Below are 72,089 nucleotides of genomic sequence, written 5' to 3'. Positions count from 1 at the left end.
ACACACACACACACACACACACACACACACACACACACACACACACACACACACACACACACACACACACACACACACACACACACCTTCACCCTGTCAGAAAGGGTGGAGGTGAGGACTGATGTTCTCCTCCACAGAGAGCAGCTGCTGGTAGCTCACTCTCTATGTTCCTCTGCAGAAAGTGATGAGGACTGATGTTCTCAGAAGAACTTTTTTATCATCCAGAACAACTTTTCCCTCAGAGTGAGATGAGCTGAGTGAGGAAACCAAGCGGTCCAAGGAGCTGTGTTCTTGTTCCAGTCTCTTCTGGATTGAGTTGCTGCTTGGAGTCAAATGTTTTCACACGACCCTGTTAACCTCCAGCAGAGTTTCTGTAGTGTAGTGGTTATCACGTTTGCTTCACACGCAAAAGGTCCCCTGTTCGAAACCGGGCGGAAACAAAAAGAGAGGTTTTTGAAATTCATCAACACAGTTTCCAACATATGAGGAGCTTAATGGACAAAGACGTCTTTACATAAGCAGAGACCTTAATCTGGGCCGGATCTTGCAGGAACAGGATCCGGCCCCTCCCAGATTTTGACCGACACCTCAATACAAAATTAAGAAAAATAAAATCCGACCCCTTTTTCACTTTTTTGTATTTAATTATTATTTTATAATTTATTGTCACCAGTAAAGCTCCCTTGTTGTTGTTGGAACCGTCACATTGTTCTACAAAGAACCCAAAAGCCTGAAAAGTCATGGATTCTTTAAAAAGTTGAAAAGAAAAACTTTCTTCTATCATTTGTTCCCAAGATTCACACCAATACTGAGTAAAGGAAACTTTTTCCTAGTGGACATAAGTCATGTCTGTATATTCCATCCATCCATCATCCATCCATCCATCCATCCATCATCCTTCCATTCATCCATCCATCTGTCATCTATCCCTCATTCATCCACCCATCCCTCGATCCATCCATCAATTCATATACCTTCCTCCATCCATCCATCCATTTATCAATCTGTCATCCATCCGTCAGTCCTCCATCCATTCATCTACCAATCCATCCTTCCATCTATCAATCCATCCATCATCCTTCCTTCCATCCATCATCCATTCATTCATCCATCATGCATCCATCATCTACCAATCCATCATTCGATCCTTCCATCAATCGATCGATCAATCCATCCATCATCCTTCCTTCTATCCATCCATCCAGCAATCCATCATTCATCCAACCATCCATCCATCAGTCATCCATCCATCCATCATATATCCGTCATTCATCCATTCATCCATCCATCCCTCCCTCCCTCCATCCATCCATTCATCAACCTTCCTTCCATCCATCCATCATCCATCCATCCATCAATCTGTCATCCATCCGTCATTCATCCATTCATCCATCCATCCACCAATCCTTCCGTCCATCCATCCTTCCATCATCCATCCATTCGTCATCCATCTACCAATCCATCCTTCCTTCCTTCCTTCCTTCCTTCCTTCCTTCCTTCCTTCCTTCCTTCCTTCCTTCCTTCCTTCCTTCCTTCCTTCCTTCCTTCCTTCCTTCCTTCCTTCCATCCATCATCCATCCATTCATCCATCATGCATCCATCATGCATCCATCATCTACCAATCCATCCTTCGATCCATCAATCCATCCATCATCTTTCCTTCCATCCATCCATCCATCCATCCATCCATCCATCCATCCATCCATCCATCCATCCATCCATCCATCCATCCATCATCTATCCGTCATTCATCCATCCATCCCACCCTCCATCCATCCATTCATCAACCTTCCTTCCATCCATCCATCCATCATCCATCATCCATCCATCCATCAATTTGTCATCCATCTGTCATTCATCCATTCATCCATCCATCTACCAATCCATCCTTCCATCCATCCTTCCATCATCCATCCATTCGTGATAACTTTACGTAGAATTATTCCAACATACTCTATGTCTACATGCACTATGTCTACTTGCTCTATGTCTACATGCTCTATGTCTATATGCTCTATGTCTATATTCTCTAAGTCTTTATGCTCTATGGCTACATGCACTATGTCTACTTGCTCTATGTCTACATGCTCTATGTCTATATGCTCTATGTCTATATACTCTATGTCTATATTCTCTAAGTCTTTATGCTCTACGACTACACTCTCTATGTCTACATGCTCTATGTCTATATACTCTATGTCATTATGCTCTATGTCTATATGCTCTATGTCTACATGCTATATGTCTATATACTATATGTCTATATGCTCTATATCTACATGCTCTATGTCTACATACTCAATGTCTATATGCTCTATGTCTATATGCTCTATGTCTACATGCTCTTTGTCTATATGCCCTATGTCCATATACTATAAGTATTTATGCTCTATGTCTATATTCTCTATGTCTACATGCTCTATGTCTACATGCCTCTATGTCTACATACTCTATGTCTATATGCTCTAAGTCTTTATGCTCTATGTCTACATGCTCTATGTCTACTTGCTCTATGTCTATATGCTATATGTCTAAATGCTCGGTGTCTATATGCTCTATGTCTACATAATCTATGTCTACAAGACCTATGTCTATATGCTCTATGTCTACATGCTCTATGTATACATACTCTATGTCTATATGCTCTATGTCAACATAATCTTTGTCTATATGCTCTATGTCTATATACACTATGTCTACATGCTCTATGTCTACATGTTATATGTCGATATACTCTATGTCTATATGCTCTATCTCTACATGCTCTATGTCTACATACTATATGTCTATATGCTCTATCTCTACATGCTCTATGTCTACATACTCTATGTCAATATGCTCTACGACTAACACTCTCTATGTCTACATGCTCTATGTCTATATACTCTATGTCATTATGCTCTATGTCTATATGCTCTATGTCTACATGCTATATGTCTCTATACTATATGTCTATATGCTCTATATCTACATGCTCTATGTCTACATACTCAATGTCTATATGCTCTATGTCTATATGCTCTATGTCTATATGCTCTATGTCTACATGCTCTATGTCTACTTGCTCTATGTCTATATGCACTATGTCTACATGCTATATCTCTACTTGCTCTATGTCTATATACTCTATGTCTACATGCTGTATGTCTATAGGCTCGATGTCTATATGCTCTATGTATTAAGCTCTATGTCTCAATGCTCTATGTCTACATGCTCTATGTCTAAATGCTCTATGTCTATATTAAGTGTGAATTCTCAAACACATTCTAACAATCCTCTTGTCTTGTGGATGTAAAGCATAACTAATCAGTCATTTCACACAATCATTACTACCACCAACTGTGCCTGGTTAGTACCCATTAGTACCCATTAGTAACCATTAGTGACTGTGGGATGCATGAAAACTGTATTAATTGGATTTATATAGTACTTTCTTCACGCTGACTCAAAGCACATCCAGAGATCATTATTCATTCATTCCAGTCCCTCCAGTGATGCTAAGTTACGTAGTAGCCTTAGCTGCTCTGGGGCTGCTGACAGAGGCGTAGCTGACATTTTGCACCAACAACCCCTCAGACCACCACCAACATTCATATGAGGCAATGTGGGTAAAGTGCCTTGCCCAAGGACACAATGACTTTTTGACAGAGTGGGATTCAAACTGCCAATCCTCCAGTTATTGGACGACCGACTCTACCACTGATCTACAATCACCCTTAAAGTATAAAACTACATTGTGTTAGTATTTTGTTTAGCTCAGGGTTTGTTTTTGTACCTGATGGTCAGTAGTTCCATTTCTTCAGCGGAACAATGGAACTGCTGCTTTGATGGTCCATTACCAGAACACAAACCATCCATTACCAGAACACAAACCATCCATTACCAGAACACAAACCATCCAGTGACAGGTTGGATTTTACTCCTGTCATTCCAGAATACTTCACAGCAAATACTCAGCTAAAGTCTTATTACTACAGAAGACTGTCCCCTGATGTTTCCTGCTGAGTAGTTTGGACGTTTTTAGATTTGGCCCAGATAGTACTGTTTGAAGATGACCTCCATTTCCAGAAGGTTAAATACTTTCTGCAATATTCCATCCAGCTGCTCTGAGAAATGAGTTCAATGAGATAGAAAACTCAAACCAGAATCTGGCTGTGATGATTCTCTTTCATTTTGTTGTCGGGGTTTTTAAAAATCCCTGTTCAGGTTTGCTGTAAAACCAAGCAGTTCTTCATTCCAGCTTCAAATGGAGAGAAAACTGGTTTTCCTGAAGCAAAACTTCTCACCTGCAGCCAATCAGGCAGTGAGAAAATATCATGCAGTACAGCCAGCAGTCTGCTCACATGTTTCCTGATTGTTTTCAAATCCAGAGCGGAGCTTTTCAGCTTCTTCAGGAAGGAACAATGGACGAAACATTTGTTGAGTTTCAAAACAGCGAGCAAGAAGAGTCTCTACTTCTGCACCTTGGTGGTCAGGATCAGTGTCTGCTTCGTCTCACTCAGAAGTGAGAATCATATGGAGACACAACACTGTGTTGGCAGGCCTGGGCAGCTCAGATGGTAGAGCATCAGACTTTTAATTTGAGGGTCCAGGGTTCAAATCCCTGTTCAGGCTCTTTGTGGGAACAAACTTGAAACTGAGCAAGATGACTATTGCAGCAACACGTCATCAGTAGGATAAAACTAAGCTGTCTCTTGATGGTCTACGACAGGGTGTCCAAACTGGGTCAGAGAGTGCTGGTGTCCTGCATGTTTTAGTTCTCTGCCTGCTTCATCATACCTGAATCTAATGATGACGTCATCACCAAGGTTGTGAAAAAGAACAATAATGAGCCTTTCATCACAAAGTGGATGGGAGAGGCACCGGATGGAGATCAACGGAGATCAAAGCCGGAGGAAATCTTGGATCTGAGCATCTCCATGGCAAAAGGCCCTGATCTCCTTTGATCTGATAGGAGATCAGCACTGGAGCCATGGAGACGCTCAGATCAAAGGAAATCAGCTTTGTAGAGTTGTAATGTGCTCGTACTCATCCTTACATTTTTCTAGAAATTTGTCTTCAATCACCTTTTCTCTATTTACACTCTCTACTTGAACCTTTACCTGTTTATTTATTTCATATTTTCCAAATATCATGATTTTTGTTTGACCTAGATTTAATGAATTAGATTTCATTTCTCTGAATGTATCTAGTATGTCGTTGAAGAGTTTTTTTAGGATTTGGGAGAATTGTGGGTCTGTAGTTTGTGAAGTGTGTCTGTTTTCAATAACGGTATCCTTACTGGAAGCCTGTTGAATGATACTATGTAGAACCTTCTATGTACTGCTGACATGGTCTTTATTGTTTTCTGGTACTTTCTTAAAAGAATTCTTCTAACATTTTCTCATCATATGAGTGAACTTTGTTTTACATTTCTTGTATTTATTTTCCATCTCCTTCGTTCATCATTTATTGGATTCTCTATGTCATGTATTCTTCTCCTTGGATGCATTTTTTAAGCCCTTTGTCATCCATTAAACATCTTTATATTTCACTTTTTCTCGTATTTATAAATGAGTTCCCAGTCATCTGATTGTACCTCAATAACTAGTTTTTCCAGGGACTGCTCTGTTTTGACTCATTTGTGTTGACATCTATCTGTTGTCTGTTTTAATGTTTCTGTGTTTTTTATTGTAAATAGTAAAAAAACTAAAACAAACAGACATGAAATCACTGATATCATTGACTAATACATCACTTACTTTGATATTATTTATAACATGTTTAAATAAATTATGACCCTCCAAACGACCCCCAGGAGGCCCGGCTGTTGTGTGTGTGTGTGTGTTTGGGGGGGGGGGGGGGGGGGGTTGGGCCTGGTTATAGGAGAAGTGAGGATGGAGCAGCCATTTACTGGTAAAACTAACTCACTAACATCTTGGTGAAAATAGAATATATGTTTTTTTCAAATTAAAGTGACAATGAAAGTGAGAACAGGAGTTCCCCCCTCACCTCCAGAGTGAACATAAGTCATGTCTGTATATTACATCCATCATCCATCCATCCATCATCCATCATCCATGATGTGATCCAGCAAACATGTCCAAGCAGTAGTGTTGTGTTGTTGCTTCTCATTGTCAATAGAACCATGAGAAAGTATGAGAGTGACTGATACGCTTGTATGATCACTGGACCTTTTGAAAGCAGTCAGACTCTCATACTGTACCAGTAGCATCTGTGTCATTCACAACCCGTCTCCATCTTAACTGGACTTTCTGTGTACACATATGATTTTGTGTTTTCATCTGTGGACTGGTGGCTAGTGAGTGTGTTGCCTTCAGTGGCAAAGGGAAATAAAACCTCTGCATGAAGAGGAATCATGGAGCCTCCCCCTTCTCAGCTCCAAGTGTCCAAATCTGAACAGCTGGTCTGGGCTCTGAGTGGAAGCTGAGGTGGTCATGTGCCTGGGCCTCCAGACTAATCCACTCCGCTCCAAGTCCAAGTCCGAGAGTAAAACTCAGTCTCAGTCTCAGTCTCAGTCTCTATCTTTGTCCACTCTCTCTCTCTCTCTCTCTCTCTCTCGCTCTCTCTCACGGTGCAACCTCAGCTCCGCCCACTGCTCCCAGAGTCCAGATCCATATTTCACTTTCTCTTGTATTGTTTGATTGTACACTCATAGTGACAGGGCGTCTTTTCCTTTATAAATGAGTTCCCAGTCATCCGATTCTACCTCAATAACTAGTTTATCCAGGGATTCCTCTCTTCTGACTCATTTGTAATGATATCCATCTGTTGTCTCTTTTAATCTTTCTGTGGTTTTTATTGGAAATAGTAAAAAAACAAACAGACATGAAATCACTGATATCATTGACTAATAAGCCCTTGTACGTTTTCTTCATTTGACTTTTATTTGCTGATTGTTTCATCTGAATGTTTAATCTGTTCCACCTCTTTAAGCTACATCAATAACCAATGTAATACGCCCCCTGGATTTGGTCACCACAGTCACACGGTCAAAGAGCAAGTCAGCCTCGCTGCTGGCCCCTGCTGGCCGCGCCCCGTCACTATCTGTCAAATCCTGTTACAGAGTGCTCTGATGTCTGTGGGAAAAAACTTGAAACTGAGCAAGATGACTATTGCAGCAACACGTCGTCAGTAGGATAAAACTAAGCTGTCTCTTGATGGTCTACGACAGGGTGTCCAAACTGGGTCAGAGAGTGCTGGTGTCCTGCATGTTTTAGTTCTCTGCCTGCTTCATCATACCTGAATCTAATGATGACGTCATCACCAAGGTTGTGAAAAAGAACAATAATGAGCCTTTCATCACAAAGTGGATGGGAGAGGCACCGGATGGAGATCAACGGAGATCAAAGCCGGAGGAAATCTTGGATCTGAGCATCTCCATGGCAAAAGGCCCTGATCTCCTTTGATCTGATAGGAGATCAGCACTGGAGCCATGGAGACGCTCAGATCAAAGGAAATCAGCTTTGTAGAGTTGTAATGTGCTCGTACTCATCCTTACATTTTTCTAGAAATTTGTCTTCAATCACCTTTTCTCTATTTACACTCTCTACTTGAACCTTTACCTGTTTATTTATTTCATATTTTCCAAATATCATGATTTTTGTTTGACCTAGATTTAATGAATTAGATTTCATTTCTCTGAATGTATCTAGTATGTCGTTGAAGAGTTTTTCTAGGATTTGGGAGAATTGTGGGTCTGTAGTTTGTGAAGTGTGTCTGTTTTCAATAACGGTATCCTTACTGGAAGCCTGTTGAATGATACTATGTAGAACCTTCTATGTACTGCTGACATGGTCTTTATTGTTTTCTGGTACTTTCTTAAAAGAATTCTTCTAACATTTTCTCATCATATGAGTGAACTTTGTTTTACATTTCTTGGATTTATTTTCCATCTCCTTCGTTCATCATTTATTGGATTCTCTATGTCATGTATTCTTCTCCTTGGATGCATTTTTTAAGCCCTTTGTCATCCATTAAACATCTTTATATTTCACTTTTTCTCGTATTTATAAATGAGTTCCCAGTCATCTGATTGTACCTCAATAACTAGTTTTTCCAGGGACTGCTCTGTTTTGACTCATTTGTGTTGACATCTATCTGTTGTCTGTTTTAATGTTTCTGTGTTTTTTATTGTAAATAGTAAAAAAACTAAAACAAACAGACATGAAATCACTGATATCATTGACTAATACATCACTTACTTTGATATTATCTATAACATGTGTAAATAAATTATGACCCTCCAAACGACCCCCAGGAGGCCCGGCTGTTGTGTGTGTGTGTGTGTGTGTGTGTGTGTGTGTGTGTGTGTGTGTGTGTGTGTGTGTGTGTGTGTGGGGGGGGGTGTGTGTGTGTTTGGGCCTGGTTATAGGAGAAGTGAGGATGGAGCAGCCATTTACTGGTAAAACTAACTCACTAACATCTTGGTGAAAATAGAATATATGTTTTTTTCAAATTAAAGTGACAATGAAAGTGAGAACAGGAGTTCCCCCCTCACCTCCAGAGTGAACATAAGTCATGTCTGTATATTACATCCATCATCCATCCATCCATCCATCATCCATGATGTGATCCAGCAAACATGTCCAAGCAGTAGTGTTGTGTTGTTGCTTCTCATTGTCAATAGAACCATGAGAAAGTATGAGAGTGACTGATACGCTTGTATGATCACTGGACCTTTTGAAAGCAGTCAGACTCTCATACTGTACCAGTAGCATCTGTGTCATTCACAACCCGTCTCCATCTTAACTGGACTTTCTGTGTACACAAATGATTTTGTGTTTTCATCTGTGGACTGGTGGCTAGTGAGTGTGTTGCCTTCAGTGGCAAAGGGAAATAAAACCTCTGCATGAAGAGGAATCATGGAGCCTCCCCCTTCTCAGCTCCAAGTGTCCAAATCTGAACAGCTGGTCTGGGCTCTGAGTGGAAGCTGAGGTGGTCATGTGCCTGGGCCTCCAGACTAATCCACTCCACTCCAAGTCCAAGTCCGAGTGTAAAACTCAGTTTCAGTCTCAGTCTCAGTCTCAGTCTCTATCTTTGTCCACTCTCTCTCTCTCTCTCTCTCTCTCTCTCTCGCTCTCTCTCACGGTGCAACCTCAGCTCCGCCCACTGCTCCCAGAGTCCAGATCCATATTTCACTTTCTCTTGTATTGTTTGATTGTACACTCATAGTGACAGGGCGTCTTTTCCTTTATAAATGAGTTCCCAGTCATCCGATTGTACCTCAATAACTAGTTTATCCAGGGATTCCTCTCTTCTGACTCATTTGTAATGATATCCATCTGTTGTCTCTTTTAATCTTTCTGTGGTTTTTATTGGAAATAGTAAAAAAACAGACATGAAATCACTGATATCATTGACTAATAAGCCCTTGTACGTTTTCTTCATTTGACTTTTATTTGCTGATTGTTTCATCTGAATGTTTAATCTGTTCCACCTCTTTAAGCTACATCAATAACCAATGTAATACGCCCCCTGGATTTGGTCACCACAGTCACACGGTCAAAGAGCAAGTCAGCCTCGCTGCTGGCCCCTGCTGGCCGCGCCCCGTCACTATCTGTCAAATCCTGTTACAGAGTGCTCTGATGTCTGTGGGAAAAAACTTGAAACTGAGCAAGATGACTATTGCAGCAACACGTCATCAGTAGGATAAAACTAAGCTGTCTCTTGATGGTCTACGACAGGGTGTCCAAACTGGGTCAGAGAGTGCTGGTGTCCTGCATGTTTTAGTTCTCTGCCTGCTTCATCATACCTGAATCTAATGATGACGTCATCACCAAGGTTGTGAAAAAGAACAATATTGAGCCTTTCATCACAAAGTGGATGGGAGAGGCACCGGATGGAGATCAACGGAGATCAAAGCCGGAGGAAATCTTGGATCTGAGCATCTCCATGGCAAAAGGCCCTGATCTCCTTTGATCTGATAGGAGATCAGCACTGGAGCCATGGAGACGCTGAGATCAAAGGAAATCAGCTTTGTAGAGTTGTAATGTGCTCGTACTCATCCTTACATTTTTCTAGAAATTTGTCTTCAATCACCTTTTCTCTATTTACACTCTCTACTTGAACCTTTACCTGTTTATTTATTTCATATTTTCCAAATATCATGATTTTGGTTTGACCTAGATTTAATGAATTAGATTTCATTTCTCTGAATGTATCTAGTATGTCGTTGAAGAGTTTTTCTAGGATTTGGGAGAATTGTGGGTCTGTAGTTTGTGAAGTGTGTCTGTTTTCAATAACGGTATCCTTACTGGAAGCCTGTTGAATGATACTATGTAGAACCTTCTATGTACTGCTGACATGGTCTTTATTGTTTTCTGGTACTTTCTTAAAAGAATTCTTCTTACATTTTCTCATCATATGAGTGAACTTTGTTTTACATTTCTTGGATTTATTTTCCATCTCCTTCGTTCATCATTGATTGGATTCTCTATGTCATGTCCCTGGTTGTTGAAAATTACCCCAAAAACATTAAAAAATATATATATTTAGGGGTCAGTTGTCAAAACTGTTCCTGAAAATCAGCTCATTAATAAAGTTAACAAAAGAACATCTGAATGAATGTGAATGTGTGAAGAATCCTGGTGGACTGGTCCTACTGGACTCAGACCAGGTTTAGGATCCTGGTGGACTGGTCCTACTGGACTCAGACCAGGTTTAGGATCCTGGTGGACTGGTCATACTGGACTCAGACCAGGTTCAAGATCCTGGTGGACTGGTCATACTAGACTCAGACCAGGTTCAGGATCCTGTTGGACTGGTCATACTTGACTCAGACCAGGTTTAGGATCCTGGTGGACTGGTCATACTGGACTCAGACCAGGTTTAGGTTCCTGGTGGACTGGTCATACTGGACTCAGACCAGGTTCAGGATCCTGGTGGACTGGTCATACTGGACTCAGACCAGGTTCAGGATCCTGGTGGACTGGTCATACTGGACTCAGACCAGGTTTAGGATCCTTGTGGACTGGTCATACTGGACCCAGACCAGGTTCAGGATCCTGGTGGACTGGTCATACTGGACTCAGACCAGGTTAACTCAGACCATAACGGAGTTCATAGTGAAAGATATGATGCCCATTTTATGGGCTGGACATTAAGGACTGTCCGACCATCCGGGGCTAGTAAAAGCTTTGCAAGTGAATCATCTGCCCACCTTGTCTTAACCGGCTAGTGGTTTTTACGTAATTCACGGATCAGAGATTTCTGATCCATGATCCTGGTCTGCTTCATGGTGCTGAAATAATCCACTGGATTTCCTGAAGGGAGGCGGGTCTCAATGAGACCAGGAGGAATGAGTCAGGAAATCCATTCCACAGTTTGCAGCCAGCGAGCAGACTAGGGAAGTAGCACTGTGCTATCCAACTTTTCATGGCAACATGTTGCTGTTTGGACGGATTTCAAACTCAAAACACCACAAAGCAACACAGCAACGTGGATGTTAACAAAGAAAAACAGCAACATGGATGTTAGCAAAGTAACACAGCAACGTGGATGTTAACAAAGCAACACAGCAATGTGGATGTTAGCAAAGCAATGCAGCAACGTGGATGTTAGCAAAGCAACACAGCAATGTCGATGTTGGCAAAGCAACGCAGCAACGTGGATGTTAGCAAAGCAACGCAGTAATGTGGATGTTAGCAAAGCAACACAGCAATGTGGATGTTGGCAAAGCAACGCAGCAACGTGGATGTTAGCAAAGCAACACAGCAATGTGGATGTTAGCAAAGCAACGCAGCAACGTAGATGTTTGCAAAGCAACACAGCAACGTTGATGTTAGCAAAGCAACGCAGCAATGTGGATGTTGGCAAAGCAACGCAGCAATGTGGATGTTAGCAAAGCAACACAGCAATGTGGATGTTAGCAAAGCAACGCAGCAACGTAGATGTTTGCAAAGCAACACAGCAACGTTGATGTTAGCAAAGCAACGCAGTAATGTGGATGTTAGCAAAGCAACGCAGCAACATAGATGTTTGCAAAGCAACGCAGTAATGTGGATGTTAGCAAAGCAATGCAGCAATGTGGATGTTAGCAAAGCAACACAGCAACGTGGATGCTAGCAAAGCAACGCAGTAATGTGGATGTTAGCAAAGCAACGCAGCAATGTTGATGTTGGCAAAGCAACGCAGCAACGTTGATGTTAGCAAAGCAACACATCAATGTGGATGTTAACAAAGAAACACAGCAACTTGGATGTTAATAAAGAAAAAAAGCAACATGGATGTTAGCAAAGCAACGCAGCAAAGTAGATGTTTGCAAAGCAACACAGCAACTTGGATGTTAGCAAAGTAATGTAGCAATGTGGATGTTAGCAAAGCAACGCAGCAATGTCGATGTTTGCAAAGCAACACAGCAACATGGATGTTAGCAAAGCAACACAGCAACGTGGATGCTAGCAAAGCAACGCATTAACGTAGATATTTGCAAAGCAACACAGCAACGTGGATGTTAGCAAAGCAATACATCAACGTGGATGTTAGCAAAGCAACACAGCAATGTGGATATTAGCAAAGCAACGCAGTAATATGGATGTTAGCAAAGCAACACATAAACGTGGATGTTTGCAAAGCAACACAGCAACGTGGATGTTCGCAAAGTAATGTAGCAACGTGGATGTTAGCAAAGCAACGCAGCAATGTCGATGTTTGCAAAGCAACACAGCAACGTGGATGTTAGCAAAGTAACACAGCAACGTGGATGCTAGCAAAGCAACGCAATAATGTGGATGTTAGCAAAGCAACACATCAATGTGGATGTTAGCAAAGCAACACAGCAATGTGGATGTTAGCAAAGCAACGCATTAACGTAGATATTTGCAAAGCAACACAGCAACATGGATGTTAGCAAAGCAACACATCAATGTGGATGTTAGCAAAGCAACACAGCAATGTGGATGTTAGCAAAGCAACGCATTAAGGTAGATATTTGCAAAGCAACACAGCAACGTGGATGTTAGCAAAGCAACACAGCAACGTGGATGTTAGCAAACCAACACAGCAACGTGGATGTTAGCAAAGCAATGCAGCAATGTCAATGTTTGCAAAGCAACACAGCAACGTGGATATTAGCAAAGCAACACAGCAATGTGGATGTTAGCAAAGAAACACAGCAACGTGGATGTTAGCAAAGCAACACAGCAACGTGGATGCTAGCAAAGCAACGCAGTAATGTGGATGTTAGCAAAGCAACGCAGCAATGTGGATGTTGGCAAAGCAACGCAGCAATGTGGATGTTAGCAAAGCAACACAGCAACGTGGATGCTAGCAAAGCAACGCAGTAATGTGGATGTTAGCAAAGCAACGCAGCAATGTTGATGTTGGCAAAGCAACGCAGCAACGTTGATGTTAGCAAAGCAACACATCAATGTGGATGTTAACAAAGAAACACAGCAACTTGGATGTTAATAAAGAAAAAAAGCAACATGGATGTTAGCAAAGCAACGCAGCAAAGTAGATGTTTGCAAAGCAACACAGCAACTTGGATGTTAGCAAAGTAATGTAGCAATGTGGATGTTAGCAAAGCAACGCAGCAATGTCGATGTTTGCAAAGCAACACAGCAACATGGATGTTAGCAAAGCAACACAGCAACGTGGATGCTAGCAAAGCAACGCATTAACGTAGATATTTGCAAAGCAACACAGCAACGTGGATGTTAGCAAAGCAACACAGCAACGTGGATGCTAGCAAAGCAACGCAGTAATGTGGATGTTAGCAAAGCAACGCAGCAATGTGGATGTTGGCAAAGCAACGCAGCAACGTGGATGTTAGCAAAGCAATACATCAACGTGGATGTTAGCAAAGCAACACAGCAATGTGGATATTAGCAAAGCAACGCAGTAATATGGATGTTAGCAAAGCAACACATAAACGTGGATGTTTGCAAAGCAACACAGCAACGTGGATGTTCGCAAAGTAATGTAGCAACGTGGATGTTAGCAAAGCAACGCAGCAATGTCGATGTTTGCAAAGCAACACAGCAACGTGGATGTTAGCAAAGTAACACAGCAACGTGGATGCTAGCAAAGCAACGCAGTAATGTGGATGTTAGCAAAGCAACGCAGCAATGTGGATGTTGGCAAAGCAACGCAGCAATTTGGATGTTAGCAAAGCAACACATCAATGTGGATGTTAGCAAAGCAACACAGCAATGTGGATGTTAGCAAAGCAACGCATTAACGTAGATATTTGCAAAGCAACACAGCAACATGGATGTTAGCAAAGCAACACATCAATGTGGATGTTAGCAAAGAAACACAGCAACGTGGATGTTAGCAAAGCAACACATCAACGTGGATGTTAGCAAAGCAACGCATTAACGTAGATGTTTGCAAAGCAACACAGCAACATGAATGTTAGCACAGCAACACATCAATGTGGATGTTAGCAAAGCAACACAGCAATGTGGATGTTAGCAAAGCAACGCATTAAGGTAGATATTTGCAAAGCAACACAGCAACGTGGATGTTAGCAAAGCAACACAGCAACGTGGATGCTAGCAAAGCAACGCAGTAATGTGGATGTTAGCAAAGCAACGCAGCAATGTGGATGTCAGCAAAGCAACGCAGCAACGTGGATGTTAGCAAAGCAACACAGCAACGTGGATGTTAGCAAACCAACACAGCAACGTGGATGTTAGCAAAGCAATGCAGCAATGTCAATGTTTGCAAAGCAACACAGCAACGTGGATATTAGCAAAGCAACACAGCAATGTGGATGTTAGCAAAGAAACACAGCAACGTGGATGTTAGCAAAGCAACACATCAACGTGGATGTTAGCAAAGCAACGCATTAACGTAGATGTTTGCAAAGCAACACAGCAACGTGGATGTTAGCAAAGCAACACATCAATGTGGATGTTGGCAAAGCAACGCAGCAACGTGGATGTTAGCAAAGCAACACATCAACGTGGATGTTAGCAAAGCAACACAGCAATTTGGATGTTAGCAAAGCAACGCATTAACGTAGATGTTTGCAAAGCAACACAGCAACGTGGATGTTAGCAAAGCAACACAGCAACGTGGATGCTAGCAAAGCAACGCAGTAATGTGGATGTTAGCAAAGCAACGCAGCAATGTGGATGTTAGCAAAGCAACGCAGCAACATAGATGTTTGCAAAGCAACAAAGCAACGTGGATGTTAGCAAAGCAACACAGCAACGTGGATGCTAGCAAAGCAACGCAGTAATGTGGATGTTAGCAAAGCAACGCAGCAATGTGGATGTTAGCAAAGCAACGCAGCAAAGTGGATGTTAGCAAAGCAACACATCAACGTGGATGTTAGCAAACCAACACAGCAACGTGGATGTTAGCAAAGCAACGCAGCAACGTAGATGTTTGCAAAGCAACATAGCAACGTGGATGTTAGCAAAGCAACGCAGTAATGTGGATGTTAGCAAAGCAACGCAGCAACGTGGATGTTAGTAAAGCAACACAGCAACGTGTATGTTAGCAAAGCCCTAGCACAGCGAGGCGGTGCTCTGCAGCCAGACGTCAGCGTTTTCAAACTCCAGCTCTCGGAGGAGAACGGCGCTGACTCAGCACTGACATCAAAACAATGAACAGCAGCTCCTCCAGGCTGTCAGCAGGCGATTCACACCTCCGTGAAGCTGCGTCCTACTCCACGCTAAACTCCCTGAAAATAGTCCCAATCATTTGTGCTGTATTAAAAACACTGCTGTTGGTGCTGCCTTGCTAAAGAATTTCCCCAGGGATTAATAAAGTCACTCTGAGGTTCTAAAGATAGAACTAGTTTATTATGAGATGATGACGTCATGCAGACCCCCACATTGTCCACATGGAACAAAAATACTTTGTACTGCTTCCTTTTCTGACCTGATACTAACCTCAAGTTGTCTTTTGAGAGAATACATGTATACATTAGTACATTTCATACTTTACTGTAGAGAGGAGTTTATTACAGCCTCATATAGAATCAACAATAATTAGGTATGTAAAGACAAATTAAAAAGTCAACCAAATAGAAAGTGACTGGTAACACTGGAAAGAGTAGAACAAAACTAAGAAAATGACACCAAAACCATTCAGATATCTTAACAAATGAGGAATTTATAGGCAAACGAAGTTTATGAATTAGTTGAATTTTCTGAAAGCGAAGTGGTGCAGAGATCTGAGACCGAAAACTTTTTATATAAAACCACTTGTAGTTTCTTTAATAATCAAGATATCTCAATGAAACCTTCAGGGAAGGTGTGTCTCTTTATACTCTTCAATCTGAAGGAATAATATTATATATTTTAAGTTTCTTCTTGGTCTGAAATACATTTGATAGTATTAAGATTGGTGCTGTCACACCCTAATACCATACTACTACATACTAACTACTACCACACCATATTTATTAGTAAATGTTTATCCATATACATGTTTTTTTTAATAACATGGGAAATGTGTGTCATGTATTTGTATTAATGGTCAATAACAAATCAAATCCAGTCTCTTATTTCTCCTCTTTCTCTTCCTCTTCCTCTTCTTTCTCTTCCTCCTCCTCCTCTTCCTGCTCAGTCAACTTTTATTCTGAACCATAAAAAGTTATGAAACTTCGGGATTTGAAAGTCAAAATAATCACAAATACTTTGGTTTACTTTTCAAAAGCGTCACTTAATCCGTTGAAGTTTATGTTTATGTGTTGAAGTCCAGTTAGTTTTTAATACGTTCCGGAGACGGTCTGAATGTTGACCGAAGTAAAAAATTCAAAATGGCGGCCGACGAGGAGTTTCCCCAACGACGTATTTCGAGGGAATCCTGAGGAATTATGCGACGTAATCCAATCGAAATGCATATTTTCCAGATAAGACGCAGCGTGTCACCGTCCAAAATGCGGATCACAAATCGGTTCGCATCCCTACAATAATGATGATAATAATATTAAAGCAAACCGAGCTCTGCTATCAGAATAGTATCAGCGGATGAACAAATTTAAGTATCGGGATCAGATTAGAAGTGAAAAAACGTGGATCGGTGCTTCCCTACTGCAGTGTAGATGAGCAAACCGCTCAAAATCCTTAATGTCCAGCCCTGCATTAGTATAGTGACCCAGCCTAGGTTTAGGGCTTTGATCCTTAATGTCCAGCCCTGCATTAGTATAGTGACCCAGCCTGGTTTTAGGGCTTTGATCCTTAATGTCCATCCCTGCATTAGTATAGTGACCAAGCCTGGGTTTAGGGCTTTGATCCTTAATGTCCAGCCCTGCATTAGTATAGTGACCAAGCCTGGGTTTAGGGCTTTGATCAGCACAATGGACACGCGGTTGGCTTGTTGTGGTGAACGCTTACAAGACTGCAAGTCACAGTACTTAGTAAGTTTACTACTGTAATTAGAAGATAAATAAACTGTCTTTCATATTAATACATGCTTCATTTGACTTTATCTTAACAAAAGTGTCACCTATAGGAAAGAACAATTTATGTAGAATAAACCTGATATTGTTTATTATAATACACATTGACTTATTGCTTTTTTGCTTGAGAAATACATGAGAAGAGAACCTTGAAAAAATAATCGCATATTAAATCACAATATTAAGAAAACAAATCACAATTACATTATTTTCCAAAATTGTTCAGCCCTAACACACACACACACACACACACACACACACACACACACACACACACACACACACACACACACACACACACACACACACACACACGTTTCAATCATCTTGTTATTTATAATCCAGATGCTTAATTTTTCCCTGAAACCCCCTGAAACACTGAAACCTACTGAATGATACCGTCTCTAACTGGAACTACCAGAATGTGTGTTTATGTTTCCTGCTGCACCACACACATGATATCCTCTGTGTGTGTGTGTGTGTGTGTGTGTGTGTGTGTGTGTTTGCACCGTGGATCCCTGAGCGAGACCTTCAGCCCAACCAGCTGCTCCCTAAGGGTCAATTTGTTAAAGAAATTGGCCTCAGGGAATTAAGATAGTATGATAAAGGAAATAATCTTTGCTTCTATAGTTTGTAATTGATCAGTTGTTCAGCTTGGTTGGTTTGTCCCTCTTGTGGTAAAGAGGTGTTTAGTGAAAGAGTCAGATAGCTGCTCTAGACTTGTAGACAATGTTAGCAGTGATCAGGAGAAAGACAGAAGCAATCTGCAGGATGAGGAGAGGAGGATTGAATCTGCAGCTGATTCTCAGCCTTTAGAAAAACTCGGTCTTTGTATTCATGGAGGTGGAACTGAAGCTGAAATGACTGTGGATTGAGAGCAGGATTATTGTCTGACTCCAGAGTAGGAAACCTTCTCTGCCACACAAAGTCAGATTGTGTCCGTCTCTTTACACTCGTCTTGCATTAGTGGACATCCTGGAAAGACGTCCAGCCTCTTTCCTGTGAGTTGCACTTTTGTAGCGGTGAAACTAGTTTGTTGTCTGACCTGAACTTTGTGTGTCAACATGCCGGCTCCACCCACTGTTGATCTGAAGAGGCGGGATCAAGGAAATATGTGGACCGACTCGATAGGCTTTGAGCCTTGAGGCGAGACGAGCCCAAGTCACAAGAGGAGGATTTCTTCTTTGCAATCTGGAAAATCCCCAAGACCTGACAGAGTACCTGCTGAATGTTTGAGTACTTTTCCTGGCTCTCGGTGCTCCGGCTGAGTTTAATGTTTTCTGGTACAAGTAAGCTGGGCCAGCTTCCTAAATCTCCCATGAAGCCTTGCAAAGAAAGGTAAAGATCCATCAGAGGCTCCTCTTACAGATCAATATCCTCGCTTAAGGGAGACGTACATATTTCAGCTAAAGTTCTGTCTTGTAGACTAGAGGACATTCTGGCCTCAGTTATTTCAGACAGTCATACTGGGTTTTTAAAGAATTGCCACTCCTATTTCAGGAATCTCTTCAAAGTCAGTGAAAACATTGGCTTTGATTCAAACTTCATAAACTGGGTGGGGCTCCTGTGTTCATGTCTCTCTGCTTCAATTCTCACCAAGTCCCAGGTGTCCCACCCTTTCCGTCTTCAAAGAGGACCTCAACAAACATGTCCTGACATGTCAAGCCGTTTGAGGAACTTTGGAAGCTTAGTTAAGAAGACAGATATGTTTTTACACCGAAAACATGAAAAGAAGAGCCAACAAGGAAACATTGAAACCAACGAATATAATCAAATAATTAGATCAACAAGTTATTCTAATTAATAGCCAAGGCCTTAACAAAATAAAATGACTGGAACTCCAAACTAAACACGACCATTTAACAACATACCCGGTTGAACAGCAGCTTTTAAAACACAAGAGCCTACACTACTTACTAGTGTTCTTCCGATACCAATTTTGTGTCCCGATACCGATACCCGGTTGCATTGTATTGGCCGATACCGATACTTGCCTTTACCGCAGTGTTTAAAAAAAGATATGGCCTGTTTTTCTTCCAGTTCTTAAGAACTGCATACTCACATGGTTGTATAAATCATTGCTATCATGGCTTCATCTGGCTACTTAACCCTTTGTGAAACGGGGAAAAAACACCAACACAGTAAATGTAGGACAACTTTTTTATTTCCTACCTGGTATGGGTGGAACTGAAATAATAATAAACTTTTCTTAAACCTGAGCTTTAGCTCACAAATGACAAAAAAAATTGTGCAATATCCATGTATCGGTAAATACATGTAAAACAGTAGTGCAACCGCAGTTAAATTAAAATTAAAATAACAAATAATATAGATATGAGGCTTTCCTCGGCATGTCCTGAATACAGGAGAGTCGGGAGAGAGAAAAACACACGGCGATGCGTATCAGCGAGATAATAGTTCCTACCTACCGATACCAGCTTTTACTGTGGTATCGCCCCCTCCCCTCCCGATACTGGTATCGGTACAACACTACTACTTACATTAAGATAAATCAGAGAAACTACAACAAACTAACTGAAATAATCAGTGCAAAACAACAAATCAGAAAAGATTAGAATAGAGAATGTTGAAATCAATAGAGACCTTTCCAAATAAATGACATTTTTCAGAAGTTTCACTCAAGACTCCAAACCTCTGAATTTCCAGAAAACTGCTTCTAAGGAGAACTTCTTAAATAATCCATCCATCTTGTGTCCCCCTCATGGTGGTGGGGTAGTGACGCTGATCCCAGCCTGCTATGGACGAGGACAGGATACACCTGGACAGGTCACCGTCTATCACAGGACAAACACACGCACATGTTCACACCGAGGGGAAGTTTATGTCACCGATTAACCTTACATGCATGTTTTTGGAGTGTGAAACCCATGGACACATGGGGAAACATGCAAACTCCACATAGAAAGGCCCCAGCTGGTATTTTAACCATTTCTCTCTGAGGCGAGGGGGAAAACCACCATGCCACTGTGTGGTCCTCTTCAACCATCCATACTTCCCTAATCTTATAGAAAATACCAGGGCCAGGTTATATGACCTATTTCACTGGAGGAATTTGCTGCTGCTATCTCAATACTGAAATCTGGAAAATCTCCAGGACTTGATGGATGATGTCATCTTCTTGGCTTTTGGCGCCCCAGCTCAGTTGAATAGTTGGGTATCGGCAGTCTCCTCCCTCTTCCCTCTTCTTCCTGGTGTTTTCCCCTCTGAAGTCTTTCTTGTCTGTCTCTCTCTGCTGTCTGTGGCTGTGGCCTGTCTCTCTCTCCTATTTATTTCTACCTTGCTGCAGGGCAAGGCTGGCCACGCCCCTTCTGCTGTTCCTCCTTCTCTGCCTCCCCTCCCTCCACTGCTCACCTGCTATCTATCAAGTTAATCAAGCACTCACATGCCTGCTCACTAGAAACACTCCAGCTCAACTTCCAGTGGCTGTGAAATAATCCGTTTCCTACAGTGGTAACAACTTCATCCTTTAAAGTTCTCAAGTGTATTTTTGCTTCCTGTTTTTTCACTTGATGTGGGCTTTGTTCCTGATGCTGCCTCTGATACTCCAGATCTCATCTCCGGTCCCAGGCCCGCCTCGCTCTGACTGCTACTTGATGAGGTCATTCCATCTTAGGGTGGGTCTGCCTGCTTGCTTTGCAGGGTGTCTAGGAGACGTCCGTCTCTTCCTGTCCCACAGTGAAAGCAGTGATTGTGTGTCTGCTTGCTAAGTGGTGTCCTCATCAGGGGCCGTAAGCTGTGTACTAAACATGTTTCCTGATGAGGAGACATCGTGATTGTGCAGAAATACCAGCGGAAGAAGAAGCAGATTAAAAATAAACGTGATCCTAGGAATAGTAATCTGAGCACCTCGCCTCTTAAAGACGGAGGCACAAGAATAAATATAAAAAGTTCATCCATTAATGCTTCAAAAATCCTTTTGGTAGATATTCCTGGTCTAAAACTCTGGTCTATTCTGGAGTGTTTCCTCCTCCAGAAGCTCACAGAGCTGGCTGCATGTTTCAGCCACAATGTCTGGGGAACCAAAGGTTCATATGCTGCTGATTTTCTCTGAGCTGAACAAACTGAACGCTTCTCTGCAAGGTGGCCGTACACATGTATGACAGAATGGAAGGCTTTCTCCAAACCAGCAGAAGATGGAGGGAGCGCGTCAGAAAGGGAAGATCCTCCATGTCTCCATCAGTGGAGGAACTGGCAGGTTCTGCTGTGCTCTCTCCTCCTGTGACACCAGCAGTTCCTGACCACTGGGAGGCGCTGGAGGAAGGATTTCAGAGCTTGACCTCTGCCTGACGACCTCCGTCCGTCCAAGGACACATCAGTTGCTGCTCATCAGGGTCAGAGGTCACACTAATGTGGGAGTATGTGAGCATCCACAGACGGCTTGAGGATTGACGTCACTTCTACATGTCTGCTTCAGATAAAAACATGAATCTGAATTATTCCAACAGCTCAGTGTCGTAGGCAAAAAGTCTGTTTGTAACAGGCAGTGGCACGGCCACCCTGCAGCTTGTTCATGTTTAAAAACCTGAAAATATCAACCTGTGTATTACTTCAACAGCTTAGTATTGAATGGACAATAACACAGTAGCTCTGTTTATACATGGCACCAGGCCAGCTTCATATAAAACACAGTTTCAATATATAATAATATATATAGTCGGGGTCCCTGCTCCGTCTCTCCATCAGTTTGGGGTCCTTGGCCTGGAAAACCTTGAAGACCCCTGGTTATGATACAAGCTCTGAAGTGTGTCTGATGTTGCTTTATAAAGTTTCAGTTACAATCCAGGCTGGTCAACGTTTCATTAGCAGCTGTTTGCAGCAGTTTCATATTTTATCTTTAAAATGTATTAAGTCAATTCAACATTTTAACTCTTTCAATATTTTTTCTTTTTAGATAGAATTTCATGTCTTTTTTAAAAATTTTTAACCTCTTTTGTTTTAAAACTCTGGTCATTTAAGGTTTTTTATCTTTGCTGTTGTAAGCTGTTTGTTCCCCATTACTAGTTTGTGCTTGTTTTTTTCAAAGTGGTTTTCACAAGAGACCAGATTCCTTTTGAAAAAGACTCTGGTGTGTAAATAGAATGAAAATAAAAGAGTGTAGAAGTGGTGGAAGCAGACAGACGGTGGGTGGAGTGGAGAGTCTTTGTTTCTCCACACAGACTGAAGCTGTCAGGCCAAACATTCCAACAGGTGAAGCTCCGCCCCCTCTGACTCCACCCCCGACGTCAGTGCACCACACCTCCTCTCTCCACTTATGTCACCTGGCCCCGCCCCCTTCTAATGTGAGCCCTTCTTCCCAGTGCAACCACAACACAATGTTGATTTCAGTGTGATTCAGTGAAGCTTCAGGGAGCCGCTACAGAGGAGCTGAAGAGCCACATGTTGAACAGCTGTTCTAAGAGAAAACTTCTTCCTCCAAATAAAGAGTCAGACTTTATATTAAAGCTCCACCTTCACTTTAAAGTTCAGATTGACGTCATGAAGCAGGTTTCAAACAGGTTTTCTCAGGAATGTCCTCCTCTGGGTGTGTCAGAGCAGGAAAGAGAACGTCGACGCTGTCAGACATCAGAGATGGACTGACGGACTGAGACGGACGAAGAGCAGCTTCTTCTCTCCACAAGATTCCTCACACATGGAAAAGTGTCTGTAAGAAGTGAAGAGAGTTCAGGTGAGAATCTGTCAGCTCTTTAGAAGCTTCCACAACGGAGCAAAAGACTTTCTAACTTCTCTTTTTCTCTTTCATTCACACCATCACAAACCTCTGACAGCTGCTTTCTTCTTCTTCACCTGTTGGACAAACATTTCATCCTCCATTTAACTCCTTTCTTCACTTCTTTTCTTCTCCATGGAGAAACTCTGAAAACATTCAGCAGTGGGCGGGGCTTCAGCCCTCCTTCACTCTGATTGGCTCATGTTTGTGTTAGTCTAAAACACACACACACACACACACACACACACGACTCAATCATCTCATTATTTATCATCCAGACGCTTCATTTTTCCCCTGAAACCTCCAACTGACATTAATCCTATTGATTGTTGTATTTTTCATGTTTCTATATTTTCTTCTCTCATCTTATTTCCTCTGTTTGTTCATTATTTATGCTTCTTGTTTTTCTTCTCTCTGTTTTGTGTGTGTGTGTGTGTGTGTGTGTGTGTGTGTGTGTGTGTGTGTGTGTGTGTGTGTGTGTGTGTGTGTGTGTGTGTGTGTGTGTGTGTGTGTGTGGAGCAGGTTGGTGTGTTTCTCTCTGTCTGACTCAACATGTGGGACGTGGATGAAGAAGACCCACCAGAGTGTGTGGACAGGTAAGAGACGTCCCCCCCTCCTGCATTCAGTCAAACAGCAAACAGAAGAATGGACACTAAATGTAAACTCCATAGAAAGATGAAATGTAGTAAAAGTGGCTCTGCTGTATTGACACGTCTCAAGGCTCAGTGATTTCAAGTCATCCAAAGTGAGCGGAAGTGATTTCAACAGGCAGCAGAAAAAGAGCTGCAGTAAAGGACATGAGGTGCAGAGACATTCCACCGTCCCCATGATCAGTCCCAATGTGATCATGAAAGACACAAGGACAAGCAGTGGAAAGGACAAAGACTAGAAGATCATGTGTTGTCTTTCAGGTCAGAGTTTCTAACTCCTCTTAACCTGATCCAAGGTCAGAGCAGTGTCACCTTTCCAACAGGGAGTTTAAAGGAAGTGGACGTCTCCACATGACACTGAAGTCCAAACGTCCCACATCACTAACTTACAGTTTGGTCCACAAAGATTTGTCCAGAGACAAAGTTTGTCTCATTTTGTTCTGTATATTACCACAGGAAATAGAAATGAAACCCTCCAGACTTCAGCTTTAATTCAGTGGCTTCAACTAAAACATCCCATAACAATGTGAGGAACTAAAGGATTTGAACACAATCCCTTCATGTCAGAGGCTCAAAAGTCACTGAACCAATGAAATAAGAGAGAATCAATCCTTCATCTCTCACACTTGTTGAAAAGCCTTTGCAGGCAATGACTGGCTGAAGTTGTGAACTCATGACGTCAGCAGGCGCTCGCTGGGTTTCCTCTATTTTAATGCTCTTCCAGGCTTCACCGCAGAGCCGCTCACTTGATGTTGCTTTGTGGGCCTTTCTAATCCAAGTTTAATCTGTAAGAGGAGAAATTCAGAATACAGATTATTGTGGGAAAAGTCAGAGTCCAGATCAGATGCTACTACTTTTCCAGGAACTTTGAAACAAATGGAAGATTGGAAATGACATGAAGGTTATTGAAGTTCTTTCATCAAACATATTTTTATTGATCAATTCCTGAAAACTTTTCTAGAAGAAAATAACATTAAAGTTCTTTTGTTGAAAACAGGAAATGAAATGATAAGAACCAAGTGTGATCTGTTGATCTAATACAACATTTTGACTCTGTGTGTGTGTGTGTGTGTGTGTGTGTGTGTGTGTGTGTGTGTGTGTGTGTGTGTGTGTGTGTGTGTGTGTGTGTGTGTGTGTGTGTGTGTGTGCGTGTGCGTGTGTGTACGTAGAGGTCAGAAGCTCACACACACAGCAGGGTCTTCAGTATTCAGCAGCTTGTCTATGAAGAGTGACCAGTCCAATGATAATCCACCAAACTTCAGTACTGAACCTGGACCTTCAGACACAAAGTAAGAAACTATTTATTTCCTTTTATTTCCTCAAAACCAGAGTGAGAGAGGTTGTGCTCACTCTAAGATTCACTTCCAGTATTTTAGTACAAGAGTCCAAACTGCAAACTGACCAGCAAAGTGTCATCCTAAGGAAAGAAAGAAACTTCATGATGTATTTATGAGAAATATGGACAAGTGGAGGAGATGGACAATGAAGAAGGTGGGATCAAGTACAGAGCCCTGGGGAACACCAGAGGAGAGGGGGATGGGGGGGATGTAAAAGATTTGAACTGAATGCCACTAAAGACAAATCTGTCTGTTGCTTGTTGCTCTCTGTCCCTGTCCTCTCACTTCTTCACTTTCTATCTTTGAACCTTCAACCAGAAGAACAGAAAGTCTCCTCCTCTGAGTCTGGTTCTGCACTTTTCTTCCTGTTAAAATGTTTTTTCTTTCTACTGTTGCTTTGACTTGCTTTGGTGGAACAGTTGAGTTTTTTCTCAGTAGAAGTACCTTGAGAGTATTGTGGTTCTCTATGAATTGAATTGAATCAAATTGAATCAAATGGAATTGAATGGAACCAATCCAGTGATGTGATGGACAGTCTGATGGACGTCAGTCTGTAGAGGAGGGTTATATGGAGTTGGAGACACAGGCTGCACTCAGATTCAAGGAGGAGGAGGAGAAGGGGGAGGAGAAGGAGGAGGAGGAGGGTAAAAGTCCAGAGTCAGCTGCAGTCAGGTGGTTGATGGTGATTCTGATGAGAGTTTCTGTTTCTGAGCTTCATTGAGGGAAACCAGACTGGAACTGTTCATACTGATTATTGTGGGAAAAGTCAGAGTCCAGATCAGATGCTACTACTTTTCCAGGAACTTTGAAACAAATGGCAGATTGGAAATGACATGAAGGTTATTGGAGTTCTTTCATCAAACATATTTTTACTCATCAATTCCTGAAAACTTTTCCAGAAGAAAATAACATTAAAGTTCTTTTGTTGAAAACAGGAAATGAAATGATAAGAACCAAGTGTGATCTGTTGATCTACTACAACATTTTGACTGTGTGTGTGTGTGTGTGTGTGTGTGTGTGTGTGTGTGTGTGTGTGTGTGTGTGTGTGTGTGTGTGTGTGTGTGTGTGTGTGTGTGTGTGTGTGTGTGTGTGTGTGTGTGTGTGTGTGTGTGTGTGTGTGTGTGTGTGTGTAGACGTCGGAAGCTCACACACACAGCAGGGTCTTCAGTATCCAGCAGCTTGTCTATGAAGAGTGACTGGTCCAAAGATTTTCAACCAGACTTCAGTGCTGAACCTGGACCTTCAGACACAAAGTAAGAAACTCTTTCTTTTCTTTTCTTTCCTCTAAACCAGAGTGAGAGAAGTTGTGCTCACTCTAAGATTCACTTCCAGTATTTTAGTATAAGAGTCCAAACTGCAAACTGACCAGTAAAGTCTGATCCTACACTCTTTCAAAAGTCCTATTTTGATGATGAATCTGCTGGTTTCAAAGTTTGAAGACAAGATTTGAAAGTTGTCAGTGATTGGATGATTTGGATGTTGGTTGAGAAGAAGTTCCAGAGTTGCTGGCTGAAGGCTCTGGACCTCCTGATGTTCATCCAGGCTGGAGGTCAGTGAGGCTGAGAGAGGAGGTCAGAGAAGTACTGTGGACGTTGGTGAGACGTGAAGGAGGAGGGTGAGGGACAGAGGAGATCAATGAGGTACAGAGGGAGGAGCTTCATCAGGAACTTGAATGTCTGGAAAAGAATTGTGAAGTGAAGGTGTTGAACTGAAGTCAGTGGAGTTTCTGGAGAAGCAGTGTCATGTGAAGGATGGAAGGTGTTCTGATGATGATTCATACAAAAGAACGTGACAGCAGGTGGAGTTTCTGGAGGATTTGAGAGGGAGACCAGAGAGAAGGAAACAGATGGAGGTGACCAGGGTGTGGAGCTGCTGGGTGAGAGGGAGGAGCAACAGTGGTGGATGTTACCAGGGTGGAAATATGCTGACTCAGTCATTCTATTGATGTGGGTTGGAAATAACAGAGCGCTGTCGAGGAAGACACCCAGACTCCTCCCCCTGATTGGAGGGGAACCAGAGGAGCTGTCCATGATGGTGGACAAACTAGGAACTTTAATGGACCTGAATCATATGAGGAGAACTTCTTTATCACTGCTGAGTTTGATCAATTAGAAGAAGAACCAGGACTTGATGTCCTGTAGATAGTCACTGATGGAGGTGGGTGGGAGGGTGAAGTTGGTTTGGTGGAGGCGTAGAGCTGAGTGTCGTCTGCATAGCAAAGAAACTTCATGATGTATTTATGAGAAATATGGACAAGTGGAGGAGATGGACAATGAAGAAGGTGGGACCAAGTACAGAGCCCTGGGGAACACCAGAGGAGAGGGGGATGGGGGGGATGTAAAAGATTTGAACTGAATGAGCTCAATGCAACTATTGACAAATCTGTATGTTGCTTGTTGCTCTCTGTCCCTGTCCTTTCACTTCATCACTTTCTATCTTTGAACCTTCAATTAGAAGAACAGAACGTCTCCTCCTCTGAGACTGGTTCTGCAGGTTTCTTCCTCTGAGTGTTGTTCTACAGAAAAGATCCTACTCTTATTCTGGTTCTACGGAAAGTCTCCTCTTCTGAGTCTGGTTCTACAGAAAGTGTCTTACTCTGAGTCTGGTTCTACAGAAAGTCTCCTCCTCTGAGTCTGGTTCTACAGAAAGTCTCTTACTCTGAGTCTGGTTCTACAGAAAGTCTCCTCCTCTGAGTCTGGTTCTACAGAAAGTGTCCTCTTCTGAGTCTGGTTCTACAGAAGGTTTCCTCCTCTAAGTCTGTCATGGTTCCGGGAGGGCAGACCCAAGATGCAGAACACACGAGACCACGTTTGTTAGAGAGGTGAAAAAACTCAATAGTTTATTAAACAAGGGGGATCCTTTAGCTCCCAGAAAAGACTGCAGGGAAGCTTCTCCACGGTGCCGGATGGGAGAGGATGGCGAGGTCCGGGAGTGCACAGGAAAACCGGAACTGTTGGGGGCTCAGGGATAATCACCAGGGGACAAAACTCTGAAGAGAGAGCTGGCACAGACGACTATTCTCATAGGAGGTACGGACTGGCGACGACCACTGGCAGCTCCAGGCTTTTAAGGGTGGAGCCGCTGATGAGCCACAGGTGAAGCGAGTTATCCTCCCCCACGGCTGCGCTTCATCTGCTGTCACAATGCGAGGGGGAGGAAGGAACACCACACACACACACACGAACAGAAAGACACTCACCAAAACAAACAGAACATAAAACATAAAACTGCCAGGACCGGACCCACCGAATCCTGACAGTACCCCCCTCTCAATGGGAGACTCCTGGCGACCCAGGCTTCCCCGGCTGGGCCCGATGGAAGTCGCCAATGAGCGAGGGGTCCACTATGAAGGAGCGAGGTATCCACGTACGCTCTTCGGGCCCATACCCTTCCTAGTCAACCAGATACTGGAGCCCCCGGCCCCGCCGTCGAACATCCAGGAGCCGTCGCACCTTGTAGACTGGCCCTCCTTCCATGAGCAGGGGGGGTGGTGGGGGTTTGGCTGGGGGGCAAAGCTCTGAGGTTTCCACTGGCTTGAGCTGGGAGACGTGAAAGGCCGGATGGACCCGCATGGACCGAGGGAGTTTCAACTTCACCACGGTGGGATTGATTACTCTTTCCACCCGAAACGGACCCAGGAACCTTGGAGAGAGCTTACGGCAGTCTGTACGCAAGGGAACATGTTTAGCGGAGAGCCAGACGGTCTGACCTGGTGCGTAAGACGGGGCCTCAGAACGTCGGCGATCCGCCAAGCGCTTATTCTCTTCGGAGGAGCGGAGGAGGGCGGCGCGCGTCTCGCGCCACAGCCTCCGACACCGACGCAGATGGTCCTGAACTGAAGGGACGGCGATCTCATCCTCCTGAGCGGGGAACAACGGGGGCTGGTATCCTAGGGAGGCTTCAAATGGAGACAGTCCAGTGGCAGAGCAAACATGGGTATTGTGGGCATATTCCACCCAGGACAGATGGGAGAACCAAGAAGCAGGGTTATTTTCAACGACACACCTGAGCATTGTTTCCAGGACTTGGTTGGCCCGCTCCGACTGTCCGTTGGTGGAACCCGGAAGATAGGCTGACCGTGGCACCCAACGCTTTGGTGAAACCGCTCCAGACACGGGACACGTACTGAGGACCCCGGTCGGAGACGATATCCGAGGGGATTCCGTGGAGACGGAAAACGTGGTCCACCAGGATGCGAGCGGTCTCCAAGGCCGATGGTAATTTTGGTAGGGCGACGAAGTGGGCGGCTTTGGAAAAACGGTCAATGACAGTGAGAATCACCGTATTTTCCCCAAGAGGGGGGCAAACCCGTAACGAAGTCCACTCCGATGTGGGACCAGGGCCGGGATAGAATTGGCAAGGGATGCAGGAGGCCAGCGGGAGGTTGGTTTGAGGATTTGGTAAGGGCGCAAATGGGACAGGCTCGGACGTAGGCCCGAACGTCCGGCAGGAGGGAGGGCCACCAGAACCTGCGCCGAACCAATGTTGCCGTGCGGTGGACTCCCGGGTGACCCGACAGCCGAGAGTCGTGCCCCCACTGCAGTACCTGGGACCGAACAGAGCTGGGGACAAAAAGACGATTTGCGGGACGAGTACCTGGATCGGCCTCCTTCTTGTGGGCACGGCGTATTTGATCCTCAATGTCCCAATGGAGGATTCCCACCACCAGAGAAGCCGGTAGTATCAGTTCAGGATGCTTGTCCACCTCGGCGGGAGTGAACAGGCGAGAGAGGGCGTCTGGCTTTAAGTTCTTCGAACCAGGGCGGTAAGTCAGGGTGAACCTGAACATGCTGAAGAACAGGGACCACCTGGGGCGGGCGTTGAGCCGTTTTGCGTCCTGCACATAGGCCAGGTTCTTGTGGTCCGTCCAAACGATGAAGGGGGTTGAGGTTCCCTCCAGCCAGTGCCTCCATTCCTCCAGGGCTAGTTTGATGGCGAGGAGTTCCCGATTTCCCACGTCATAATTACACTCAGCCGGAGATAGCTTCCTGGAGAAAAAGGCACAGGGATGGAGAAGGTTCTTGGGGCCGTGACGTTGTGACAGGACTGCCCCCACTCCGCAGTCCGAGGCGTCCACCTCCACCACAAACTGTCCCTCCGGGTCCGGCTGTACCAACACCGGAGCAGAAGTGAACAGCTTCTTTAGTTGGAGGAATGCTGATTCAGCTTCTGGGGTCCAGGAGAAGGGGCGGATGGTGGAGGTCAGCCGGGTCAGAGGCAGAGTGACTTGGCTGTAGTTCCGGATGAACCGGCGATAAAAATTTGCGAAGCCCAAGAATCGTTGCAACTCTTTACGGTTGGATGGGGTAGGCCACTCTAACACTGCTCTCACCTTCTCAGGATCTGTACGGGCTCTTCCTTGTTCGAAAATGAACCCCAGAAAAGGAACCGAGGTGGTGTGGAAGGAGCACTTCTCCGCCTTTACATACAGTTTGATCTCCAATAACCTCTGCAGGACCCTGCGGACATGGGAGGGGTGTTCCTGGACGGACTTGGAGAATATTAGAATATCGTCCAGATACACAAACACGAACCGGTTGAGGACGTCACGAAGAACATCATTCACCAAAGCCTGGAATACCGCAGGAGCATTAGTGAGTCCAAAAGGCATGACCTGGTATTCGAAGTGGCCAAGAGGGGTGTTGAATCCGGTCTTCCACTCGTCGCCCTCCCATATTCGCACCAGATGGTACGCGTTGCGAAGATCCAGCTTGGTGAAGATCACCGAACCTTGGAGGGCTTCAAAAGAGGAAGAGAGCAGCGGCAGGGGATACTTGTTCTTGACAGTAATGTTGTTCAAACCTCGATAGTCAATGCAGGGTCGGAGGGATCCGTCCTTCTTCTCCACGAAGAAAAACCCTGCTCCCACGGGAGAAGTTGAGGGTCGGATGATGCCAGCTGCGAGGGACTCCGAGATGTAAGTTTCCATGGCCGCCACCTCGGAACGTGACAGGCTGTAAAGTTTACTGCTGGGAAGTGGCGCGCCAGGAAGCAGATCAATGGCGCTGTCGTAAGGCCTGTGGGGAGGTAAGGAGAGAGCCAGATCCTTGCGAAATACCTCCCCCAGGTCGTGGTATTCGGCCGGGACTAATGTTAAGTCGGGACGGGCGAACTCTGGAAGTTTTTGCGGAGGTGAATGGGATGCCGCGCTCAAACAGTGTGCGTGACAATGAGGGCTCCAATTGAGCACCCTGCCGGCCTGCCAGTCTAATTGAGGGTTGTGGAGGAGGAGCCAGGGGTAACCAAGAACAATAGGATTAATTGGGGAGCTGATGACTTTGAATTTGAGGGTCTCATTATGATTTCCGGAGACAGATAACACCAATGGAGCAGAAGTATGGGTCACTTGGGCGAATGGCTGGCCGCTAAGGTTAGTAGCTACCAAGGCCTTTTCCAGTGGGAATAAAGTGATGTTAGCTTGACGGGCAAACTCATAGTCGAGGAAGTTGTCCTCTGCTCCGCTATCTATGAACACTGTCAAATTTAGGGCTGCCGGGCTAATTTGTACTCTTGCAGGGAGCAACAATCATTTTACCTGGGCAGGGTCTAAGTTATGACTCATCCGGACCCCTACACGGCCGGACAAGTCTAGTCTTAACGTGGCTGGACAGTTGGAGATGAAGTGGCCTGGCTTACCACAGTAGAGGCAGTCACCATTCTTTAAGCGTCTGTTCCACTCTGCTGGGGTGAGGCGGGAGCGACCAAGTTGCATGGGCTCCTCTGAATCTCCGGCGGCCTCACTGCGAGAGGCGGGGCTGGGAAAGGCCCGCTGGGACTCCGAGCTCAGCGGCCGCTGGTTGGAAGCTGGTGTGGGGGGGCGGCTCCGTCCTGCCCGTTGCTCCTTGATCCGGTTGTCCACCCTGATAGCCAGGCGGACCAAGGCTTTTAATTCTGTTGGTGACTCAACAAGGGTTAAACGGTCTGTTATAATGTCATTTAAGCCTCGTAAGAAGGCATCCCGGCGGGCGGAGTCATTCCAAGTGACGTCCGGGACTAATGTCCAAAACTCCACCGCATACTCTGCCACAGACCGGGACCGTTGCCGGAGCTCGTGTAGCCGGCGCGCTGCGTCCCCGCCTCGAGCCGGATGATCAAAAACCAACTTAAAATCCTCTAGAAACTCATTATAACTTAAGTGGGTGAGTGGAGTGGGAAAACTATTAGCCTCCGCCCATGTAAGGGCACGGTCCCGCAGTAGACCTAAAATGAACTGAATCTTTGCTGCGTCGGCTCCAAACACAGCTGGCTGGAGTGAAAACACCTGCTCGCACTGCAGCAAAAATCCCCGGCAACGGTTCAGATCCCCGGTAAACAATCTGGCGTAGGAATCCGGGATTGAAGGCGTTCGGGTGGGCTTACCGGTGCAGAGGGGTTCTGGACGGATGAGGCTGGAGCGTCTGAGGCAGCAGCCGGCAGCTGATCCAGTTGCTGCTCCAACCGATTGAACTGGGCTTGTATCCGAGTCATCATGGCTTGAAGTGTCTGGTCCACTTGACCCAGATGGGCTCCCTGCTGCGAAATGGCATGACGGAGCTGGGCGACCTCTGTGGGTGTTCCAACGGTGTCTGCGTTCTGGCCAGTCCGTTCTGTCATGGTTCCGGGAGGGCAGACCCAAGATGCAGAACACACGAGACCACGTTTGTTAGAGAGGTGAAAAAAGTCAAAAGTTTATTAAACAAGGGGGATCTTCAGCTCCCAGAAAAGACTGCAGAGAAGCTTCTCCACGGTGCCGGATGGGAGAGGATGGCGAGGTCCGGGAGTGCACAGGAAAACCGGAACTGTGGGGGGCTCAGGGATCATCACCAGGGGACAAAACTCTGAAGAGAGAGCTGGCACAGACGACTATTCTCATAGGAGGTACGGACTGGCGACGACCACTGGCAGCTCCAGGCTTTTAAGGGTGGAGCCGCTGATGAGCCACAGGTGAAGCGAGTTATCCTCCCCCACGGCTGCGCCTCGTCTGCTGTCACAATGCGAGGGGGAGGAAGGAACACCACACACACACACACGAACAGAAAGACACTCACCAAAACAAACAGAACACAAAACATAAAACTGCCAGGACCGGACCCACCGAATCCTGACAAAGTCTGGTTCTACAGAAAGTCTCCTCATCTGAGTCTGGTTCTACGGAAGGTTTCTCCTCTGAGTCTGGTTCTACTGAAGGTTTCCTCCTCTAAGTCTGGTTCTACCGAAAGTATCTTCCTCTGAGTCTGGTTCTACAGAAAGTCTCCTCCTCTGGGTCTGGTTCTACAGAAAGTCTTCTCCTCTGGGTCTGGTTCTACAGAAGTCTTCTCCTCTGAGTCTGGTTCTACAGAAAGTCTTCTCCTCTGAGTCTGGTTCTACAGAAAGTCTCCTCCACTGAGTCTGGTTCTAGACTTTTCTTCCTGTTAAAATGTTTTTTCTTTCTACTGTTGCGTTTACTTGCTGTGGTGGAACAGTTGAGTTTTTTCTCTGTAGAAGTACCTTGAGAGTATTGTGGTTCTCTATGAATTGAATTGAATCAAATGGAATTGAATGGAACCAATCCAGTGATGTGATGGACAGTCTGATGGATGTCAGTCTGTAGAGGAGGGTTAAATGGAGTTGTTGATTCGAGGAGGAGGAGGAGGAGGAGGAGGAGGAGGAGGAGGAAGAGGAGTTGGAGGAGGAGGAGGAGGGTAAAAGTCCAGAGTCAGGTGGTTGATGGTGATTCTGATGAGAGGTTCTGTTTCTGAGCTTCATTGAGGGAAACCAGACTGGAACTGTTCATACTGATTATTGTGGGAAAAGTCAGAGTCCAGGTCAGATGCTACTACTTTTCCAGGAACTTTGAAACAAATGGCAGATTGGAAATGACATGAAGCTTATTGAAGTTCTTTCATCAAACATATTTTTACTGATCAATTCCTGAAAACTTTTCCAGAAGAAAATAACATTAAAGTTCTTTTGTTGAAAACAGGAAATGAAATGAGAAGAACCAAGTGTGATCTGTTGATCTAATACAGCATTTTGACTGTGTGTGTGTGTGTGTGTGTGTGTGTGTGTGTGTGTGTGTGTGTGTGTGTGTGTGTGTGTGTGTGTGTGTGTGTGTGTGTGTGTGTGTGTGTGTGTGTGTGTGTGTGTGTGTGTGTGTGTGTGTGTGTACGTAGACGTAGACGTCAGAAGCTCACACACACAGCAGGGTCTTCAGTATCCAGCAGCTTGTCTATGAAGAGTGACCGGTCCAATGATCCTCCACCAAACTTCAGTACTGAACCTGGACCTTCAGACACAAAGTAAGAAACTATTTATTTCCTTTTCTTTCCTCAAAACCAGAGTGAGAGAAGTTGTGCTCACTCTAAGATTCATTTCCAGTATTTTAGTACAAGAGTCCAAACTACAAACTGACCAGTAAAGTCTGATCCTACACTCTTTCAAAAGTCCTATTTTGATGATGAATCTGCTGGTTTCAAAGTTTGAAGACAAGATTTGAAAGTTGTCCGTGATTGGATGATTTGGATGTTGGTTGAGAAGAAGTTCCAGAGTTGCTGGCTGAAGGCTCTGGACCTCCTGATGTTCATCCAGGCTGGAGGTCAGTGAGGCTGAGAGAGGAGGTCAGAGAAGTACTGTGGACGTTGGTGAGACGTGAAGGAGGAGGGTGAGGGACAGAGGAGATCAATGAGGTACAGAGGGAGGAGCTTCATCAGGAACTTGAATGTCTGGAAAAGAATTGTGAAGTGAAGCTGTTGAACTGAAGTCAGTGGAGTTTCTGGAGAAGCAGTGTCATGTGAAGGATGGAAGGTGTTCTGATGATGATTCATACAGAAGAACGTGACAGCAGGTGGAGTTTCTGGAGGATTTGAGAGGGAGACCAGAGAGAAGATAAAAGGTGGAGGTGACCAGGGTGTGGAGCAGTGTGGAGATGCTGCTGGGTGAGAGGGAGGAGCAACAGTGCTTGATGTTACCAGGGTGGAAATATGCTGACTCAGTCATTCTATTGATGTGGGTTGGAAATAACAGAGTGCTGTCGAGGAAGACACCCAGACTCCTCACCCTGATTGGAGGGGAACCAGAGGAGCTGTCCATGATGGTAAACAAACTAGGAGCTTTAATGGACCTGAATCTTATGAGGAAAACTTCTTTATCACTGCTGAGTTTGATCAATTTGAAGAAGAACCAGGACTTGATGTCCTGTAGATAGTCACTGATGGAGGTGGGTGGGAGGGTGGAGGTGGTTTGGTGGAGACATAGAGCTGAGTGTCGTCTGCATAGCAAAGAAACTTCATGAGGTATTTATGAGAAATATGGACAAGTGGAGGAGATGGACAATGAAGAAGGTGGGACCAAGTACAGAGCCCTGGGGAACACCAGAGGAGAGGGGGATGGGGGGATGTAAAAGATTTGAACTGAATGATTTTTAACTTTAAAGTTATTCGACCAGAATCCATTTGGGAAACATGAAAAATGTAGGATCCAGTTTCAGTTGTTGATGTTGATCTCTGATACATTTACACTATTCTGAATGGAATTCGTCATGACACTCACACAAACACATAATTCCTGCATTTAAATTTAAAGGAACACACCAGTGTGTTGACCTCTTGCTGATTAATGATCAGTTTCACAACATTTAAGAATATTCTGGAGGTTCTAATCCTCTTTCTCTGAGAAAGTCCAGTCTTTTATTTTGGGCTGAATCGGTCCAATGTTGATCATTTTGCTTCAGTTTCTGCGACGCCATCTTTGATATCCCAGAAACCCTTGTGACAGATTTCCCAAGATGATGTCAGTTAGGAAACATCAACACAGTTTGATGTTTTGTTTGTAAACATCAACTTTGGTGGATCGATTTGGGAAACTGCAGGTTGGAAATGAGTCCAAATGAGTGTTGATGGTCTTGTTTTGGTGTTTTGGTTTATTCTCTCTGCAGAAGGGAGATGTTTTATAGGAAGTACATTTTGAAGATTGTTTTTCTGGTAGAGTAACTTTAAATGTGGAACTACAGTTTATAACTATTAAATATTCTCACAGTATTTTCACAAAGTCTGACTTAGTGAATCAAAGTCTCAGTTCTTCCATGTATCTTCCATTGTTCCAGTCAGTCTGTTCCTGATGTTGTGTTTGTTTTTAGCTCGGACTCTGGGTTTCCATCCAGCTGTGTGTCCATGAAGAGTGACTGCTCTAAGGAGGAACTCTTAACCTTTAAATGTGGAGCAGGAAGTGCTGATGAGGGGTGAGAACCAGTGTTTGTCTCAGGATTCCTCATCACACCACACAGCAGCTTTAACAAAGTCAACATGTTTCTGCAGCGTGAGCGAGCAGAGCTCCCAGCTTCTCCCTGGTGGCTCCGCCCCTCAGCATCAAAGACATCTGGACTCCACATTTATGGTGAGAACACGTCTCCATTCAACACTTTACTGTCACATCATGAGACAGAAGAAGCTGCTGTGACTTCCAGCTGAAACATGAAACAGACACTCAGCTTATTAGATCCATTCAGGTCCAAAGTGAAACAGTCCAACCTTCATCCAGCTTCCAGGCTTCACTGATGCTTGAAGCTGCTTCTGCTGGAGATCCCACATGAAGTGTGATTTGGCTTCACATGTTGTCCATCCTGCTCTCTGCACTGGATTTACACTCACATCTCAATCTGGCTTCAGTTTCAGCTCAAAGTCAACTCCAGATGTTTCTCTGTTCCAGCTGCTGGAGGACAACATGGTGACTTTCATGAAGAAGGAGCTGAAGCAGATGAAGAAGCTCCTGAGTCCAGATTACCCAGCATGCTCAGAGAGTGAGAGGGAGGATGAGGATGAAGAGCAGAGGAGCAGCAGAGAGTCATTTCTGAGGATCACCTTGGACTTCCTGAGGAGGATGAAGCAGGAGGAGCTGGCTGAGCGTCTGAGGAGCAGTAAGAGGATTTGATCTCATTTCACAGGATGGAGATGAAGCTGAAATGTTCTCAGCTGGAGCAGAAAGCAGTCAGAAACAGAGTCCATCCAGAGAACACAGGTCATTTCCAGGTCCGACACAGAAAGTGTGAAACAGGCAGAAAGTCCAAAACAAGCAGCAGAGAAGAGGAGACACAAAGAGAGTTCCTGAACTCTGCTGCTCATGTGATGCAAACATCTGCATCAGACCAGAGGCTGTTTGGTCTCCACTGAGGAGCTGGATGGAGCTGATGGAGGAGAAACATCTCCACTAACACACTGTCATCTTCACATTCAATGTCAAACACACTCAACTCATTCCTGGTTTCTTCTTTTCAGGAACTTCTGCTGGAGTCTGCCAACAGAAGGTGAAATGTGCCCTGAAGGAGAGGTTCCAGGTTGTGTTTGAGGGGCTCTCTAAAGCAGGAGAGTCCACCATCCTGAAGCAGATCTACACAGAGCTCCACATCACAGAGGGAGGGACTGCAGAGGTCAATGAGGAACATGAGGTCAGACAGATTGAAACAGCATCCAGGAGAGCAGCCAGAGCAGAAAGCAGCATCAGACCAGGAGACCTCTTTAAAGCCTCACCTGGAAGATCTCCACCAATCAGAACAGTGCTGACAAAGGGAGTGGCTGGCATTGGGAAAACAGTCCTGACACAGAAGTTCACTCTGGACTGGGCTGAAGACCAAAGCAACCAGGACGTCCACTTCACATTTCCATTCACCTTCAGAGAGCTGAATGTGCTGAAGGAGAAGAAGTTCAGCTTGGTGGGACTTGTTCATCACTTCTTCACTCCAACCAAAGAAGCAGGACTCTGCAGCTTTGAAGACCTCCAGGTGGTCTTCATCTTTGACGGTCTGGATGAGTGTCGACTCCCTCTGGACTTCCAGCACCCTGAGATCCTGACTGATGTGACAGAGTCCACCTCAGTGGATGTGCTGCTGACAAACCTCATCAGGGGGAACCTGCTTCCCTCTGCTCGCCTCTGGATCACCACACGACCTGCAGCAGCCAATCTCATCCCTCCTGACTGTGTGGGCATGGTGACGGAGGTCCGAGGGTTCACTGACCCTCAGAAGGAGGAGTACTTCAGGAGGAGGTTCAGAGAGGAGCAGCAGGCCAGCAGGATCATCTCCCACATCAAGACCTCACGAAGCCTCCACATCATGTGCCACATCCCAGTCTTCTGCTGGATCACTGCTACAGTTCTGGAGGAGGTGTTGAAGAGCAGAGAGGGAGGAGAGCTGCCCAAGACCATGACTCAGATGTACATCCACCACCTGGTGGTCCAGGCCAAAGTCAAGAAGGTCAAGTATGATGGAGGAGCTGCCACAGATCCACACTGGAGTCCAGAGAGCAGGGAGATGGTGGAGTCTCTGGGAAAACTGGCTTTTGATGAGCTGCAGAAAGGAAATCTGATCTTCTATGACTCCGACCTGACAGAGTGTGGCCTGGATCTCAGAGCAGCCTCACTGTACTCAGGAATGTTCACACAGGTCTTTAAAGAGGAGCAAGGCCTGTACCAGGACAAGGTCTTCTGCTTCATCCATCTGAGCCTTCAGGAGTTTCTGGCTGCTCTTCATGTCCATCAGACCTTCATCAGCTCTGGAATCAACCTCCTGGATGAACAACAACAAACCTCCTGGTGGTCAACAGTCCTGATGAAGAACAATCTCTACCATCTCATTCAGACCTTCATCAGCTCTGGGATCAACCTCCTGGATAAACAACAACAAACAGTCCTGATGAAGAACAATCTACACCATCTCCACCAGAGAGCAGTGGACGAGGCCTTGAAGAGTCCAAATGGACACCTGGACTTGTTCCTCCGCTTCCTCCTGGGTCTTTCACTGGAGACCAACCAGAGTCTCCTCCGAGGTCTGCTGACACAGACAGGAAGTAGCTCACAGACCAATCAGGAAACAGTCCAGTACATCAAGAAGAAGCTGAGTGAGAATCTGTCTGCAGAGAGAAGCATCAATCTGTTCCACTGTCTGAATGAACTGAACGATGGTTCTCTGGTGGAGGAGATCCAACAGTCCCTGAGATCAGGACGTCTCTCCACTGATAGACTGTCTCCTGCTCAGTGGTCAGCTCTGGTCTTCATCTTACTGTCATCAGAAGAAGATCTGAAGGAGTTTGACCTGAAGAAATACTCTGCTTCAGAGGAGGCTCTTCTGAAGCTGCTGCCAGTGGTCAAAGCCTCCAACAAAGCTGTGTACGTGGTTCATGAACAAATATGTAGAACTGAGTCCATGACAAACATTGAACTGGTTTTCATTGTTGCTTCTTCTTCAGGTTGAGCAGATGTGGTCTGACAGAGAGAAGCTGTGGAGCTCTGTCCTCAGTCCTCAGCTCTCAGTCCTCCAGTCTGACACATCTGGACCTGAGTGACAACAACCTGCAGGATTCAGGAGTGAAGCTGCTGTCGGCTGGACTGGAGAGTCCTCACTGTAAACTGGAAGCTCTCAGGTTCTGACTTTATTGATCATTAATATCCACCACTCTCTGTTCTCCTCCTCACATCTCTAGAACATCAGTAAAACATCTCAGTAGAACACTGCAGCCTCTTGATATTTTCTCCTCTATTAATCAGGAAGTAAAACTACAAAGTAAAGTTTCCAGTGTAAGTTCAGGTGGAGAGCAGCAGCTTTACTTCCTCCACTCACTGTGTTTGTGATGCTCCATGTCACAGAGTTCTGCCTCAGACTCTGACACCGACACGACTACGAGCAAGAACACCACACATGAGACAAGCCCAGCAGCAGCAGGACACTCACTTCAGGTGTGCTCCTGTGGCTGGATGAAAATATCATCACTTAGGAGGCTGAGGATCCACCAAGGAAAGAGAGGAGGATGAGAGAGCAGAGGCAAGAGCCTCACAGTGACCAGTACTTCTTATGGAGCAACCAGTCAAATCAGTGGAGTGATGCACAGCGACGGGACAAAATAGAATAGAATAGTTTATTCTAGTGATGGCCAGATGAAGCTTCATGAACCACTGTCTTTACTTTCTGACCCTCACACAGAACCTGTGTAGTTTTCTTCACAATGAATATAATCTTAGGAATCCTACTGTCACTACTTGCTGTCTTATTAATGTGTAGAAAGGTGAATGAAATGTCGACCTCTTCTATGTCAGGAACTCTGAAATTCTTCATCCTTTATGATTAATTGTGTTAATTGTTATTATTAAACTATGAATTCAAATTCTAAATGAATAGTTTTGTACAGTACATCTTGATGAGACTGATATAAATTGGCATCATTTCCTGTTAAACAGGTGGTGCCCCGAGGTTTTCTGATGCTCATCAGATTCCATGTTTTGTTCATGAGTCATGACTCTTTGATCAATACTAATCAGTGTTGCCACAGTTAGTTTGAAAAAGTAATCCAAGTACTGATTACTAGTTACTCCTTTTTGCCACAAACTCAGTTCTGATCACTGCCTGGCCTCCTGCTGTTAGATATTTAACCTTTAACCTTCATTAAACTAGTGATCTATTTATATATTTGCACTATCTGCTCTATCTGCTCTATCCGACCTTTTAATTACCCCCCTCTGGGGCAAATAAAGTATCTGAGTGATTGATTGATTGATTGATCGATTGATTGATTGATTGATTGATTGATTGATTGATTGATTGATTGATTGATTGATTGAAAAAGAAAAAAAATACAAAAAGAGTTCAACATCTCTGCAGTTCTTGTAGCAATGATATGGTTTAGTGTTGACATTTCTTGGTTCTAATTCTTTTGTGTCACCTGAATTAGTGAGAGTGAGTTTGTCTGTGATTGGCTGAGAGTGGAGAAGGGGGCGGGTCAGGTCAGACTGCATGCTCTGTGTGTGTCTGTTAGTTTGGAGGAGAGAACGAGCAGCCGCTTCTGTTTAATAATAAAGTGTCTTTGTAGAGAAGAATCTCTTCCTGCTGGACGCAGTAGTAATGCTACAATAGTAATGCTACAATACTAATGCTACAATAGTAACGCTACAATAGTAATGCTACAATAGTAACGCTACAATAGTGACGCTACAATAGTAATGCTACAATAGTAATGCTACAATAGTAATGCTACAATAGTAATGCCACAATAGTAATGCTACAATAGTAATGCTACAATAGTAAGGCTACAATAGTAACGCTACAATAGTAACGCTACAATAGTAAAGCTACAATAGTAACGCTAAAATAGTAATGCTACAATAGTATCGCTACAATAGTAATGCTAAAATAGTAATGCTACAATAGTATCGCTACAATAGTAATGCTAAAATAGTAATGCTACAATAAAAAATCCTACAATAGTAAGGCTAAAATAGTATTGCTACAATAGAAATGCTACAATAGTAACACCACAATAGTAATGCTACAATAATAATGCTACAATTGTATCACTACAATAGTAATGCTACAATAGTAACACTACATTAATCATGCTACAATAATAATGCTACAATAGTAACACCACAATAGTAATGTTACAATAGTAAGGCTACAATAGTATTGCTCCAATAGTAAGGCTACAATAGTAACGCTACAATAGTAACGCTACAATAGTAACGCTACAATAGTAACGCTACAATAGTAACGCTACAATAGTAAAGCTACAATAGTAACGCTGCAATAGTAAGGCTACAATAGTAACGCTACAATAGTAACGCTACAATAGTAAAGCTACAATAGTAATGCTGCAATAGTAAGGCTACAATAGTAACGCTACAATAGTAACGCTACAATAGTAAAGCTACAATAGTAACGCTGCAATAGTAATGCTGCAATAGTAAGGCTACAATAGTAACGCTACAATAGTAACGCTACAATAGTAAAGCTACAATAGTAACGCTGCAATAGTAACGCTGCAATAGTAAAGCTACAATAGTAATGCTGCAATAGTAAGGCTACAATAGTAACGCTACAATAGTAACGCTACAATAGTAAAGCTACAATAGTAACGCTGCAATAGTAAAGCTACAATAGTAAAGCTACAATAGTAATGCTGCAATAGTAAGGCTACAATAGTAACGCTACAATAGTAACGCTACAATAGTAAAGCTACAATAGTAACGCTGCAATAGTAACGCTGCAATAGTAAGGCTACAATAGTAACGCTACAATAGTAACGCTACAATAGTAAAGCTACAATAGTAATGCTGCAATAGTAAGGCTACAATAGTAATGCTACAATAGTTAGGCTACAATAGTAACGCCACAATAGTAACGCTACAATAGTAAAGCTACAATAGTAACGCTGCAATAGTAATGCTGCAATAGTATTGCTCCAATAGTAAGGCTACAATAGTAAGGCTACAATAGTAACGCTACAATAGTAAAGCTACAATAGTAATGCTGCAATAGTATTGCTCCAATAGTAAGGCTACAATAGTAACGCTACAAAAGTAACGCTACAATAGTAACGCTACAATAGTAACGCTACAATAGTAAAGCTACAATAGTAACGCTGCAATAGTAATGCTGCAATAGTAAGGCTACAATAGTAATGCTACAATAGTTAGGCTACAATAGTAACGCCACAATAGTAACGCTACAATAATTAGGTTACAATAGTAACACTACAATAATAATGCAACAAAAGTAATGCTACAATAGTAACGCTGCAATAGTAACACTACAATAGTAATGCTACTATAGTAACGCTGCAATAGTAACACTACAATAGTAATGCTACAATAGTAACGCCACAATAGTAAAGCTACAATAGTAACGCTAAAATAGTAATGCTGCAATAGTAATGCTGCAATAGTAAGGGTACAATAGTAATGCTACAATAATTAGGCTACAATAGTAACACTACAATAATAATGCAACAAAAGTAATGCTACAATAGTAACGCCACAATAGTAACGCTACAATAATTAGGCTACAATAGTAACACTACAATAATAATGCAACAAAAGTAATGCTACAATAGTAATGCTACAATAGTAACGCTGCAATAGTAACACTACAATAGTAATGCTACAATAGTAAAGCTACAATAGTTACGCCACAATAGTAAAGCTACAATAGTTACGCCACAATAGTAACGCTACAATAGTAACGCTACAATAGTAAAGCTACAATAGTAACGCTAAAATAGTAATGCTACAATAGTAATGCTACAATAGTAATGCTACAATAGTAACACCACAATAGTAACACTACAATAATAATGCAACAAAAGTATTGCTACAATAGTAATGCTACAATAGTAACGCTACAATAGTAACACTACAATAGTAAAACTACAATAGTAATGCTAAAATAGTAACACTACAATAGTAACACTGCAATAGTAACACTGCAATAGTAACGCGCATGGACTTAATATAAGAAGTAACTTTAATCTGATTACTGGTTTGGAAATAGTAACACGTTAGATTACTCATTACTGAAAAAAGTGGTCATATCACTGTTACTCATCATCATCAACAGTCAAATTGCCTGATGTACAACCAGTGTTCCCAACAACATCAACTGTTTACAAACCAATCAGGACACCAGACGGTAATACAGACGGGTTTGGACTGAGGACTTAATGGAGTTACCAAAATAAACTTAATGCACTTTTCCTCTAGTTCCTACTGTAGGAGCCATTTAAGGTTTCATATGGGTTTGTTTGTTTCTGTTTGTGTTTGCCCTCCTATTGACTGGCCATTTGGGTTTAGAATGTATGTTTGCCCACTAGGTGGAGCTAGGGCAAGGTGGAGGTTCTAAAGCCTCCACCTAATGGATGCCAGGTGTGCAGACACAGTTTGTGAACCGGGCCAGGGAGAGTGGCAGTAGGAGGAAACATTTATTGTGTTAGAGGAACTCAGTATTGGGCGAGTCATTGAGGACAGGAATCAACAATTGGACTGTGGATATCAAATAAATACTTTGACATGTCCAAAGTAAAAACTGCTGATTGGACCTGATCAGTGTTGCTCCTGAATACGTTCTAAACAAGTTACCTGTCCTCACCAGAGCAGCACCTTAAATAGGTTAAGGTGCTGCTCCACCTTCTCAGCCTTACTCCACTTGACTCTACTCACTTTTGACACTTTTCCACTACATGATGGTCCCTGCTACGAGGTACTTTCTTGGTAGACCGTAGTACACTGAGGTTCCAAGCGAGCGAAGACGAGGAGACGGCAGGCTGCTCATTCACCCGCCATTTTTTAAACCAGAACACAATAAAAAACAAAAAACGACCAAAGTCTGCAGCTGTCCTGGTGAACGCTGTTTAACCACATTTCCATTAGAATTTAAAGTATCGTATGGTTTGTTGTTCTTATTTTAACATCAGTAGCTACTAACAGCTTGTGGCAGAAGTCACCAGTTAACAGGAGCACCAGCGAAACCGAAACACCGGACAGTGAAGCATCACATCGGGGTGATTACTTGTGCATGACGGAGAAAGCTCCGATGACTCCGCCCACGCCGTGGTCGTTCTATTGTAATGGAAAACAAGTGAGGCTGAGTGGAGTAGAGGCAAGGCCAGTAGGGTCAAGTGGAGCAAGGCTGAGTAGGAGCTGGTGGAAAAGAGCTATTTATTACAAGTGACTGGGAATCAGAATATCTAGACAACAATGTGAATAAAGCTGTAAGAAATGCAGAATTAGGAAGAAATGTTAAACAAAGAAAACAATAACAAAGATCATCTATTGATCAAAGAAGGATTAAAAGATTCTGTCAAAAGGAAAAATACATGATACAGAGAATCTGTAAAACAAAAAACTAAAGAAGTGGCAAATAAATATGTGAAATATAAAAATAAGTTAACTACTACTGTGAGAATGTTCATATAGCTACAAAAATAAATGTGGTGAAATCAAAGAAAAGAAGAATCCTATTAAAGACACATGGAATCTATTAAAGAGTGTAAAGAGAAAGACCCAGAGACATTTCATTAGTAAGGAAGAAATCATAGAAATTATTATCAAAAGTAAAACCAAATCTTCAGATTGAGACTAAATGGAGATGAAACCAGTTAAGAGGGTGATTGAGTTCATCTCCAAACTACTGACACACATCTGGAACCTTTGTCTTTCCAAACTGGACAATTTCCTGACAAAAAGACTCAAATCAAAGTGAAGTACAAAACTAGAACCAAAGAAGATTGAACAAACTCCAGGACAATGTCTCTGCTCCCACAGTTCTCACAAACTAAACCATGAATGAATGAATGAATTGTGTCTCTCAGAAGAATGATTGTCTCCACTGTCCCCGTCTCTCCAACCAAACACTCTGTAATGAATAGAAAGAAGTAGCAGGACGTCCAGCTCCACTCCACAGCTTCACTTCAACATCTGGAACTGAAGACATGAACAAAACATGTGGACCTCCATGTCCTCTCCTTCACGTCCACATGAAGACAAAGTCAAACCCAGAGAAGACGATCTGAAGCTCTGAGGTCCAACAAAGTCCTCATAACAACGTCCTGTCCTCTCTGTGTCTCATTACAGCCTTTCTTCATGTCAACTCTCCGACTGTGAAGTGATCTCCTCGGCTCTGAAGTCTGACTCCTCCCATCTCAAACATCTGGACCTGAGTAGGAACCAGCTGAAGGATTCATCAGTGAAGGTTCTGTGTGCTGGACTGGAGAGTCCAAACTGTAACCTGGAGACTCTGAGGTCAGTTCACTGTCTGAAGTTAGAATGTGTTGAAGTCAAACCACTGAGAGGAGTTTAGGAGGATCCAGATGTTGGAGGACAGAGATGGACTGAGCTCTGCAGCATGTTAGTGATCAGCATGTTGATGAGACTCTTCTCCTCCTGGTGGCTTCAGCTGTTTGGACTTTACATTTCTAAACTCTTCCAGTCTGAACCTTCTTCAGTCTCAATGACTTCAACATCAAACTTTGTCCTCTAATCTCACTTCTTTCTCTCTTTATTCAGGTTGAGGGGCTGCAGGTTGTCAGAGATCAGCTGTTCTTCTGTGGCCTCAGCTCTGAAGTCCAACCCCTCCCTCCTGAAACATCTGAAACATCTGGACCTGAGTGGGAACGAACTGCAGGATTCAGGAGTTGAGCAGCTGTGTGGTTTTCTGGAGAGTCCACTCTGTAGTCTGGAGACTCTGAGGTCAGACTCCATGTTTGAGTTTGTGTGCAGTGAAAGTTGTGTTGACACTAAAGGTCAGACATCAGGCTGATATGAGATGATCCACACTGAGGATCTCCATGAGAAACTGAGACTGCTGGACGCCATGATAGTAATGCAACAATAGTAATGCTACAATAGTAATGCTACAATAGTAATGCTACAATAGTAACGCTACAATAGTAAAGCTACAATAGTAATGCTACAATAGTAATGCTACAATAGTAACGCCACAATAGTAATGATACAATAGTAATGCTACAATAGTAATGCTACTATAGTAACGCTACAATAGTAACGCTACAATAGTAACGCTAAAATAGTAATGCTGCAATAGTAATGCTAAAATAGTAATGCTGCAATAGTAATGCTACAATAATTAGGCTACAATAGTAACACTACAATAATAATGCAACAAAAGTAATGCTACAATAGTAATGCTACAATAGTAACGCTACAATAGTAACGCTAAAATAGTGATGCTGCAATAGTAATGCTACAATAGTAATGCTACAATAGTAACGCCACAATAGTAATGCTACAATAGTAATGCTACAATAGTAATGCTACTATAGTAACGCTACAATAGTAACGCTACAATAGTAACGTTAAAATAGTAATGCTGCAATAGTAATGCTAAAATAGTAATGCTGCAATAGTAATGCTACAATAATTAGGCTACAATAGTAACACTACAATAATAATGCAACAAAAGTAATGCTACAATAGTAAAACTACAATAGTAATGTTACAATAATAATGCTACAATTGTATCGCTAAAATAGTAATGCTAAAATAGTATCGCTACAATAGTATCGCTACAATAGTATTGATACAATAGTAATGCTACAATAGTAAGGCTACAATAGTAACGCCACAATAGTAATGCCACAATAGTAATGCCACAATAGTATTGCTACAATAGTATCGCTACAATAATTAGGCTACAATAGTAACACTACAATAATAATGCAATAAAAGTAATGCTACAATAGTAATGCTACAATAGTATCGCTGCAATAGTAATGCTACAATAGCAATGCTCCAAAAATAATTCTACAATAGTATCGCTACAATAGTAATGCTACAATAATAATGCTAAAATAGTAACGTGCATGGACTTAATATAAGAAGTAACTTTAATCTGATTACTGGTTTGGAAATAGTAACACGTTAGATTACTCATTACTGAAAAAAGTGGTCATATCACTGTTACTCATCATCATCAACAGTCAAATTGCCTGATGCACAACCAGTGTTCCCAACAACATCAACTGTTTACAAACCAATCAGGACACCAGACGGTAATACAGACGGGTTTGGACTGAGGACTTAATGGAGTTACCAAAATAAACTTAATGCACTTTTCCTCTAGTTCCTACTGTAGGAGCCATTTAAGGTTTCATATGGGTTTGTTTGTTTCTGTTTGTGTGTGCCCTCCTATTGACTGGCCATTTGGGTTTAGAATGTATGTTTGCCCACTAGGTGGAGCTAGGGCAAGGTGGAGGTTCTAAAGCCTCCACCTAATCGATGCCAGGTGTGCAGACACAGTTTGTGAACCGGGCCAGGGAGAGTGGCAGTAGGAGGAAACATTTATTGTGTTAGAGGAACTCAGTATTGGGCGAGTCATTGAGGACAGGAATCAACAATTGGACTGTGGATATCAAATAAATACTTTGACATGTCCAAAGGAAAAACTGCTGATTGGACCTGATCAGTGTTGCTCCTGGCTGTCCTGCTGAACCCTGTTTAACCACATTTCCATTAGAATTTAAAGTATCGTATGGTTTGTTTTTCTTATTTTAACATCAGTAGCTACTAACAGCTTGTGGCAGAAGTCACCAGTTAACAGGAGCACCAGTGAAACCGAAACACCGGACAGTGAAGCATCACATCGGGGTGATTACTTGTGCATGACGGGGAAAGCTCCGATGACTCCGCCCACGCCGTGGTCGTTCTATTGTAATGGAAAACAAGTGAGGCTGAGTGGAGTAGAGGCAAGGCCAGTAGGGTCAAGTGGAGTAAGGCTGAGTAGGAGCTGGTGGAAAAGAGCTATTTATTACAAGTGACTGGGAATCAGAATATCTAGACAACAATGTGAATAAAGCTGTAAGAAATGCAGAATTAGGAAGAAATGTTAAACAAAGAAAACAATAACAAAGATCATCTATTGATCAAAGAAGGATTAAAAGATTCTGTCAAAAGGAAAAATACATGATACAGAGAATCTGTAAAACACAAAACTAAAGAAGTGGCAAATAAATATGTGAAATATAAAAATAAGTTAACTACAAATGTGAGAATGTTCATATATCTACAAAAATAAAAGTGGTGAAATGTAAGAAAAGAAGAATCCTATTAAAGACACATGGACTCTATTAAAGAGTGTAAAGAGAAAGACCCAGAGACATTTCATTAGTAAGGAAGAAATCATAGAAATTATTATCAAAAGTAAAACCAAATCTTCAGATTGAGACTAAATGGAGATGAAACCAGTAAAGAGGGTGATTGAGTTTATCTCCAAACTACTGACACACATCTGGAACCTTTGTCTTTCCAAACTGGACAATTTCCTGACAAAAAGACTCAAATCAAAGTGAAGTACAAAACTAGAACCAAAGAAGACTGAACAAACTCCAGGACAATGTCTCTGCTCCCACAGTTCTCACAAACTAAACCATGAATGAATGAATGAATTGTGTCTCTCAGAAGAATGATTGTCTCCACTGTCCCCGTCTCTCCAACCAAACACTCTGTAATGAATAGAAAGAAGTAGCAGGACGTCCAGCTCCACTCCACAGCTTCACTTCAACATCTGGAACTGAAGACATGAACAAAACATGTGGACCTCCATGTCCTCTCCTTCACGTCCACATGAAGCCAAAGTCAAACCCAGAGAAGACGATCTGAAGCTCTGAGGTCCAACAAAGTCCTCATAACAACGTCCTGTCCTCTCTGTGTCTCATTACAGCCTTTCTTCATGTCGACTCTCCGACTGTGGAGTGATCTCCTCGGCTCTGAAGTCTGACTCCTCCCATCTCAAACATCTGGACCTGAGTAGGAACCAGCTGAAGGATTCATCAGTGAAGGTTCTGTGTGCTGGACTGGAGAGTCCAAACTGTAACCTGGAGACTCTGAGGTCAGTTCACTGTCTGAAGTTAGAATGTGTTGAAGTCCAACCACTGAGAGGAGTTTAGGAGGATCCAGATGTTGGAGGACAGAGATGGACTGAGCTCTGCAGCATGTTAGTGATCAGCATGTTGATGAGACTCTTCTCCTCCTGGTGGCTTCAGCTGTTTGGACTTTACATTTCTAAACTCTTCCAGTCTGAACCTTCTTCAGTCTCAATGACTTCAACATCAAACTTTGTCCTCTAATCTCACTTCTTTCTCTCTTTATTCAGGTTGATTAACTGCAGTTTGTCAGAGATCAGCTGTTCTTCTGTGGCCTCAGCTCTGAAGTCCAACCCCTCCCTCCTGAAACATCTGAAACATCTGGACCTGAGTGAGAACCAGCTGCAGGATTCAGGAGTTGAGCAGCTGTGTGGTTTTCTGGAGAGTCCACTCTGTAGTCTGGAGACTCTGAGGTCAGACTCCATGTTTGAGTTTGTGTGCAGTGAAAGTTGTGTTGACACTAAAGGTCAGACATCAGGCTGATATGAGATGATCCACACTGAGGATCTCCATGAGAAACTGAGACTGCTGGACGCCACGATAGTAATGCTACAATAGTAATGCTACAATAGTAATGCTACAATAGTAATGCTACTATAGTAATGCTACAATAGTAATGCTACAATAGTAACGCTACAATAGTAAAGCTACAATAGTAATGCTACTATAGTAACGCTACAATAGTAACGCTACTATAGTAACGCTACTATAGTAACGCTACAATAGTAACGCTACAATAGTAACGCTAAAATAGTAATGCTGCAATAGTAATGCCACAATAATAATGCTACAATAATTAGGCTACAATAGTAACTCTACAATAATAATGCAACAAAAGTAATGCTACAATAGTAATGCTACAATAGTAACGCTGCAATAGTAACACTACAATAGTAAAACTACAATAGTAATGCTAAAATAGTACCACTACAATAGTAATGTTACAATAATAATGCTACAATTGTATCGCTACAATAGTAATGCTACAATAGTAATGCTACAATAGTAAGGCTACAATAGTAACGCCACAATAGTAATGCCACAATAGTAATGCTACAATAGTAATGCTACAATAGTATTGCTACAATAATTAGGCTACAATAGTAACACTACAATAATAATGCAATAAAAGTAATGCTACAATAGTAACGCTACAATAGTAATGCTACAATAGTGACGCTACAATAGTAATGCCACAATAGTAATGCCACAATAGTAATGCTACAATAGTAATGCTAAAATAGTGACGCTACAATAGTAACGCTACAATAGTAAGGCTACAATAGTAACACTAAAATAGTAATGCTACGATAGTAACGCTACAATAGTAATGCTACAATAGTAAGGCTACAATAGTAACGCTACAATAGTAACGCTACAATAGTAAAGCTACAATGGTAACGCTAAAATAGTAATGCTACAATAGTATCGCTACAATAGTAATGCTAAAATAGTAATGCTACAATAAAAAATGATACAATAGTATCGCTACAATAGTAATGCTAAAATAGTAATGCTAAAATAGTAATGCTACAATAGTAATGCTACAATAATAATGCTACAATTGTATCACTACAATAGTAATGCTACAATAGTAACGCTACAATAATCATGCTACAATAATAATGCTACAATAGTAACGCCACAATAGTAACGCTAAAATAATTAGGCTACAATAGTAACACTACAATAATAATGCAACAAAAGTAATGCTACAATAGTAACGCCACAATAGTAATGCCACAATAGTAACGCTACAATAGTATTGCTACAATAGTAACGCCACAATAGTAACACTACAATAATAATGCAACAAAAGTAATGCTACAATAGTAATGCTACAATAGTAACGCTGCAATAGTAACACTACAATAGTAATGCTACAATAGTAACGCCACAATAGTAACACTACAATAATAATGCAACAAAAGTAATGCTACAATAGTAATGCTACAATAGTAATGCTGCAATAGTAACACTACAATAGTAACGCTACAATAGTAATGCTACAATAGTAATGCTACAATAGTAATGCTACAATAGTTACGCCACAATAGTAACGCTACAATAGTAAAGCTACAATAGTAACGCTAAAATAGTAATGCTACAATAGTAATGCTACAATAGTAATGCTACAATAGTAACACCACAATAGTAACACTACAATAATAATGCAACAAAAGTAATGCTACAATAGTAATGCTACAATAGTAACGCTGCAATAGTAACACTACATTAGTAAAACTACAATAGTAATGCTACAATAGTAACGCTGCAATAGTAACACTACAATAGTAAAACTACAATAGTAATGCTAAAATAGTAACACTACAATAGTAACACTACAATAGTAACACTGCAATAGTAACGCGCATGGACTTAATATAAGAAGTAACTTTAATCTGATTACTGGTTTGGAAATAGTAACACGTTAGATTACTCATTACTGAAAAAAGTGGTCATATCACTGTTACTCATCATCATCAACAGTCAAATTGCCTGATGCACAACCAGTGTTCCCAACAACATCAACTGTTTACAAACCAATCAGGACACCAGACGGTAATACAGACGGGTTTGGACTGAGGACTTAATGGAGTTACCAAAATAAACTTAATGCACTTTTCCTCTAGTTCCTACTGTAGGAGCCATTTAAGGTTTCATATGGGTTTGTTTGTTTCTGTTTGTGTGTGCCCTCCTATTGACTGGCCATTTGGGTTTAGAATGTATGTTTGCCCACTAGGTGGAGCTAGGGCAAGGTGGAGGTTCTAAAGCCTCCACCTAATGGATGCCAGGTGTGCAGACACAGTTTGTGAACCGGGCCAGGCAGAGTGGCAGTAGGAGGAAACATTTATTGTGGTAGAGGAACTCAGTATTCGGCGAGTCATTGAGGACAGGAATCAACAATTGGACTGTGGATATCAAATAAATACTTTGACATGTCCAAAGGAAAAACTGCTGATTGGACCTGATCAGTGTTGCTCCTGAATACGTTCTAAACAAGTTACCTGTCCTCACCAGAGCAGCACCTTAAATAGGTTAAGGTGCTGCTCCACCTCCTCAGCCTTCCTCCACTTGACTCTACTCACTTTTGACACTTTTCCACAACACATGATGGTCCCTGCTACCAGGTACTTTCATGGTAGACCGTAGTACACTGAGGTTCCAAGCGAGCGAAGTCGAGAAGACGGCAGGCTGCTCATTCACCCGCCATTTTTTAAACCAGAACACAATAAAAAACAAAAAACAACCAAAGTCTGCAGCTGTCCTGGTGAACGCTGTTTAACCACATTTCCATTAGAATTTAAAGTATCGTATGGTTTGTTTTTCTTATTTTAACATCAGTAGCTACTAACAGCTTGTGGCAGAAGTCACCAGTTAACAGGAGCACCAGTGAAACCGAAACACCGGACAGTGAAGCATCACATCGGGGTGATTACTTGTGCATGACGAGGAAAGCTCCGATGACTCCGCCCACGCCGTGGTCGTTCTATTGTAATGGAACACAACTGAGGCTGAGTGGAGTAGAGGCAAGGCCAGTAGGGTCAAGTGGAGTAAGGCTGAGTAGGAGCTGGTGGAAAAGAGCTATTTATTACAAGTGACTGGGAATCAGAATATCTAGACAACAATGTGAATAAAGCTGTAAGAAATGCAGAATTAGGAAGAAATGTTAAACAAAGAAAACAATAACAAAGATCATCTATTGATCAAAGAAGGATTAAAAGATTCTGTCAAAAGGAAAAAATACATGATACAGAGAATCTATAAAACACAAAACTAAAGAAGTGGCAAAAAATTGAGTGAAATATAAAAATACTTTAACTACTACTGTGAGAATGTTCATGAATCTACAAAAATAAAAGTGGTGAAATGTAAGAAAAGAAGAATCCTATTAAAGACACATGGAATCTATTAAAGAGTGTAAAGAGAAAGACCCAGAGACATTTCATTAGTAAGGAAGAAATCATAGAAATTATTATCAAAAGTAAAACCAAATCTTCAGATTGAGACTAAATGGAGATGAAAACAGTAAAGAGGGAGATTGAGTTTATCTCCAAACTACTGACTCACATCTGGAACCTTTGTCTTTCCAAACTGGACAATTTCCTGACAAAAAGACTCAAATCAAAGTGAAGTACAAAACTAGAACCAAAGAAGACTGAACAAAGTCCAGGACAATGTCTCTGCTCCCACAGTTCTCACAGACTAAACCATGAATGAATGAATGAATTGTGTCTCTCAGAAGAATGATTGTCTCCACTGTCCCCGTCTCTCCAACCAAACACTCTGTAATGAATAGAAAGAAGTAGCAGGACGTCCAGCTCCACTCCACAGCTTCACTTCAACATCTGGAACTGAAGACATGAACAAAACATGTGGACCTCCATGTCCTCTCCTTCACGTCCACATGAAGACAAAGTCAAACCCAGAGAAGACGATCTGAAGCTCTGCGGTCCAACAAAGACCTCATAACAACGTCCTGTCCTCTCTGTGTCTCATTACAGCCTTTCTTCATGTCAACTCTCCGACTGTGAAGTGATCTCCTCGGCTCTGAAGTCTGACTCCTCCCATCTCAAACATCTGGACCTGAGTAGGAACCAGCTGAAGGATTCATCAGTGAAGGTTCTGTGTGCTGGACTGGAGAGTCCAAACTGTAACCTGGAGACTCTGAGGTCAGTTCACTGTCTGAAGTTAGAATGTGTTGAAGTCCAACCACTGAGAGGAGTTTAGGAGGATCCAGATGTTGGAGGACAGAGATGGACTGAGCTCTGCAGCATGTTAGTGATCAGCATGTTGATGAGACTCTTCTCCTCCTGGTGGCTTCAGCTGTTTGGACTTTACATTTCTAAACTCTTCCAGTCTGAACCTTCTTCAGTCTCAATGACTTCAACATCAAACTTTGTCCTCTAATCTCACTTCTTTCTCTCTTTATTCAGGTTGGAGCGCTGCAGTTTGTCAGAGATCAGCTGTTCTTCTGTGGCCTCAGCTCTGAAGTCCAACCCCTCCCTCCTGAAACATCTGAAACATCTGGACCTGAGTGGGAACCCGCTGCAGGATTCAGGAGTTGAGCAGCTGTGTGGTTTTCTGGAGAGTCCACTCTGTAGTCTGGAGACTCTGAGGTCAGACTCCATGTTTGAGTTTGTGTGCAGTGAAAGTTGTGTTGACACTAAAGGTCAGACATCAGGCTGATATGAGATGATCCACACTGAGGATCTCCATGAGAAACTGAGACTTCTTCTCTGGGCTTTAGTCCTGTGACTGTGGCAGAGCCGTGTGGAGCTCCACATTTCAAAGCTTGGTAGAAGAAGCAAGGTGCTGCAGTGGAGAATTCTCCGTCAACTGGGGCTGCAACTAACTATTATTATAATAATCGATTAATCAGTGATTATTTTTAGATTAATAGATTAATGGGATAAAAAACAAAAACATTTCAAATAGTAGGACCAGTTGATATTGGACAAACCAAACACTAAATATGTTCTGGTTATTTAAAAGCACATAACTTAACCAGTACAAAGATGTATACAATATATATACATAAGTACATGTATATAAGATGTATACAAGGTAATTATTAAATCAGATTTAATGTACTTCAGGGAGCACATACAGTCCAGTTTCATCCTGAGTGGACCAGACTGGTACAATATTACTATAATAACCTTTAAATTTACACTTCAAAGTTTTTCTTTGTTGTTGTCACAGTGGGTGTAATGAAATTATCTATATATTTACAAGATCTAACAGTTAGTACTGAAAATGACAACAATCTCAACATTAAGTCAATTTTAATGAAACATTGTGGTGCAAAATACAAAGAAATGTGAAAAAGAAAGTTGTGTAAATCCTCTATAAGCTCCTTGCTTGGTGGGACCAGATTAGAGCCTCTGGTCAGTTTGGGCCTCATGTTCTCTGCTGGAAAGGGAAAGTGAAACTAAAGGAGAGCAGCTCCACAGAGCAGCACTGGGCTGCAGGGAGGCGGCCAGAATTCACCTCTCAAACTAACCTCCTGACACCACAATGTCTGAATATTACAATAATCTGCTCCAGACCAAGTATTCTGGTCCTTTCAGTGTCGCTCAGCTTGAGATTTAGCAGGAGAACCTGTCTGTTGTCCTCGTCAGGCAGGTTGTCCTCATTAAGGTGTGTTAACAGGTCAATATGTGTCCGTCCACAGTGACGTGTCCAGTACAGGGTGGAGCTCTGACCTGGTCCTCAGAGGTTCTACTGTATCTGAAGAACTGTATGTGTGTGTGTGTGTGTGTGTGTGTGTGTGTGTGTGTGTGTGTGTGTGTGTGTGTGTGTGTGTGTGTGTGTGTGTGTGTGTGTGTGTGTGTGTGTGTGTGTGTGTGTGTGTGTGTGTGTGTGCGTGTGCGTGTGCGTGTGTGTCTGTATGTGTGTGTGTTTATGGTTGTGTGGGTGTCTTTGTGGTTGTGTTTGTGTGTGTGTGTGCGTCTTTGTTTGTGTGTTTATGGTTGTGTTGTGTCTTTCTGGTTCATTTGTGTGTGTGTGTGTGTGTGTGTGTGTGTGTGTGTGTGTGTGTGTGTGTGTGTGTGTGTGTGTGTGTGCGTGTGTGTGTTGTGTGTGTCTGTATGTGTGTGTGTTTGTGTGTTTATGGTTGTGTGTGTGTCTTTGTGGTTGTGTTTGTGTGTGTGTGTGCGTCTTTGTTTGTGTGTTTATGGTTGTGTGTGTGTCTTTCTGGTTCATTTGTGTGTGTGTGTGTGTGTGTGTGTGTGTGTGTGTGTGTGTGTGTGTGTGTGTGTGTGTGTGTGTGTGTGTGTGTGTGTGTGTGTGTGTGTGTGTGTGTGTGTGTGTGTTGTGATCCAGATGTTGGAGGACAGAGATGGACTGAGCTCTGCAGCATGTTAGTGATCAGCATGTTGATGAGACTCTTCTCCTCCTGGTGGCTTCAGCTGTTTGGACTTTACATTTCTAAACTCTTCCAGTCTGAACCTTCTTCAGTCTCAATGACTTCAACATCAAACTTTGTCCTCTAATCTCACTTCTTTCTCTCTTTATTCAGGTTGGAGTGCTGCAGGTTGTCAGAGATCAGCTGTTCTTCTGTGGCCTCAGCTCTGAAGTCCAACCCCTCCCTCCTGAAACATCTGAAACATCTGGACCTGAGTGAGAACCAGCTGCAGGATTCAGGAGTTGAGCAGCTGTGTGGTTTTCTGGAGAGTCCACTCTGTAGTCTGGAGACTCTGAGGTCAGACTCCATGTTTGAGTTTGTGTGCAGTGAAAGTTGTGTTGACACTAAAGGTCAGACATCAGGCTGATATGAGATGATCCACACTGAGGATCTCCATGAGAAACTGAGACTTCTTCTCTGGGCTTTAGTCCTGTGACTGTGGCAGAGCCGTGTGGAGCTCCACATTTCAAAGCTTGGTAGAAGAAGCAAGGTGCTGCAGTGGAGAATTCTCCGTCAACCTCTGACACGCTCCATGTTGAGCTTCAGCTTTCAAAGCAGGCTGATCTCTCCTGGATGAAGAGTCACTGATCTCCCAGCTGGAGCTCCAAACTCTCCCTCACTCTGCCATTGTTGCCCCCCTGACCCAGTGTGTGTCATGTAGGGGTGTGATTCCATCCTGTAATAGGAAACAAAGAGGCAGACCACTTGAGCTGGGGTTTGGCTCGGCTGCAGGATTTAATATGCTGCTGCCTCTGTGCAGCTTTTAGGCTCCTTCCATCGCCATGCGCCCTCTGCTGGCCTTTTAGAGTAACACACTACTGCTTTCACCTGAAAAGTACTACTCTGTTTGAGCCTTTTAAACTCTATTTGAGACACAGTAAAATAAAATACATCTATAGGGTAGTTTTAATCACTTTGAACTTATTTCATTTATTGTTTTAACCCTGAGCTGTAATTTAGTCCTATTAACTTTTTAACATCTTTTAAATACGCTTTAAATTGCAGCACCTTTTTTTAATCCTTAACACCGGGGCTCCTCAATTACTTTTCCTCGAGGGCCAAAACCAGAGCAGCATGTCAAACCAAGGGCTGGAACATCCGCAGGTATTCTGCACTCTGGCAGTAAAAGATTTTTTAATTGCCGATGTTTGAGCTGATGTGACCATTATGAGGGACCGAGCAGAAAGACCAGGACCTCCAAAGGAGGCCAGGACCTCCAAAGGAGGCCTGGACCTGGAGGCCAGGACCCTGTTGTATTTGGAATGTTTCTTATTATTAGTTTTTGGAAATAAAACCCTGTAAAAAAAAAACCCTAAACATGCTCAAAAACTCACCAAACTTGGCACGCTCATTAACCCCCAGAGAGCCAAAATGTCTCTCTAGCGCCACCTAGAAAAACCAAAACGGTGACCAAAGCCCATAGGAATGTCGTAGAGAGATCAAACCAAAACTCAATTGTTCGTCTCATCAAGACCTAAAAATCACGTACTGCTACCCCTGACTTAAATCTGACAGGAATTCCGCAGTTTGCCTTTCAAAGTAAGATTTTCTATCAAAAACGGCCCTCAACCTCTGAAGGAGAATACATTTGACCCCCTAAACATGCTCAGGGACTCACCACATTTGGCACGCTCATTAACACTGGATGACATTATAAGAAAATGTAAAAATAAACCCCCAGAGAGCCAGAATGTGCTCTCTAGCGCCACCTACAAACACTACAACGGCCACCAAAAACACTTAAACGGCCCATAGGAATGTTGTAGACTGATCAAACCAAAACTCAATTGTTCGTCTCATCGAGCCCGACAAATCACATGCTGGAACCCCTGACCTAAATCCAACAGGAAGTCCGCAATTTGCCTTTCAAAATAAGATATTCAAACGCTAGCTACTCTGAGCACGAATATCTATCGACTTCAGAAACCTACTAAATGACTGATGAGCCTCTCCTCCTCAATAATCCCCAATATCATTTTCAGTGGTGGAGCGGTTCTGTTTTTATTAGTCGTCAAAGTTTTGAACACAGAATCCGCCTCCTCGTCCAGTTTAAAGGTTTTGTGCTTTGAATGACGGGACATTTTGTCTTTATTTGATACGGAAGAGTTTTAGGGCCACTGAAGAAAAAAAAAATTCGGAGGCTAAAAAAAACAAAAAACCTTCGTGGCCCCAGAAAAAGTCGAAAATCAAAGTCGATATTTTTTTTTTCACGGTGGAAAAAAAAGTCCGTCCATCCAGATGCCAGCGCGTGTGACTGCTTCCTAAAAATGCATATCAGGCGGTTTAATGAAGTGATGAAAAGATGCTTCAGGACAGAATCTCGCTCATAAACACGGTGCAGTAATCATCAGTATCAGGACTAGAAGAGACAGAGCAGCTGCTGCATTGTTCCCTCGCGGAAGTTCGTCGAATACGAAGGACAAAGACACGGATCCTCGGCTGTTTATTTAAATGTGTTCTTATTAATCAAGGAAATCCTGTGTATCACATGTCCATAAGCAGTAAGCAACACTATATAGTCAGAATTAAGTGATTTAATGTGAATTCACATCGACAGACAAATGATGAGGGATGGACAGACGTCTCTCTGTGAAAAAAAAAAAATCTCGACTTTGATTTTCGACTTTTTATGAGGCCACGAAGGTTTTTTTTTTTTTTAAACCTCCAAATTTTTTTTTTTCTTCAGTGGTCCTAAAACTCTTCCGTAATTTGAAACGGTTCTCCATTAACAATCATTTCTTCTTGATGTCCGCATCGGCAGTGCTGATTCTCTCTCACGGCTGCTGGCTGCAGACGGAACACACACACACACACACACACACACACACACACACACACACACACACACACACACACACACACACACACACACACACACACACACACACACACACACACTTGTGGTGCAATACTGCCCTCTTGTGACGAGTTGGTAAACATGCAACTGTGACGAGGGAGAGAGGTGTGTTCATGTGAGATTCTTTTCTGTGTAGCTCTATGAATTAGTTCTGTGTCTGTAGCTCTAGAAACAGCAGCCCAAGGCTTTAACTTTTTTTTTTTTCCACACCTTCAAAAGAATTGTACTCACAGTGAGTACAGGATTCCAGCAGGTGGCGCCACTGATTCTTGAAGCCTGTTTTATTCTTGACGCGTCAGCGAGCTCTGTTTGGCTCCGTGCGGCTGAATGACATCATTGTAGCCTCCAGGCCCCTCCGAGCGGCTCTGTTCACGCTGACGTCACCGCTCCATGCTCCTCCAACTTCTTGTGACTCCAGTAGAACCTGTGAGGTGTGGAGCGGTAAGAGCTCCACCCTGTACTGAGCAGACACGTCACTGTGCACGGACACATATTTAACTGTTAACACACCGTGATGAGGGACAATGACAACCTACAGAAACACTCTGATTCTACTTTTCTTTCACATGAAGCCGTTAAAAGGATCATTTTATGGCTCCAAATCCAAGCTTTCCTTTCCAGTAGTATGTGGTTTGTTTAGTCGTTACTGATGAAGCTAAAGTCTGGCTTCATTAGAAAGAAGTTCTATTAATGATGCGTCTCATAGCGGAGCGCCCCCTGCTGCCTCATGCAGACCTCAGCCTGCGGTCAGAACGCCATACAAGACCTGGAAGTGAAGTTAGTTCCAATCAGGTTCCATGATTACTTCATAAAACACTCTGGCTTCACTTCCATGTAGTAATGTAACATAATGATCCCAAAGATCCCTGCAGAGGGGCGGAGCCTCCAGCACAGGGTGGAGGACGAGTTTGACGTCACGAGTCCTTAAGTTTGACTTTCACATAACAGCAGAGAACATAAGGCCCGTGGACCAGAACCCACCAAGAGGTCCAATCTGGTCCCACCAAGCCAGGAGCTTTAAAGGATTTATACACTTTGTTTTGACGTTTCAGTGGATTTTCACCAGAAGTTTCAGTTAAACTGACTTCATTTTCAGGAACTGATGGAAAAATATAGAGAATTTCATTACAGACACTGAATTTAAAGGTTCTTATAGCACTGGAGGAGGAGGAGGAGGAGGAGGAGGAAGAGCAGGAGCAATACCAGGACCAGGAGCAGGAGCATGAGCAGGAGCAGCAGGAGGGGCAGGAGCAGGAGCAGCAGATGGCATGCTCTTTGTGAGATAAGACCAGGTTCCAGGTCAGGGACACCTGGGGAGGAACCTGTGTGGTTTCCAGGTGAAGAACACTTAAAGGGCCGGAGGCTGTGATTGGGCCGACCCCGACGGGCCGGGGGGCGAGGTCCTGACCAACGCTGCCTGCAGCTTTCATTTCTATTATTGTTGTTGGTATTATCATTATCATTGTGAGTAATAGTACTCAAGGTGGTTGGAGTAATAATTTAAACTGGGCTTTTCTAAACTTATGTTGAGGGTCACATATAAAAAGTACTCTTGAAAAAAAGAAGAGTAAAACCAACAATGTAATTATTTACACACTGAGACAGAAACACAGGAGAGATTTACACTTTCTTACTTTTTAAATTCCATAATTGTTGTTTCACTGCTGCTTTTCTTTCTCTTCTCATTTCATTAATTTATTGTTTTTAAATGTTCTCTGTTGCATTCGAAGTATAAAAACTGCTATATAAATGAACTTATTAGTACTATTGTTGTATTTTGTGTTCTAATACACCAGTTAGAAGCCAAATAAACCAAATGAATGAATTGACTGACCAATCAGTGAGAAAAGTGATGGGATGAGGAAATTCCTCTGATGTTTGTTGCATCAGAAAGTCTGTTTCTCATTCTGTTTCTTTAAGTCAGAGATCAGAGGTGAAGAACACTCCTCCACTCAATCCTCCACCCAATCCTCCACTCAATCCTCCACCCAATCCTCCACTCTTCTAGTCGCAGTATTATCAGACAGTTACTAAGATCATTCCCATCATTCCTGCCACATTCCTGACATTCTTAATGTGACCTACTGCATCTGAAGGTGGTTCTGGAATGGGCCTGACGTTCCTCATAGTCCTGGAACATCTTTTGTCAAGAACCACCTGTACTGGTGAAGTTAGTAACTGAGCGTGTGGATTAGTAGTCATGTGTGTTGATGTGTTCTACAGAGTGACAGCATTCGCTCCCTGCAGCATCCTCCTCTCTGATCAACTCCATGGAGTTTCTCTGAATGCTGAGCGCTCTGGAGTGTGTCCACTGTTCAGTAGCTGCTGGGAGAAGAACTGGGGGGGTGGAGTCATGGGGGGGTGGAGTCAGATGTTTATAAACTCAGTTGCTGACCTGACTTACCTGGCGTCTCCACCAGACTCACCTGAGACGGTGATTCTCATGTCCTCTGGTGCTCAGTGTGTCCTGGCAGCTGGACACGTCTCTCACAGCAAAATACACACCTGAATAGAACAAATCCTCCTGGTTCTCCACATTCCTGACAGATTAATGAAAGAAAACTACGATTCTCAACGTCACACAGCTCCGGTCTGCTGCAGGTCAAGTATGGGTCGGTAATATAAACTGACCTGTTCAGTCACAGATCAACTGAAGCTAGTATGGGTCGGTAATATAAACTAACCAGTTGAGTAACAGATCAACTGAAGCTTTTTCACGCTGCAGCTCAGGTTGTTTCTTTGTTTAAACTTGACTTTACTCCGCGGGTCATGAAATTGAAATCCGTGGACGTCCGAGCAGAGCAGCGTTGACGTAATGACGTCAGACACACACAGACGCCGGCTCCGACTACGGTGTGGGATGAGGTCTAAACTAGTTAGAGCAGCACATTTACCCCACAAATCCCTCTTTATTCCACCTTGATGTGCTGCTCATCGGCCGGCGCCGGCCAGACCAGTGGCTCCTGTGGGCCGCAGGCAGCCCGCGGGCCGCCTATTGAGAACCCCTAACCTAAACCTTTTACCTTTCTAAAAAAAAACTATACTTTTTTTTTTAACGTGGAATAGCAAACACCTAAATTCATGTTATTCACAAAGTAAATAAGTGGCTAATACATATGTGAAATATGACATTAGGTTAACTGCTACTGGGATCATTTAGAAAATAAACATAATAAAAATAAATACAGTGAAATATATGAAAACAAGAAGAATCCTATTAAAGACACATGGAATCTATTAAAGAGTGTAAAGAGAAAGACCCAGAGACATTTCATTAGTAAGGAAGAAATCATAGAAATTATTATCAAATGTAAAACCAAATCTTCAGATTGAGACTAAATGGAGATGAAACCAGTAAAGAGGGTGATTGAGTTTATCTCCAAACTACTGACTCACATCTGGAACCTTTGTCTTTCCAAACTGGACAATTTCCTGACAAAAAGACTCAAATCAAAGTGAAGTACAAAACTAGAACCAAAGAAGATTGAACAAACTCCAGGACAATGTCTCTGCTCCCACAGTTCTCACAAACTAAACCATGAATGAATGAATGAATTGTGTCTCTCAGAAGAATGATTGTCTCCACTGTCCCCGTCTCTCCAACCAAACACTCTGTAATGAATAGAAAGAAGTAGCAGGACGTCCAGCTCCACTCCACAGCTTCACTTCAACATCTGGAACTGAAGACATGAACAAAACATGTGGACCTCCATGTCCTCTCCTTCACGTCCACATGAAGCCAAAGTCAAACCCAGAGAAGACGATCTGAAGCTCTGAGCTCCAACAAAGTCCTCATAACAACGTCCTGTCCTCTCTGTGTCTCATTACAGCCTTTCTTCATGTCAACTCTCCGACTGTGAAGTGATCTCCTCGGCTCTGAAGTCTGACTCCTCCCATCTCAAACATCTGGACCTGAGTAGGAACCAGCTGAAGGATTCATCAGTGAAGGTTCTGTGTGCTGGACTGGAGAGTCCAAACTGTAACCTGGAGACTCTGAGGTCAGTTCACTGTCTGAAGTTAGAATGTGTTGAAGTCCAACCACTGAGAGGAGTTTAGGAGGATCCAGATGTTGGAGGACAGAGATGGACTGAGCTCTGCAGCATGTTAGTGATCAGCATGTTGATGAGACTCTTCTCCTCCTGGTGGCTTCAGCTGTTTGGACTTTACATTTCTAAACTCTTCCAGTCTGAACCTTCTTCAGTCTCAATGACTTCAACATCAAACTTTGTCCTCTAATCTCACTTCTTTCTCTCTTTATTCAGGTTGAGGAGCTGCAGTTTGTCAGAGATCAGCTGTTCTTCTGTGGCCTCAGCTCTGAAGTCCAACCCCTCCCTCCTGAAACATCTGAAACATCTGGACCTGGGTTGGAACCAGCTGCAGGATTCAGGAGCTGAGCAGCTGTGTGGTTTTCTGGAGAGTCCACTCTGTAGTCTGGAGACTCTGAGGTCAGACTCCATGTTTGAGTTTGTGTGCAGTGAAAGTTGTGTTGACACTAAAGGTCAGACATCAGGCTGATATGAGATGATCCACACTGAGGATCTCCATGAGAAACTGAGACTTCTTCTCTGGGCTTTAGTCCTGTGACTGTGGCAGAGCCGTGTGGAGCTCCACATTTCAAAGCTTGGTAGAAGAAGCAAGGTGCTGCAGTGGAGAATTCTCCGTCAACCTCTGACACGCTCCATGTTGAGCTTCAGCTTTCAAAGCAGGCTGATCTCTCCTGGATGAAGTGTCACTGATCTCCCAGCTGGAGCTCCAAACTCTCCCTCACTCTCAAACTCTGGACTTGTTGGCTTGATGTCCAGTAACCTTGGCTGTTGACTTGTCCTCCCACTGGACACTGCTTCTGTTTGCTGTCACATCAATTCAGCTCCAAAAGACCAAAGATCACATCAGTGACAATAAGAAGCTCCTTCTTCTTTCACTTCCTCGGGGCTCCAACCTTCTTAAGAAGAAGAGCTGGACAACAAGGATCAGTCTGATCAGTCTCTTCTAAATATGATCAGCTGCTCATTTCAGCTCCTGGAGCAGCCCAGCTCTCTAAAGTATTATTGCTCTGAATTGAATTAGAGGAGCTTTGACTTAAAGGCTGGGGTGGTCGGCTTCCTTAGCAGGTAGAGACCACCAAGGTTTACCAGTAGGGGGCGACACTCAAATGAGCCTTCTTATTATAAACCCATGAGAAATATTCACACAGTTACTTAAAGGACCAGACCCAGACAAATAGGTTTTTGTTTATAGAGCAAACACATATTTATTTACAGTAAAACACACACTACAAATTAAAGGCTTTTTTAAATGAACTATGGAGTTCAACAACTATTTTTAGAAAGAACTTTATACCAAACTAAACAACCAAACAAACACCTCAAATAATGAAAAAACTCAATAACTTAAACATTTGACCTTTCTACTAACCTCCACCTTTTCTCCACAAGGCAACAACAATCACTTCAATTTACATTACTTACAGTCAATGGTCCACACACACACACACACACACACACACACACACACACACACACACACACAGGTTAGTATGGAGGTCCTGAAGAGAAAACATAAATCCTCAGGAGGTCAAAAGGAGAAAAGAAGAATAAATGAGGTCCAGGTGAGACGTTCAGGTGCAGTCGTCCCTCAGCATGCGTCCTCCTCGTGCTACCAGAGACTTCAGACGTCCTTTCGTCTCCTAATTCAACAATCTTCCAGTGAAACTTATCAAAAGTCCAAATCAACTCTTCTGCCTCTTGCTCTGACTTCCAGGGTGATAAAGTCCATCTACAATAGAACTGATCTATTGTTTCACTGTTAATACTCAGACTATGTCTCTGTGGTCTGCAGGTGCACAGCATTAGCCCTGCCCCCTTTTCTTCAGTTAAAAACCAATCACAACAACAGACAGCAACAGGAACCAATGAAAATGAAATATGAAAATGTCACCAGATTCACACATTGATCTAGGTTCTATGTTGTATATTTCTATGTTTAACCCTTTATTTTACCAACAGCTCCACACAGATTTACACCAAAGTTATAAAATATTCAGGAAACAAATGTTGAAGGGTTTGGAGTTCAGAATAAAAGACTTTGTGTGTGTGTGTGTGTGTGTGTGTGTGTGTGTGTTGTGATCCAGATGTTGGAGGACAGAGATGGACTGAGCTCTGCAGCATGTTAGTGATCAGCATGTTGATGAGACTCTTCTCCTCCTGGTGGCTTCAGCTGTTTGGACTTTACATTTCTAAACTCTTCCAGTCTGAACCTTCTTCAGTCTCAATGACTTCAACATCAAACTTTGTCCTCTAATCTCACTTCTTTCTCTCTTTATTCAGGTTGAGGGGCTGCAGGTTGTCAGAGATCAACTGTTCTTCTGTGGCCTCAGCTCTGAAGTCCAACCCCTCCCTCCTGAAACATCTGAAACATCTGGACCTGAGTGGGAACCAGCTGCAGGATTCAGGAGTTGAGCAGCTGTGTGGTTTTCTGGAGAGTCCACTCTGTAGTCTGGAGACTCTGAGGTCAGACTCCATGTTTGAGTTTGTGTGCAGTGAAAGTTGTGTTGACACTAAAGGTCAGACATCAGGCTGATATGAGATGATCCACACTGAGGATCTCCATGAGAAACTGAGACTTCTTCTCTGGGCTTTAGTCCTGTGACTGTGGCAGAGCCGTGTGGAGCTCCACATTTCAAAGCTTGGTAGAAGAAGCAAGGTGCTGCAGTGGAGAATTCTCCATCAACTGGGGCTGCAACTAACTATTATTATAATAATCGATTAATCAGTGATTATTTTTAGATTAATAGATTAATGGGATAAAAAACAAAAACATTTCAAATAGTAGGACCAGTTGATATTGAACAAACCAAACACTTAATATGTTCTGGTTATTTAAAAACACACAATTGAACCAGTAAAAAGATGTATACAATATATATCCATATATTCATGTATATAAGATGTATACAAGATAATTATTAAATCAGATTTAATGTACTTCAGGGACCACATACAGTCCAGTTTCATCCTGAGTGGACCAGACTGGTACAATATTACTATAATAACCTTTAAATTTACACTTCAAAGTTTTTCTTTGTTGTTGTCACAGTGGATGTAATGAAATTATCTATATTTTTACAAGATCAAACAGTTTGTACTGAAAATGACAACAATCTCAACATAAAGTCAATTTTAATGAAACATTGTGGTGCAAAATACAAAGAAATGTGAAAAAGAAAGTTGTGTAAATCCTCTATAAGCTCCTTGCTTGGTGGGACCAGATTAGAGCCTCTGGTCAGTTTGGGCCTCATGTTCTCTGCTGGAAAGGGAAAGTGAAACTAAAGGAGAGCAGCTCCACAGAGCAGCACTGGGCTGCAGGGAGGCGGCCAGAATTCACCTCTCAAACTAACCTCCTGACACCACAATGTCTGAATATTACAATAATCAGCTCCAGACCAAGTATTCTGGTCCTTTCAGTGTCGCTCAGCTTGAGATTTAGCAGGAGAACCTGTCTGTTGTCCTCGTCAGGCAGGTTGTCCTCATTAAGGTGTGTTAACAGGTAAATATGTGTCCGTCCACAGTGACGTGTCCAGTACAGGGTGGAGCTCTGACCTGGTCCTCAGAGGTTCTACTGTATCTGAAGAACTGTGTGTGTGTGTGTGTGTGTGTGTGTGCGTGTGTGTGTGTGTGTGTGTGTGTGTGTGTGTGTGTGTGTGTGTGTGTGTGTGTGTGTGTGTGTGTGTGTGTGTGTGTGTGTGTGTGTGTGTGTGTGTGTGTGTGTGTGTGTGTGTGTGTGTGTGTGTGTGTGTGTGTGTGTGTGTGTGTGTGTGTGATCCAGATGTTGGAGGACAGAGATGGACTGAGCTCTGCAGCATGTTAGTGATCAGCATGTTGATGAGACTCTTCTCCTCCTGGTGGCTTCAGCTGTTTGGACTTTACATTTCTAAACTCTTCCAGTCTGAACCTTCTTCAGTCTCAATGACTTCAACATCAAACTTTGTCCTCTAATCTCACTTCTTTCTCTCTTTATTCAGGTTGGAGTTCTGCAGTTTGTCAGAGATCAGCTGTTCTTCTGTGGCCTCAGCTCTGAAATCCAACCCCTCCCTCCTGAAACATCTGAAACATCTGAACCTGAGTGAGAACGAGCTGCAGGATTCAGGAGTTGAGCAGCTGTGTGGTTTTCTGGAGAGTCCACTCTGTAGTCTGGAGACTCTGGGGTCAGTTGACTGTCTGTTACTGTTGTAGAAGGAGAAATGTTTGTGAGCAGCTGTGATGTGAGACTCTGATCCTGCAGTGAGAGATGGACTGAGCTCAGCAGCTTGTTACTGATGTGTGTGGACATGAGGAGGAGTGGCAATGTTGTGCTGACATGTGGAGGATGAGTGTGATGAAGATCCACAACAACAGAACAGCTCATTGATCAGGACACAGTAATGTGGAGCTGCTCATTTCTCCACCAACACATCTGATTGGTTCTCCTCATTCATTCTGCTGCTTTCTCTCTTTATTCAGGTTGAGGGGCTGCAGGTTGTCAGAGATCAGCTGTTCTTCTGTGGCCTCAGCTCTGAAGTCCAACCCCTCCCACCTGAAGGAGCTCGACCTGCGTTTGAACAACCTTCAGGGTCCAGATGTGCAGCAGCTGGTTGATCTTCAGCAGAGTCCAGACTGCAGCCTGCAGACTCTCAGGTCAGTAGATGTTGGAGTGAGTCCATGCTGCTTCCAGCAGGTTTCTACTAAACACAGTTAGTGTGAGAACAAAGATCCAGAGTTTGACTGCTCAGTGAGGCTGTGAGAGGAGAACGCTGAGCAGCTTCAGGATTGGACAGCAGAGGACACAGTCAGCCAATCAGAGGAGCCTCAGGCTTGTTGTGTTGGTCTGACAGTGGTGGTCCTTCATGAGCTCTGAGCTGCTGCTGTGGACAGGACTGAAGTCCTGGCTGCTCCACAGAGACTCTCCTCATCACCTCTCATCTCTCTCATCTCTCTGCAGGTGGTGAGAGCAGAGAGGACGCTGTGTGTCCTGAAGATCCATGAGGAGAGCAGAGCTTCATCCAGCAGTGAGTGGCAGAGGAACCACTAGAAGATCAGCTGAGTGTCAGTGGTGCAGTGTGAAGAGCTGTGAGAGTCCAGCATCGAACCAGGGTTCCTCTGGATGTGATGCAGAACCGTCACTGTGTGGACTGAACCTCCTCCTCCTCTTCCTCTTTCTCTTCCTTTTCCTCTTCCTCTTCCTCCTCCACCTCCTTCACCACCTCCTCCTCTTCCTCTTCCTCTTCCTCCTTCTCCTCCTCTTCCTCTTCCTCCTCCTCGGGCCTGCTCCTCCTCCTCCTATTCCTCTTCCTCCTCCTCCTCCTGCTCCTCCTCCTCCTCTTCTTCCTGCTCCTCCTCCTCCTCCTCCTTCTCCTCTTCCTCCTCCTCGCCACTGGAAAAATTCACTATTTGTCACGTGACCCCGATCAGGGGGTCCACGGCAGCCCCTCCCTAGAAGCTGCATCCCTGCACCTCACCACCAGGGGGATCCACCAACTCCATCCACAGACGTAGAAAACACCCCGGAAACTCTGAAGCCAACCCCGCTCTGATTGGCCAAGGCCATGGTGAGCACAGCAGGGAGCCGGACCATGATGCGCCGGTATAAAAGTCCAACCTGCGAAGACACACCGTCTCCAAGACGGATTCACGTCCATCCAGACGCAGGACTTCGTACGGAGACACAAGGAGCCGCGTGTTAACTGACGTGGACCGGCCCAGAACTTTTTAACTCCCTTCTCTCTCTCCCTCCTTCACTAATCCGCCGCCGCTCATCTTATCTGATCAGATAAGCTCACACACACACAGTCACATTTAGCAGCCAAACTGCTATCTGGTGCTGCTAAACCACATCCACATCCATCACCAGAGTTCTAACTGCATGTCCCGTTAGAACTCCGGCGCTCAGAACCGGGCCGACAAAGTCCACCAGTCTTTACGGGAGTAGGTGAGACCGCGTCGTTCCGAGACGTCTTGTTTATCTGGTCGCTAAGAGTCCACTGTGTCCCCAGAAAGAGCGAGTCAAACGCCTCTAGTGGTCACGTGGGTCATTGCAATGCCTCTTGACGTCCACCTGGTGGACACATCAGGACATTGCGCTCTCCCTCTGCCCACCGCCGCATGCACCTAGTGGTTGTCATGGTCACCACACTGACCCGCCAACGTCTGCCTCCATCTGGCGGACACTTGAGGTCATTACACCCATTCCAGTCATCACTCCAGGCCAGACGCACGCACGCACTCTTTGTTCATAGTATTGCTGTTTAATAGATTAGATCTCCGTGTTAGATGTAGTTTGCTACTTGAATGTGTTGATTTATGAGATGATTTCAGAATTATTTATGAATTATTTCAATTAAGCAAACAGGCGTTTATTAACAAAATGTATTACATTTTGTTAATAAACGCCTGTTTGCTGAATTGAACGCTTCTTGGTGATTATTGTGTATTTATTGTTGACAATTCACTGGTTTGTAACAGTCTGTGCTCGGATCTCACACCTTCCAATCTATTTAAGATTGTTATATTTTTACACAGAAATATTAACTAACTTAAATAAACTTTTTACAAACGAGACTGATCATTTGGTATTAGCTATTTCCAGTTTATCTGGTGGTGCCCCGATTTATTATTTATTATTTCATTATTAATAGATAAATAACAAATTTATTCAAATTGACAATTTTTCAATAATAAAATATTTTTGATAATTTATTAACTTTTAAGTAATTAGTCAATTACTTTGGGAGTTATTAATGAGTAAATGACCGTTTACTTACATTAATAATTTCAATTTTTCATACAATTACTTCCAGTGATTTATTACTTTCAGTAATCTATTACTTACAGTAATTCAATGCTATTAACCAACCATAAATCCCAACAACCTGAAACAGATGTTAACCAGGTGTGAACGGCCCAGAAAGACCTGATGAGACACACAAGCTGAAGAGGCTCTGACAGAACTCACTCAGAAACCTGAGTCACTTCTCTGTCTGACAAAACAAACTCCTCCACTTCTTATCATCTTCTTATCATTCTTATCATCCTGTCTTCTATCAGCTGCTCTTGTGATGATGTCATGGTTCTGAAAGAGTTCTGCTCCTGCTCCTGTATCCATAGCAACAGTGGATGGAGCTTCAAATAGCCACAGTCAACCGTGGTCCCTGAAGGTCTCCTGTGTAGGACATTACAGTCGTCCTTCATCACTACACAACAAGTTGCCTGACGAGCTCAGTCGCTAGAGCATGAGAATCTTCATCTCAGGGTTGTGGGTTTGAGTCCCACGTTGGGCGGTGCTCTCTTTTCAGGCAGTGGTTCACAGTGATGAATCCTACAGCTGACCACTCAGCACTGTGGGTCCCTGAGCATGACCTTTGACCCCCATCAGCTCTCTGGTTCCTCACCAACTCCTCCAATCCAGATCTCTCTCCGTTATCTGGATTGACAAACATTTTCATTCCTTGATAAGCGTTACTACGAAACAGGTGATCAACTCAGTAATTCAACCAGGCTGTTCCATCCTGATCAGAGCTCGTTCACATAAAAGGGGCGATGATGCAATAAACAATACTAACTCTTCTCTTATGTTCTCATGAGAGGCTCTAATACTCTTCTGTAATAACCAGCTGGTCTGAGCCTCTTAAAAAACATCTCCAACAATGTGTTTACAGTCTGTGGCAGACAGAAGGACAGGAGGTAAAGCTGTGCTTAGCTGAGTGAATTCATTCTATGATGCAACAGTTACCATGGCAACATGGCAAGAGCACCTTTCTGACATCACTGTGATGTCATCAGTCTCAGTATCTCCTCCATGACGAGCAGAACCAAATGAGAAGTGTTGAAATGTTGAAGTGTTGAAGTGATAGAAAAGCTGCAGTGAGAGTCCTGACAGGAACCAGCAGGAGAGATCACATCACTACAATATGAGCTTCTCTTCATTGGCTTCCTGTTCAATCTACAATAGAATTTAAAATCCTTCTTTAACCTCTAAAGCTCTTAACAACCAGGCTCCATCCTATCTTAAAGAGCTCTTAGTCCCATATTACCCACAAGAACACTTGGTTCCTCCATTTCAGACACAAGTTGTCCTCAATCAACTTCAACACTTGAACTTTGGTTTAAAATGTGTTTCTTTGATATTTTGAGATTCAGGAATTATGTCACCAATGAGCCTGAAATATATGTTTGGAGGTTTTCAGAAAAACTGGAGCAGCTGGAGAAAACCCAGGAGGGACAAGGAGAAGATACAAACTCCAAGCCGGCCCTGACTTGAAGTGTGGAAATGCTCCAAACCTGCAGCTTAATGACAATCACTGGAGTCTTTTAGCTTCTTCAACATGTCTGCTTGTGGTCTAGTGGTATGATTCTCGCTTAGGGTGTGAGCGGTCCCGGGTTCAATTCCTGGATGAGCCCTTTGGTCATCAACCATGATCCATTGTGTTAAATTTCAAAAGAGGTTTTGACTTTGTGTGTGAGAATCCTCCTCCCAGACCAACCAGCAACATCTTCAAGAAGCAGAAGGACTCAACCAACAGTATCGGGGCTTTATTCACTTTGAGGAGCTTTCAAACAGCAACGCCGACACATTTCATGATGAACTCATAAACAGTGGTGCTAAAAGGGGGTTAGTACTATACAGTATTTGGCACATAGTGACTCTGTGCTACAAGGAGCCAAGTCGGTAGATTCTGTATTTAACAGGTTTTTCGACGTGTGTAAATGATATGATCAATAACAGAGGCCCTATTATATACGTGTAAATATGTATATATATGTTGTATACGACTTTATATTGGTTCAGTTATGTGCTTTTAAATAAGTATGTTTCTTCCATAACATATTTGTTTTTTGGTTCGTTCAATATCAACTGGCCCTACAGTTTATCACATCTCACAATGTAGTATTTAATAGTCCACAATCTATTACAATTTACCATTTGAAGTCCATTTACATTAAAATAGAATCAACACTCTCTCTGTTCTGCCTTCTGTCTCTGTTTCCATTATTAATCCTACTAATTGATCAGCTGTGTCATTACAGGCTGTCACTGTCACAGTGTCTAATGTTGGCCGAGATCGACG

At 43.1% G+C, this 72,089-nt stretch overlaps 1 protein-coding gene and 1 long non-coding RNA gene across 3 annotated transcripts; both read left to right on the top strand.

Moving 5' to 3' along the window:
* Window positions 1–26,210: 26,210 nt before the first annotated feature.
* On the top strand, window positions 26,211–69,313 carry LOC308128128 (NACHT, LRR and PYD domains-containing protein 3-like). 2 transcript variants are annotated; one of them, XM_080493774.1, is made up of 14 exons: window positions 26,211–26,330; window positions 36,170–36,271; window positions 36,348–36,426; window positions 36,739–36,946; window positions 37,305–39,189; window positions 39,270–39,443; window positions 45,418–45,585; window positions 45,850–46,032; window positions 49,022–49,189; window positions 49,454–49,636; window positions 54,161–54,343; window positions 56,248–56,430; window positions 67,489–67,666; window positions 68,587–69,313. In XM_080493774.1, the coding sequence occupies exons 1-14, from the start codon at window positions 26,263–26,265 to the stop codon at window positions 68,599–68,601; spliced, it is 3,777 nt and encodes a 1,258-aa protein (XP_080349900.1). In that variant the 5' UTR covers window positions 26,211–26,262; the 3' UTR covers window positions 68,602–69,313. The 2 variants fall into 2 exon arrangements, with proteins under 2 accessions (XP_080349900.1, XP_080349901.1); XM_080493775.1 differs by lacking the exons at window positions 45,418–45,585; window positions 45,850–46,032; window positions 49,022–49,189; ... (1 more) ...; window positions 67,489–67,666; window positions 68,587–69,313 and adding an exon at window positions 62,821–63,112.
* On the top strand, window positions 49,978–53,013 carry LOC308128135. The gene is made up of 3 exons (XR_013936541.1): window positions 49,978–50,088; window positions 51,057–51,447; window positions 51,505–53,013. It is a non-coding gene; the product is annotated as an uncharacterized lncRNA (long non-coding RNA).
* Window positions 69,314–72,089: the final 2,776 nt, after the last annotated feature.

The sequence above is a fragment of the Lipophrys pholis genome, assembly GCF_963383615.2.
Source record: "Lipophrys pholis genome assembly, contig: SCAFFOLD_25, whole genome shotgun sequence".
Taxonomy (NCBI): domain Eukaryota; kingdom Metazoa; phylum Chordata; class Actinopteri; order Blenniiformes; family Blenniidae; genus Lipophrys; species Lipophrys pholis.
The sequence above is the reverse complement of the archived record's forward strand: the minus strand, read 5'-3'. Positions and strand labels throughout refer to the sequence as shown.

Bases quoted from the DNA above. Each gene is read 5' to 3' on its own strand.
- LOC308128128 (XM_080493774.1), top strand. From the start codon at position 26,263: ATGAAGAGTGACTGGTCCAAAGATTTTCAACCAGACTTCAGTGCTGAA. The intron at 39,444-45,417 runs GTTCTGACTTTA...GTCTCATTACAG, and splicing joins TGTAAACTGGAAGCTCTCAG to CCTTTCTTCATGTCAACTCT. The intron at 46,033-49,021 runs GTCAGACTCCAT...GTCTCATTACAG, and splicing joins TGTAGTCTGGAGACTCTGAG to CCTTTCTTCATGTCGACTCT.